This window comes from Podarcis liolepis (assembly GCF_965112155.1).
Source record: "Podarcis liolepis genome assembly, chromosome: 8".
Lineage (NCBI taxonomy): Eukaryota > Metazoa > Chordata > Lepidosauria > Squamata > Lacertidae > Podarcis > Podarcis liolepis.
This window is the reverse complement of record NC_139560.1, coordinates 63,435,341-63,507,429: the sequence shown is the minus strand read 5'-3', so window position 1 is coordinate 63,507,429 and position 72,089 is coordinate 63,435,341. Positions and strand designations below refer to the sequence as shown.

At 43.8% G+C, this 72,089-nt stretch overlaps 1 protein-coding gene across 1 annotated transcript; it reads right to left on the bottom strand.

The window, feature by feature from the left end:
- Nucleotides 1–21,578: 21,578 nt before the first annotated feature.
- SLC35B3 (solute carrier family 35 member B3) lies at nucleotides 21,579–45,556 on the bottom strand. Its single transcript, XM_083519596.1, has 10 exons — nucleotides 45,370–45,556; nucleotides 39,935–40,190; nucleotides 37,242–37,363; nucleotides 36,000–36,154; nucleotides 34,095–34,202; nucleotides 29,953–30,050; nucleotides 29,077–29,169; nucleotides 28,489–28,600; nucleotides 25,383–25,452; nucleotides 21,579–22,664 (listed from the first exon to the last, which is right to left on the bottom strand). Exons 2-10 carry the CDS (start codon nucleotides 40,133–40,135, stop codon nucleotides 22,514–22,516), a joined length of 1,110 nt encoding a protein of 369 aa, XP_083375722.1. The 5' UTR covers nucleotides 40,136–40,190; nucleotides 45,370–45,556; the 3' UTR covers nucleotides 21,579–22,513.
- Nucleotides 45,557–72,089: the final 26,533 nt, after the last annotated feature.

Sequence of the window (72,089 nt, the reverse complement as noted above, 5' to 3'; positions counted from 1 at the left end):
ATCAAGCAATGATTTTCCCAGGCCTAGGTTTCTTTCTTCCAGAGGGATCTTCATATTGAATATTATAGATAGATTAGATAGATAGATATAGATGATAGATAGATGATACTGTAGATAGATTCATAGTCTTCATTCCCCTTCATCAATCAGATTAATTTATACAGAGGGCATGTAATTAATTAACACTTATAAATTTTGAAATGAAAAGACCTTTGCAGAGATTATCCCTGATTTTTGTTTGTCCTATTAAAAATGGAAGAGGCAGAAAGACATAAAAAGGGGACAGGAAGAACTCTGGAGCTGGGCTTTTTGAAGCAAGTGTTCCCTCTCTCCAGGCAAATGAAAACATCAAATGTTGCCCCACATTGAGGAAACTGCTCTAGATGGCTGCCATTCTATTAACTGATTATTAAGCAGTATCTATATATATTATATATTATTCAGAATGACCTTTAAATAGTTGGAAATTAAATTATAATTTACAGAGAGAGATAGCTAAAGCCATGTAGCTATTGCAAAACAACTAGCTTTTTGGTAAGTTGCATAAAAAAGTGTGTGTTAATTTAATAAAATCTACAACTAGAGTGGGGATTTTGACAGTACAAAGAAAAACAACTTTGACTTTATTAGGCATGATTTCAAACAATTATATTTCTCCCCTTTACCAAACGATCCAGGCAGCCTGAAGTTGCATGAAAACAAAACCTGATAGGCTGCAATGACTTGAGGCTGCACCCAGGATTTTGATATGAAGGTATTGTCAGATATCAGGGCTTAGATAACAAAAGGGCAGTGCTACTATATTTAATGCTAGTGGCGCCATATGTGGTCTTGCTCCAGGATAATAAAAATAAATAGATCTGTGCTGTTTTGAAAAGTTCAGTCCACCATCTTGATTCAAAATGGCATCCAATTGAATCCAAACAGTCAGTTCAGTGTCCTTCTGCCTGCCTTTCTCATCTGGCTAGCATAACAGCTTCCTTCTGAGGGGTTGCTGAGGATGTTACTTTAATCACACTTCCTATCCCTATTAACTTTTATTTAAGCTTTTCCCCTTCCTCCCTTACTGATAAGTATAGCATCCGATATACACATATTCAATGATACAGTGGTACCTAAGATTACGTACTTAATTCGTTCTGGAGGTCCGTTCTTAACCTGAAACTGTTCTTAACCTGAAGCACCACTTTAGCTAATGGGGCCTCCTGCTGCTGCTGTGCTGCCGCCGCATGATTTCTGTTCTCATTCTGAAGCAAAGTTCTTAACCCAAGGTACTATTTCTGGGTTAGCGGAGTCTGTAACCTGAAGCGTATGTAACCTGAAGCGTATGTAACCCGAGGTACCACTGTATATGATTATATGTGGTATCATGAAGCTAAAAAATGTAGGAAAAAATTAAAAAAGATTTTCTTCACAAACTAGTTAACTCGTTTTGATGTCAATAGAACTGGCAATCCAATTCTGCGTAAGTCCTACTGAGTTGAAAGGATTTGCTCTGAAGGAAGTGCTGACACCATTGTTTATTCTACCTTTATATTTCCAGGTGATGTCTGAATCTTCAACTATAGACACATCTGAATCTCTGTACGTGTACCTCTCCAAATTCCTGGACTAGATGACCTTCCAGCTCTATGATTTTTGAATTCAGTTTGGGTGACTGCCTAGGAATGAGAGCACACAACTCAACCCCTAAATTGTGTTTAATTGCCTGTTTCTTTCCACTGAATCATCATAACCATTGAAGAGCCTCCAGGCAACCTAATTACTATGTCACACGGGACTGCATACATTAATGTTGCTCTTATTTCTTCACTGCACTGGAAACCTATGGCGATTTTGGGAGATGGTGGCTGCGGATGTCGAAGGGGTCAGGGGTTCGCTTCAAGTGCAAAGTGTCTGATATTCACAAGGCTTGGCTGGTTGGCTGCTTTGCTCTCCAGAACCAGTAAAAGGAGACCAAATCACAATTATTTGGCAGTGTAATTGTTGCAACCAGGGCTTTCAAATGATTTGGGATGAAGGATGCTGAAAGGTTCTCTGGCTTCCACCCCACACCTCATGATAACCTTCTGGTTCCAATTGTAGATCTGCAGCTTCTATACATGTGGTACAAAACAAAGGAACAAACAGCAGAATTGGCCATGATCGAAGAATGTGCAGTGGTTGAATACAGATGAGCTCTCAACCACACGGAGAGCTGGTATTCTCAGTGGGGTTATTGGTGCAGACCAGTGGCGTAGCGTGGGGGGTGCCAGGGGTGCCGGCCGCACCTGGCGCAACATTTGGGGGGGCGCGTTTGGCCGGCCCTCCTCGAGGAAGCAGGAACCCCACTGTTCTCGGACCTCCTCCGAAGGCTGGCGTTGGGGCGGAGAGACCTCCTCCTGCCGCCAGGCTTCGGAAGGATGCTCCGAAGCCTGGCGGTGGGGCGGAGAGACCTTCTCCCCGCGCCAGCCTTCGGAAGGATGCTCCAAAGCCTGGCGGTGGGGCGGAGAGACCTTCTCCCCGCGCCAGCCTTCGGATGGCTGTCCTGAAGACTTGTGGTGGGAGCAGTGGCGTAGCGTGGGGGTGCAGGGGGGCCTGCTGACCTGGCGCAACATCTGGGGGGGCGCGGAAGAGACTCGAGTGCTAAAATCCACGGGTTAGGGGGCGCAAATTACTTGCCTTGCCCTGGGTTAGGGGGCGCAAATTACTTGCCTTGCCCCGGGTGCTGAGAACCCACGCTACGCCACTGGTGCAGACCTTTGGGGCAAACATTCAGGTCCTCGGCAGAATGTGCAGGAGGGTTCCTAGACAGCCATGTTTTGAAGTAATGAAGCAATAAAGACACATTGCCATCTAAATCCATCTGCTTAAAACTTTTTTTTTTACCACACACCCATATTGAATGAAAACTCCTGGCAATCATGAGTGTGCTGATAAGATTCTGCTCAGAGCACTGTGGATTCTACTTTGGATTCTACGTGGCCATTGCAAAAAAGGTTACCCATTGGGAAATGGCTATATTCACCCAGTTTTAAGACAGCTTCATTCATACAACAGAACCAGTTCCACAGCTCCCATTAGCATTCCACAAGTGACAGTAGTTTCTCCATTTCATTGCTCTGCTGTCCCTGATCTGAATCATGCCGGATGCTTTTCTGCTACAAATCAAACTCAATAAAAATCTAATCCTCAAAGGCAGTGACGGGGAGGATAAAAATTCCACAATATGTATTTATGAAGTTGATTGAGCATGGCAATCTCAGTTTAATAACCTTATATGAATTGGTTTTGAGCTGTAGGGTATTATTTCAGCAGTTAAGCGCAAGTATCCAAGGCTATATACTAGTTAGGGAGATCAAAGTCCATTTTTGCAGATGGTCCTCAGTGCTGATCACAAGATATTAGTGGCACTAATTAAGGTTGGAGGAGGGGCAAAGAGAGAGAAATGCCGTAATAGGAAGTGCTATTTCCCAGGGAAACAGAGACACTCACAATTAGAATAATAGCATTTCCTTTGTCTGCACTTTCTATTAACGTATTGCTACAGAAGTAACTTTTTGTTTGCTACTGAAAAGCGACCCATGGCAGTAGGAAATGTCACTTATTAGTAGGGATAGATATACCTGCCAACTTTTCTTTCTTTCATTTTCTCCTTTTCCCAGTCTGTTTGCCCCTAATCTGCATGAAAAATCATATGCATGTCTTTGGTTGCACCTTTGCCTAATACATGCTCCCTCACAAGTCAGTTTCTCCTAATATAACACATTTAGTATGTTATTTTAATTCATGTACACCTGTACACGTTCAAACAAATGTGGATTTCAGAAGATCACAGTGTTTCCATTTGCATATTGGTTCAGAAAATGCAGATTAGGCAGGTTTTCATTAAAATGTGTACTAAATGCATTTCTCATTCACCCCTACTTACATTTTTTTAAAAAAAGTTTGAAGTTCTTTTACAAGGTCTGGTCTAGAGCAGAATGATGAAGCAGTAGAATCCTGAGGTTGTGGAATGGACTGTGCCATTTTAGGTTGTAAGTGACCATTGTATTTTAAATATTTCCCCATATTAATGTTCTTTTATATGTTCCTCTAGCAGAGAGAGATATTATAGTCCAGTCTGTTGCTTGTTGTCCTGGTTTCTATCAAGAGGGAACTTTTAATCCTATGGGATGTGGTGTGCATTCGTTACCTCGCTTATTTATAGATCATCTTTTTTCCAATAGGCATTCAAGGTGAGTCAGCTGATTTTCATTGCTGAAGTCCACGTGACCGTCTCCTTCTTCCCACCAACAATTCTGCTGATCTGGAATTTTATGTGCTCTTGCTGGGGACGGAGGAGATAGGGGATGGGGGTAGAGCCATAATGAAGATGGAGGGATGTGTGTTTTCAACAGGGTGGGCGAGTTCCAATTTCAAGGGCTTCTCCTCCTTTCTGGGGTGATCCCAGCTAATCAGAGAACACATAGTGAGCATGACACCATGCAAGTATGGCTGTGTGATGATGTCACTAAGGGCCAACAAAGGCAGACCTCACCCTGAAACCTCATCCTGGCTGTTGTCTACTCTGTTGTCAAGAGAACCAGGTCAGGGATTCTCTGCCTGCTGCACCCATTTCTAAATAACCTTGCTTTTTCTACAGGGGACTGAAAAATTACTTGGAAAAATTACTGGAAGGGAAGTACTATTTTTAACCTCTGTTTAATATGCTAATGCCCCTATCTTATTTTTAGTATCTTATTGGTAGCACAATGGAGGGTGGGGATTTGACCCTCCAAGCTGGCCTTCATCATGTTGTGCACGGGACCACACAGCAATCGGTCTTGAATAAAAAAGGTATACTTTTGATATTTTTAATGCATATAAATGCAGGGCAGTTGGAAATCTCCAATTTTGGCATCCCCAATAGGCCCGTGAGCACATATTTCAGGGCTTACTGAAAAGCTACCAAATTAAGGGTGCACCATGGGCTTTGAAGGGTGGCCTTTTCAACTACATTATTAGCCTTTTGCTGGTGCCTAGTGTATAGGACACACTGCCCACCCTAATAGTTATTTAAAAGGTCTGTGCATCCCAGCACAGTTGCATTGCAGCTTTATTACGACTCTTTGCTAGCAGGGCTACATGGCGTTGGAACATTATAGCAGGGGTGTCCATTAATCTTTAACTAATGAGAGCAGACTAGTTAAGATGTTAAGATTCACAGGAGTAACAACACCAGAAACCTCTCCAGGTGATTTATCAGAGCCTGCAAGGTACTATAAGAAGAGGTAGAAACCCTGATGAAGGGAATCAGGATTTGCATCTTAACAACGTCACGTAAGAGCGTTACATGACATGACATTCTGCCCGTAGCCACTTCAACATTACTCATGTTGACACCGCTCCATGTTATGACAAAGGGAACAAACCAAATCACAGCTGCACTTACTGTTTGGAATTGGGCTGAGGGGGGAAGGAGAGAATCAAACACCTGTCGTTATTTATTGGCTGTCTACTTGATAACAGCCGCTGCAGTTCCGGCCAATTGTGACTAGAATCAGAATATTGGAATTCCATCCTACAGTGTTTGAAACTAAAAGCCAATTTGCTACGCCATGCAGAATGGTAAGCATAAACGTAGCGGTAAACATAAACAATATTGATAGCAGGAAGCATACAGCAATTAACAGAATAAATGTTAATAATTTCCAATAATGCAAAACAGTTTTCTAAGACTGGTCTACAACCTACGTATGAGACTTACATGCCTGAAACATCCTGCTACCCCCTATCGCAGGGATGAAGCCCTGCAGATGTTGTTGGATTGCAAATCCCATAATACAGTGGTACCTCAGGTTACATACGCTTCAGGTTACAGACTCCGCTAACCCAGAAATAGTGCTTCAGGTTAAGAACTTTGCTTCAGGATGAGAACAGAAATCGGGCTCCAGCGGCGCGGCAGCAGCAGCAGCAGCAGCAGGAGGCCCCATTAGCTAAAGTGGTGCTTCAGGTTAAGAACAGTTTCAGGTTAAGTACGGACCTCCAGAACAAATTAAGTACTTAACCTGAGGTACCACTGTACCTGGACATTGGCTGTTCTGGATGGAGCTGTCGGGAGTCCAACAAAACCTAGAGTGCCACAGCTTCCCAATTGCAACTGCTACCTGAATCCTACAGACTTTTTGAAATGAGTAAACCAAATCATGGTATGGGGTGCTTCTACTAAATGGAGGTAGGGTGGGTTGGAATTTCACCTTTTTGGTGGTGGCGCCCTGGTTGTGGAGTGCCCTCCTCAGAGAGGCTCATCCGGTTAGTGCAACTGGGCATCAGTGGTCCCCTTAACTCCTTAGATTAAAGAAAAAGAAATGAAAAGAGTAACAGTGGATTGTCTGCAAATGGATATTGCATGAGTGTTCTCTAGTCAGTACATATCAACAGTGGAATTTGCTGCCAAGGAGTGTGGTGGAGTCTCCTACTTTGGAGGTCTTTAAGCAGAGGCTTGACAACCATATGTCAGGGGTGCTCTGATGGTGTTTCCTGCTTGGCAGGGGGTTGGACTCGATGGCCCTTGTGGTCTCTTCCAACTCTATGATTCTATGATTCTATTAGAAGAGGATGTTCAGAGCAGTCCCCAGACTTGCAGTTAACCAGATTTCTGTCCCTGTCAAGAATGGCAGTGCTTCATTATCTATCATCTACATGTCTGTCTGTCTGTCTGTCTGTCTGTCTGTCTCTCTCTCTCTCTCTCTCTCTATCATCTATCTATATATCTATCATCTATCTATATATCTATCATCTATCTATCTATCTATCTATCTATCTATCTATCTATCTATCATCTATCTATCATTTCATTTCTATACCACTTTAAATTTTTAAGAAAAACTAATAATCTCCAAGCAGTTTACAGCCTACATTAAAATATCAAATAAAACAATTGAGAATAAAACATTACAGAAGAAAGTCAAGGCAACATAATTGACAGGAAACTAAAATATTAAAGATTTCAAAAAACAAACAAACCCATTGCTAAAAGAAGTCAAATATAAAATGCCAATGGTGGTCATGGCAGATGGTGGCTGTGGAAGCACAGGCTCAATGACCTGGGTCTGCACTTAGAGATAGCTAAGAGATAGCTAAGACATAGCTAGGGTCTCCTCAGCAGGTGGAAATAAGGCCTACAAGGCAGGGAGCAGGTCTTCCCGGACCAAGATGCTTAGGTCTTGAGGACCAAGCTGGTTGGCCTGAGGAGCCCAGCGAGGCCTCATTTGCACACCACTTTAAATCATAATTTAATGTGAACATGTAGCATACTGGTGCGCTCTGCTGAAATCTTGGGCACTTTGCTTCTCTTTTGCTCCTGCCGCACTGTGAGGAAAAGCATGGTCTGGCTTAGCACTATGACTGAACCCTGGCTCACAGCTTATTTCTCTCCAAACAAGTGACGAGTGGTAACAATCCTAGATTGTTCTTGGCTTACTCCTTGTGGTTTGTTTGGGGGGGGGGAAACAAGCCACGAGTCTAGGTTTAGACATAATGCTAAGCCAGACTGGCTGCATGGCAGCAAATAAGACTGGGAGAGGAGAGAAGAACCAATGGTTTACCAGCATAGTTTAAGCTATGGTTTAAAGTTACAGTGGTGCCTCACAAGACAAAAAGAATCCGTTCTGTGATTCTCTTCGTCTAGCGGTTTTTTCGTCTTGCGAAGCAAGCCCATTGACGGATTAGCGGATTAGCGCTATTAGCGGCTTTTAGTGGCTTTTGGCGGCTTATCTGCTGATCGGATCAGCTGATAAGCAGCTTAGCTTAGAAAAAGGGGAGGGGGGAAACCAGCAGGAACTCGCAAGACATTGTCGTCTTGCGAAGCAAGCCCATAGGAAATTCGTTTTGCGAAGCACCTCCAAAACGGAAAACTCTTTCGTCTAGCGAGTTTTCCGTCTTGCGAGGCATTCGTCTTGCGGGGCACCACTGTACGTGCAAAGCAGGCCTTTGTCTGTATGCTCAAAATACAGTGTCCTCTTTAGATGCAGAAGAGGAGTCTGCAGGGGTGCCAATAAAATATAAATATTGGTAATAAAATATTGGTAAGCCCTGCCCTGCATAATCGATCACATGATGCGGCGCACATACATCATTTGAATGGCAGTGCCCATCAACTTTGCCCTCCCGCCTGCCATCTCAAATATTTTACGGGGGGGGGGGGAGAGCAAAGCTCTTTTGGCCCCTTGGAGTTGGCTCCCATGGGAGTCTGCAACATTATGCAGGTAGCATGGACCTATTGATTAGCCAGGCCTGATACAAATATTGCCAGGAAGACTACCCTTTAGCAGTTGCCTGGACCTCAGGCTCAAAGCTTTTGATCTTCAGGGTCAAAGCTTCAGCTACTGACTTCAAGTTTCCTGAAATGGAGAGCACATGCTCAAGGTCTGTGTTTTGTGACACTGCCTCCAGCCCCTAGTGTCACCCAGACAGGACCTGTAGGAATGTATAATACACAACCACACACATATATACTAGGAGGCAGTATTCTACAGGCATATACTCCACACACACCCCACCCCCAAAGCCAGAAAATGTAAAAATAACATGATAGCAAAGTCTGTGATAACAGTAGCAACATCCATTAGCCGAGTCTATGGTGACGATGATGCCACCAATAATGTTCCATCTCAGGCAAGGCAACAGGAGGGTTAAAGCTGTTTGTACCAATTATTGACTCCAAGATCTACAAACGATTGCATAAAATTTTCCAAAATATGCCTGCAAGCTTTTATTATTGATGTTGTGCCTTAAGATGTGCACATATGGGTTTAATTGTCTAAATGGTTTTATTAATTAAATTGCTATGATTTACTTCTCCCATGCTAGCATTTACGGTGTATGAAATAGCCCTGTAATTAGAAAATGACTACATGGATGTTGCTTGTTTACTTTGCAAGCAATACATAATAGCACTATCTCCTGCGTTTGAAACCGCCCTCCTAGACTCCTGTTTCCCCCCCTTTTCCTGAATAATAGGCAAATGCTGCTGGTGCGTTAAATTGCTTTTTGGGTGACGAGGAGAAGATAACTGTGCAGGGTATTTCTCCCCCTGTTGAAACGCATCCATTTGTTCAGGCAGAGTTTGATCCAGAACATACATACTTTTAGTATTTTCTGCTAAAGTAAGACTGAGTCCATAAAGGAGGGATTACACAAATTTCTTTCATGAAGACAAGCTAGCCTTAGGCTGAAACTACAGATGAAGGCAATAGACTCACGTCTTTAAACCTGAACCCGTACCAATCACTGCGTCTGTGTGTCCAATTTTAAAAGCAAAAGGGCACATAAGCAGTGTGCGCTGAATCTCCCCCACTTGCACCTTATCCTCCCATAGACTATGTACACGTTAGCGGCTTTAGCTGCATGGAGGTGATTTCCCCGCAACTGTGTTTCAAGTCACATGTGCATGTTGCTGTACACACCAGAGAGGGGATGGGATTGTTTTCACCTGATTTGATTTCCCCACATCTGTACCCCCGTTCCTCCCAACTCCTCTCACCTGAGCAAGTGCAACGGCTGTCTCAAATGTACACCCCTCAGATTAATTGCAAAGTGAATGCAGCCTATGTTTTCAAATGTGGTGGAAGCAGGTTTTTTTTTGGGGGGGGACACCCACCAAATAGCTGCATTTCTCAAGGATTAAAAAGCAGAGACATCACCTTGCCAACAAAGGTCTGTATAGTTAAAGCCATGTTTCCCCACTAGTGATGTATGGAAGTGAGAGCTGGACCATAAAGAAGGCTGATTGCCGAAGAATTGATGCTTTTGAATTATGGTGCTGGAGGAGACTCTTGAGAGTCCCATGGACTGCAAGAAGATCAAACCTCTCCATTCTGAAGGAAATCAGCCCTGAGTGCTCACTGGAAGGACAGATCCTGAAGCTGAGACTCCAATAATTTGGCCAACTCATGAGAAGAGAAGACTCCCTGGAAAAGACCCTGATGTTGGGAAAGATTGAGGGCACAAGGAGAAGGGGAAGACAGAGGACGAGATGGTTGGACAGTGTTCTCGAAGATACAAACATGAGTTTGACCAAACTGCGGGAGGCAGTGGAAGACAGGAGTGCCTGGCATGCTCTGGTTCATGGGGTCACGAAGAGTCGGACATGACTAAACGACTAAACAACAACAAAGGTAAAGGTAAAGGGACCCCTGACCATTAGGTCCAGTCGTGACCGACTCTGGGTTGTGGCGCTCATCTCGCTTTATTGGCCGAGGGAGCCGGCGTACAACTTCAGGGTCATGTGTCCAGAATGACTAAGCCGCTTCTGGCAAACCAGAGCAGTGCACAGAAACACCATTTACCTTCCTGCTGGAGCGATACCTATTTATCTACTTGCACTTTGATGTGCTTTTGAACTACTAGGTTAGCAGGAGCAGGGACCGAGCAATGGGAGCTCACCCTGTCATGGGGATTCGAACCACCAACCTTCTGATCAGCAAGCCATAGGCTCTGTAGTTTAACCCACAGCGCCACCCGCGTCCCATAATCAAGTGTACTTGTTTGCAAACACCAATGGTGTGCGTGCACTGCAGCCAAAGTAAAGGGTAATGTGTACACAACCATAGTCTACGCAATGAAACCACTATATTGGCTGGGACAAGTGCCTGGGCAGTTTAGGGGTCTTGTTGGGGGTAGAGGGTCTGGATGGGTGTGCAAGCCTGAACACTCCTCAGCGGAGCACCTTTTTTTGCTCTTTAAATTAGAACCTAATCCTTGCTTCAGACATGACTGTAATAGATCTTTAAGCATATGGCTCTGCCACTACGACACGTAGTTTGAGCCTAATAGCGTGAAGTCAAAATTCTGCTCAAAGAACCTTTTTATGTTACAGCTAATGGTGTTTTGATTTTTCTTTCTTTAATGAGTCATTTCATCATTTGTTTAAAAAACGTTACAGATGTCTGCCTCGAAGTCATGCACATCTGGATTTACTGGATTTCTAACAAGTGCAGAGCTTTCGGTATATGTGAAAATCATCTGACTGGACCTTGTGATTTATAAGTAGATGTCTTACTGGCATAGGCTGTTAATGCTCTTGTTCAAATAGCCATTTCCCCCCCTTCCTGATTGTTATTTCTAGCGAGCTTCTAATTAGGTTTAGATTGGTACATTTTTCCTCTGTTGTAGCGCTCGTGCATTATTATTTTATTAAATCCCCCATTAAGATTATAAGGCGAGGCAAATTTTTTGAAAACGATCAACCATAATCCTACGCTTTTCAAACCAGATAGTTTGTAATGTTTTAGTTTGCATGTTAGGACAGTGACTGAAGACAAAAACCAGCTCCTCCCCAGAGTCTGCAAAGCTGCTCGATGCCCAATCAGGGCAAGCTTGTTTTGCCTACCCACAAGAAGCAGCAGCAGTGGTGGCGGCGGCAGCCCCTGGCTGGGACTGGGGTTGGGGGTGGGTGGGGAGGAGGACTACTTGCCCCCCTCGCCTCTTCTTCCAGCCCCCCCCGTGCTGCTTCTCCGGCCCTCCACAAGGTCTGAGGGACAGTGGACCAGCCCGTGGCTAATTTTTTTTGCTGACCCCTGGACTAGGAGGACTTAACAAGGGAAGCAGTGGAAGTGAAGGAAACTAGCACGGGGCTGTCTGGAGTTTTGTTGGCGAGGAGGAGGAGGGAGCCAGCAGCGGACATTTTGCCAAAACCCAGACATTTTGACAAATTTTAAAAATCCACCTGGACAGACATTTTAGCCCTGAAAAAGAGAGCATGCCCAGGAAAATCCAGACACATAGCAACCCTAGCCTATCTAGGAAACATGCTTTGCTGGTTTGACTGCATTGTAAATATTCCACAGTTGCATGCAATGGCAGAGCTTCTTGCAGGCGGGGCTGGGGCTGGCGCATGTCCTGGGGGTGGGGCGGCCAGTGTGGGCGGGGGGGGCAGCCGCGATGGCACCCTGCTGGGATCACGCTGCCGGGGGCAGTGCGCTCCCCCCGCACGCCTCTTCCTCCGCCAGTGGTTGCATGGTACTGATATGTCTTCCCTTTGCTCAAAGATTGTGAATACAGTGGTGCCTCGCAAGACGAAAAGAATCCGTTCTGTGATTCTCTTCGTCTAGCGGTTTTTTCGTCTTGCGAAGCAAGCCCATTGAAGGATTAGCGGATTAGCGCTATTAGCGCTATTAGCGGCTTTTAGCGGCTTATCTGCTGATCGGATCTGCTGATAAGTGGCTTAGCGGCTTAGAAAAAGGGGGGGGGGAGGAAAAAACCCCAGCAGGAACTCGCAAGACATTGTCGTCTTGCGAAGCAAGCCCATAGGAAATTCGTTTTGCGAAGCACCTCCAAAACGGAAAACTCTTTCGTCTAGCGAGTTTTCCGTCTTGCGAGGCATTCGTCTTGCGGGGCACCACTGTATATTTCTCTGAGGGGAAAAACCGGGCACCTATGGTGCTTTCACCAAGCTGTTTTCCTTTCATATTTAATATCGCTCCATTTATACTTTGCATGGACACTGCTTCTTTGAGTGGCCTATATTTGGTTATTATACATGAGTGTATAAGAGTGAAAAGGGGGGGGGGATCAGGCTCCCAACTATGGTGCAAATAGTTAACCTTTATTAATTGCCACCAATGAAAAGGTGAGTCCATGTACATTGTCTCTTTGATACTATCCCTTGTGCCAATATTAATCTTACATTTCAATCTATGACTTTTGTGTCGCCACTTTCCTTCTCATTAAGTCCTATCCAAATCCTATATTACTTCTGAGAACAAAAAGAGCCACTGGTGTGAATTCGTCATTAACATGCAAAAGAGTTCTGCTCTAATAACAGTGTGACCTGCTCCTTTGTATGTTAATACAGCTTGTGTCTAGGAATCTCGAATGCAGCCCTTTGCTAAACACAGGGAGACCACTTGAAGACACAAAGGGAAAGGGGGGGGGGATTTATGTGAACCAATAATAATGGTAAATGGTTAATGCATTGCTGTTCACCAACACACACTCTACTGAATGCTTCTGCAAATTAATTATACATGCCATAAAGGAAGTTGTTTGCAACAAGAAGGTTAAGGGGTGGGAGGGAGAGAATTTTGCCCGCTGGAAACAGAAACCACTCTCCCTGGAGACATGACTTTTCACATTTAAGCAGCACCATTTTGCAGGAGCTTGTGCTTGAGCTGGAGCAGCAACCTTGGAATTTCCAGCCCCAATTCCATGCATAGGTTTCAAGGATCCTCTTTCCAGGGCAACAAGGGGCAAAGGATAAGGTACCTCGGGTTACAAACACCTCAGGTTACAAACACTTCGGGTTACAGACTCCGCTAACCCGGAAGTAGTACCTCAGGTTAAGAACTTCACCTCAGGATGAGAACAGAATTCGTGTGCCGGTGGCGCAGCAGAAGCGGGAGGCCCCATCAGCTAAAGTGGTACCTCAGGTTAAGAACAGTTTCAGGTTAAGAACAGACCTCCGAACCGAATTAAGTTCGTAACCAGAGGTACCACTGTACATAAATGCTGACATGGGAGTAAACATGCATGCTTGGCCTTAAGAGAGAGGCAAATGATCTCCCGTGTGGGCATTTCCAGTGGTGGCCCATGGGTGGGGCAGGGCTGCCCTCCCAACACCGTTGCTGCTAACCTAGAAGGGGGGGGAGCAGGGTGGTGGGGTCAATGCACAGGTGCACCGCTGGGGCTGCCCGATTGGCCAGTGGTGGCCCCTCTGGTGGCCCCAACCTCATTGCCACCACAGCCCAACCTCATCCGGGGAAGCTGCACCAATGTTGTGTTGGGAGGGCAGCTCTGCCCCACCACCCACACCAGTTCTGCGTCAGGTCCTGCTTGAGGGCTTGCCATAGGCATCCAGTTGGCCAATGAATGAACAGGATGTTGGCCTAGGTGGGCCTCTGGTCTCATCCAGCAGGGTCAGCTTGTGTTGTTAAGAGGAGGAGGAGCTCCACTCACTCCACTGAGAGCCAGTGTGGTGTAGTGGTTAAGAGCGGTAGTCACGTAATCTGGGGAACCGGGTTCGCGTCTCCGCTCCTCCACAGGCAGCTGCTGGGTGACCTTGGGCCAGTCACACTTCTTTGAAGTCTCTCAGCCCCACTCACCTCACAGAGTGTTTGTTGTGGGGGAGGAAGGGAAAGGAGATTGTTAGCCGCTTTGAGACTCCTGAAGGGGAGTGAAAGGCGGGATATCAAATCCAAACTCCTCTTCTTCTTCTTCTTCACTCAAACGAAAACTAGCTATTTATAAATTATTATTACAGTGGTATCTCGGGTTACATACGCTTCAGGTTACATACGCTTCAGGTTACAGACTCCGCTAACCCAGAAATAGTACCTCGGGTTAAGAACTTTGCTGTAGGATGAGAGCAGAAATCGTGCTTCAGAGGTGTGGCAGCAGCAGGAGGCCCCATTAGCTAAAGTGGTGCTTCAGGTTAAGAACAGTTTCAGGTTAAGAACGGACTGCCAGAACGAATTAAATACTTAACCCGAGGTACCACTGTATTCCAGAAGAGACCTGAAGGCAGGGAAGTTTTATTGTTATATTGTGTTTTTATATGTGTTGGAGGAGGCCGCCCAGTGTGGCTATCAAGAAATAGTTGAGAACTTTCTGCCCTTAAAATCCTACAGAGGAGCCTTCCTCCTGGTTGTGCCTGTTTGTGTTTGGCAAGAACTCCAGAAAATCCCATATTTTGGCACTCCCTACTAAGGGAGACTTGTTTCACTGCTGGATTTCCACTAGGAGGCAAAAAATTCAGTTTTTCTCTACCACTCTGTGTTTTAATCTGCATTTTTAAAATTCTGTGGGTTTTTTTAATAATATTTTTATTCATTTTCAAATACAAATTTATATAACCAATATCAGAATTTATCACATAATCTTCTTCTTTTTTTTACTTCCCCCAGTTTCTCTGCCAATCTTCCGTTTTGTTTATTTATTCACACATTTTCTAATTTTAATATTGCCTTTGAAATATACTGTAACCTCCCCAATCTTATTCCCTTTTTTTACAATATTCCTCATATTTTCACAGAACATCTTGAAAACCTACAACCTAAAATTCTGTTTTTAAATGGCTGGCATTTGCAGTAAAGCATGTTAATCAACTCATACCTCATTTTTATACAGGTTGATTGTGGAAACGCCTTATTATTTCACTGGATTGGCTTTCTGCTAAGGATTTTTATTGTTGTTAGCCATCTAGAGCTTTATTAATAGAAAGGTGAGGTGGAAATATCATAAAGAAATGAGAGAGCACTGGACATTTACCAAACACTCCCCTGCCTGCCCAATTAGAAGCACAACAATGTGAAAATTTAGGGAGGCTCCAGCATGGATGTGGAAGACCCAGTTTAAAGCTCCATTCAGTAATGGAGCTACTGGGTGGTGTGGGGCAAATCACTACAAGGAAGCCTAACTTACCCTGCAGATGTAATGCGAATAAAAAATAGCATAACTCCATGTATCAGAGTCGGAGCTGCTTTGAGGAAAGACAGGTTACAAATGTGAGAAATACTTTGAATTGGGAATGAAAGGATCTGTCAATTTTCAGTTTTTTTTTCAGTTTCTCATCTTTCCAGTCTTAAATTCAGTTCCCCACCTTTCTGTAGCAATTTGCCATTATTATTATTAAGAAAAATCCTCATGAAAATCATTCAGCATTTTAGTGTAGTTGTTTTCCTGATAAACACGTTTTTGTATGCAGCTTTGACTAACGCACACATTTTTGCAGGAAATTTCTTTTAATATAATTCATTCTGGTATGTTATTGTCACTAACATCTTCATTTCTTATGTCCACTTTTGCCTAGCACATATATTATTGAAAACACTGGCTGGAAAACTGCGTTGCAAAATTCAGATAACTACGAATTTTGAAGGATGCCTGTGTTTCAATTCTCATTGTTTTTTTGGAAGATAATAAATTTGCCTTTTAAGGAGAACTGAATCGAATCCTTTTTTTTTTTTTGCCCCATCCCTATTCTCGATTATAATCTGTCATAATTTTGAATTCTGATTCCATAGAAAAGTCACACCTGAGGGGAGCAGGATGTATGTCCTACAGCCAAGCATAGAAGCTATGAGATGCGAGAACAAAGCAACACGAAGCATCCGTTGCGTGCCAGTAATCCACAGTAAATAATTGTGAGAACAAACCCAGGATGTGTGAAGCGTATGAGAAAAGAAGGGAGACTTCACTCACCCCCTCCCCTTTTGCCCTGGGAGAAGCTGCTGAGGTAAATATACAACAAGATTCCCCACCTTCCCCCTGTCAGCAGGAAGCTAGGAGTCTATGACAACAGCAAGAAGAACAGCAGGATGAAGGGAGGGAGAGAGGGAAAAAAAAAAAAGACTACCTGCAGCTAAGTTCAAAAAAAGGTAAATCTTGTTCCTGGACTTTCAAATTGTTACTGTATGTATTTATTTTTACAGAAATACAAATGCCCTTTTACATTATTTAAATGGCATGTAATTAAGTCGCAAGGTTCTTGGCTGCTGGAGAGGGAAATCCAGCTTGTGCTATGATTCCAAGCCCAGAGGGCTACAGCGAAGCACGAGAGGAAGAGAAAGAAAAAAGAGGGAGGAAGGGGGGAGGGAGGGAGGGAGGAGGGAGGGGAGAGAGAGAGAGAGAGAGAGAGAGAGAGAGAACAGAGTGTTTAACATTCAGAATTTGTCCACCGCCGATAATTTATTGGAACTCATCTGTAACAAGGCCTGGCACTGATTTATAAGTTGATTTGAAAAATAAATAAAAGTGATAGAAACCTGCATTCGGTTTTAATGATAGACTGTTGCAGCGTGAAAAGTAAGGATATGAGACATTGCAAGGAAATTAGATATTATGCCCTCAAGACAACTGCAGCTACCAGCCCATTAATTGTTAGATATTTATTATTAAAAATTTCTTTTCATGACTGACTGCAGAATATTTGCGCTGTTAAAGTTGTTGAGTTCTGACATGAATGAACTGCATGGAGGAACTCATTCTCTCTTCCTCTCTCTCTCTCTCTCTCTCCCCCCACCCCCCGCCTCGCCTTCAGCCCTTTTTGTCTGTGGGCTTGTATTGTGCGTGCCTGACAAGGCAACTGACCTGAAAGAGAGAAAGGGTGGATTATTTATTTATTTATTTTTGCCGCGCAAACATGAAAAAGAACATATACTGTTTCCAATCCTCTTGGCAAATCTTCAAGGGCAGGAAGTTATCCTGAGAAAGTCCCATTCATTTCAGTGGGGCTTGTGCAGAAGGACATAACAGGTGGATTGGGCCCTCGTTGTGTGTGTGGTATGTTTAAACTTGAAGTCATATTTCCGCTAACACTCAAGTCTAAGATGCTGGCTCTGGTGTGGTCAATGGCAAAATATTACACCTGCTATTCTGACAGAAGTGTGTTTCTAGTCCCAACAGAAAGTCCACAAACTAAACAGATGGGCAGCATTTGAAGCTACTCAAAACCACATTATTCTTTTTGATAGTGCCCTTTCTGAGTTTTCTTGGACCACAGCTTTCATCATCCCTTTCCATTGGACTTCCCAGCTGGGGCTGAGGGGAGTTGGGGGTCCAATAATGTCTGAAAGGTCACAGGTTCCTCACTCCTGACTTATCAGAATAAGGAGAGCCGGTGCTCTAGAATCACGTTTTTTAAAAATGTCCCGTTTCTGCAACCAACACAACTTTCATGACTGAAATACAGTTCACAGACTCAGTAAAATTACATAAGCAGCTTTTATTTAGTCAGCTTGTTCTACTGCACAGTTCTATTTTCCAAAACCAAAATAATCGGCTGTCTTTAGTGCAAGAACTGCAACAGCGTTTCAGTGGACATTTTGTGGGCAAAAGTCATCTGGAGCTAATGGTCTGTAAAGACAAGGGGTCCTTACAGACCACCAGAGGTGAGGGATCTGAGGCATTCCTGATCATGCCGAACTCCACTTCCACCAGCCTCAGCCAGCATGGTCAATTGTAAAGGATGATGAGGCCTGGAGACTAGCAACAAAGTCTTCTGGGTGGAACACGACACATCAATGGACAAACTTTAGCACACTCTTTCAATGCAATTGATGGTCAATACTTGTAGTGACACAGAGGCAGTCCTTTCCACTTCTGGCACCAGTGTTATGGGAGACACTCCCTGGGGAAGTAACAGAGGCCTCATCTGCATAGGCATCCCACCGGGTTTTGACAATGGTCCTGTTTACATTCCCTTGACTCTTGATCTGACTCTCTTAATTGCTATGTCCCCCCCCCCCCAATCTTTACAGGGCTTGTTTTATTATGTGTTTTAATTAGTGATGAATATACAGTGGTGCCCCGCAAGACGAACGTCTCGCAAGACGAAAAACTCGCTAGACAAAAGGTTTCTGCGTTTTTTGAGCTGCTTCGCAAGACGATTTTCCCTATGGGCTTGCTTTGCAAGACGAAAACGTCTTGCAAGTTTGTTTCCTTTTTCTTAACGCCGTTAATTCAGTTGCGACTTGACTTCGAGGAGCAACTCATAGAACGCGGTGTGGTAGCCTTTTTTGAGGTTTTTGAAGACTTTGGTGATTTTTGAAGCTTTTCCAAAACTTTCCCGACACCGTGCTTCGCAAGATGAAAAATTCGCTAGACGAACTCACGAAACGAATTAATTTCGTCCTGTGAGGCACCACTGTACTTTCATGCTTGCATCATTGGATTTCACACATGTCAACCACTTAAAAGCCTGTTTTAGTAGTACTCCGTATATTAATTAGTTATTAAGTAACAGTAAAGGTAAAGGGTAAAGGGACCCCTGGCCATTAAGTCCAGCCGTGACTGACTCTGGGGTTGCGGCGCTCATCTCACTTTATTGGCCGAGGGAGCCGACGTACAGCTTCCGGGTCATGTGGCCAGCACGACTGAGCTGCTTCTGGCGAACCAGAGCAGCGCACGGAAATGCCATTTACCTTCCCTCCGGAGCGGTGCCTATTTATCTACTTGCACATTGATGTGGTTTCGAACTGCTAGGTTGGCAGGAGCAGGGACCAAGCCACGGGAGCTCACCCCGTTGCGGGGATTCGAACCGCCGACCTTCTGATCGGCAAGTCCTAGGCTCTGTGGTTTAACCCACAGCGCCACCCGCGTCTCTATTAAGTAACAGTAGGATAGGCTATATATATTTATCGAGAAAACATAAATCATTGGCAAGTCTTACCGCAGTTTCTGTTTCAACACTCAAAACTTTGAGCCTCTTTAGATTTGGATGCTAAACATTTTTTCACAAATTTGTCACATGCTAAGAGTACTTTGCTGTATTTTTAGTTGCAATACGACTTCTTTGCCACCACGGAGGCCACCTTTGGATTTCTTGATACCCAGCCTCATTGTGGATCCAAAGTTATTAGTGGAAATGAAAAATGGTGTTTGTGTCTCCAACTGTGAATATTCATATTCATTCATCTTTCGTGCATGAAAGCCTCCACTTAAAGCAAGAGGAACATAACATTTCTCATCAGTTCTGATCTGTTTAAACTTCATGGCATGTATAGTCAAACTGCTGACAGGGAGAAGGTACTGTTCTTCCCCCTGCCAATAAATTGTCTCTTAATGGCATGAGCTGCCAAATGCTAAGTGTTATCTTTTGGCTTAGCAAAAAATAAAAGCTTTCTCTCTTTTGATGAAGCAGTAGAATACCCCACCCCCAGGACCATGAGCACCATAGCCAAGAATCAACACAGGAAAAATCAAGATATCTATAGAAACTGGATTTCTAACATTTGGAAAACTACCGGTATCTCCCCTCACAGATGAGTGTGATATGTTTCTTTTATTTCAAACATCATAAAAACAACGAGGGGGCTGAATTCAGTGCTCACCAGCTGCTCCTTTGCACAGTATGGGCTGAGTTCTACAGAACAGGGGTAGCCAATGCTGTACTCGCCTAAAACTATGGACTATCTGCCATCATCCAAGATCGGTGGCCATGCTGGCTGGAGCTGATGATACCTCTCGTCCACAAATACACGTTGGCTACCCTTGCCACAGAACCACCACAAGGAATCCAGCCCACCATGGAATGGCCAAAGGGCCTAGTAATCAGTGTAACAAGTAGTTGAGCCCACTGCAGAAGGCTTTCTTAATTCAATTGCTGCAGACCCAAACCTGATTCACAGCTGAACAATTCACAAGGTATTAGTGACTTGTGATGGGGGGGGGGAGTGTAGAAGAATCCTGTGGCAAACACTTAGCAATTCGAGCTGTACTTGTATATATATTTATTCCAGGAGTTAAATTCCATCTATAGCAACATTAACTGGGCTGTTTCTCTGCATGTGTGTACATCACTAGTGGGTTTTTTTAAAAAACTTCTTAACTGTACACACTCTGGCTGCTATTTGAGATGGTTTCAGTAAAAAGCATCATTAGGGAAGGTCTGTGATAATATATTTACAATGAACAATAAGTTTTCCAGTGGACCACTCACACTTGTAAGACATCAGCCCGGACTATGTTGCTGAGCTGGACCTGGATACAGGTAAGTAAACTGCCAGAGAACGATGGACTTCATACCATTTACTCCATATAAAAACAAAAAGGAATCTTCTCCCACACCCCGCCGGAAAACAGTCCATTTCCCTACTCTTTATTTTAAAAAGCTACATTGATTGGGGTCAAAGTTCAGTTTCACCAGTTCTTCTGTTCAAAATTCTAAAGAGCACACCTTGGCAGGTGGGCAGGGTATCTGCTGCAGGAAAGATAATTATCTTAAAAAGAACTTTAAGAGATAGTGGTGCAACGTTATGATTTTAATCTATTACCATTTCTTTCCCCTCGCTTTTTAGCCCGTTATTGAAAATACCCGATATTCTTCGTCTCTCTCTCCTCCCATTTGCCCCTTCATCTGATTTGGGTGACCTCTACTATTTCCTCCGTCTTGTGCAATAAATAATGGGAGACGTCTAAAGCTCATCACAACAGCAAATAAGGTGCTGTATAACACATCATCCTCTCAAAATTGCCACAGCAGGAAGGACTGGCAGCCCATCCATTACCTACATTATTTCAGGAACAAGCTTTCCCTATTTGTCCTTGGACATGGTAAGGCAGCAACTAAGGGATGGAATAAAGAGAGTTTTAATGTTTCCTGCTTGGCAGGGGGTTGGACTCGATGGTCCTTGTGGTCTCTTCCAACTCTATGATTCTATGATTCCATGAATGTAGCAGTCTGAATCTTCTTCACAAGGAAGTGTGTTGGGAATTACAATTCAGGAACGAACATCTTACATTTTTATATGTAAAGAAGTAGGCCATTCAGTGACAGCTGAGGCTAAAGGCCTAAGACCTATATAATGATAAGTACTGCAGAGAGAATGCACAGTGGCGAGTACTTCTTATCTGTGTATATTTAGAGATTTCTGGCTGTTTCACTTTGCAAATACAATTATTTGCAGATTATGCTGATTATGTGCAGCATTCAGCACCCTGACAATTTTCATATTTGTTTAAAAGAAACTTCTAGCTCCTAAGTCTATATATAGGCTTAAATGTGTTAAGAAGTTAAAAGGGAAAGCTAAGTAACAGGTAAAAGTTTGGCATGAACAGTTTACATAACTACAGTTCCCCATGATTTGCAGAAGCAAAAGGAAGAACGTAAAACAAGCAAATACACACATGTGCAGAATTTATTCACGTTGCGGAATTCAGCTTTTCATGGCACAGAATTTGTTAAAGTGCACAGTATAGAAAGCGCTCCACTGAACGAGCCCATTTCCAAGCTAATTACAATATGCAATAATCAAAGTAATCCATCCTCCACTCTTTTAGCTACTTTCCTAGGTCCCACTCATTTCATTACAATATGGAGAGGTAGCAAGGAAATGAGTTAAGACCTTCTTGATACTTTAATGTGAAGGATCATTCCTTACGAATCAACGAGAGAGAGAGAAAATGCATAGACTCCGGAGGCTGGTTCCTTTAAACGTGTCTCAAAGCCATCCACTTGAAGAGAATTTCATTTTGCTTTTTCCTTCAGAAGAAAACCGTCAATACCAAAAACATTGGGAATAGAAGCTTTAAGACTTTTTGTTTTAAAAAAAATAAAAAATAAAAAAGTTATGGCATAATAATTAAAACCTCGTCGGCTTAACCTTTCAGTTTAGTCAATCAGGTTCTGATTAGTTTCTATCTTGTTTCAAAACAGTGTTACATTTAAATAAACTGATCCCAACAATAAAACACAAAGACCCACTTGATTTCAAGAGCAGCAGCAATTAAAATGCCCAAATTAATCACACACGCCCTCTCCTATGTGCCCTATTTGGAGTGAAGATTTCAACAGCTCACACAAGAACCACTGTCCCTTAGAGCCCATCGTCAAATGCCATTATCCAGACTGGGCCCCCACACAGGATGAGACCTGAGCTCTTCCAAGAGAGGGTTTTCACAGAGATGCTGATGTCCACCATCTGCAAGTCAACGAAATGCCTTTGACTCCTTTGGTTTTAGTGTCATTCCCTTTGGAAAACGAGTCAGCTGGAGACTATTGCAATGAAGGTACAGAAACAAACAGTCCAGCGCAACACATGGCGCAAGCCACTGTCTACACCGTTTGAGACAACGTCCTTGTCTGTTTTTCTTCGGTACATTTATTCCAGAGACTGCGCACTGAAGGGAGTCTGAGTTTATCCATGTTCTTGCTGTAAACATTGAGGAATATACCAAGGACAACCAGCAAGCCTGACCACACGTACCTAAAATGGAGAAAGGGGGGTGGAGTAACACATTAGCAACTGTATGTATGTATGGCAAGGGTCTTGTAGGAAGCAAAGAGGTAGTCCCAGAATTTAAAATTGAATTTGTAAAGGGGTGGAGGAATATGGTAGACCTAAAAAATTAGCTTCCTTAAGTATTCATCTGCCTCGGTAGCTCAAGTCGGTAGAGCTGAGACTCTTAATGTCAGGGCTGTGGGTTCAAGCCACATGTAGGGCAAAATATTCCTGCACTGCCGAGGATTGGACCAGATGACTCTTGCGGTCCCTTCCAACCTATGTTTCTAAGATTTATAATGCATCTTCTAATAATGCATCTTGCCATATAGCAAGACAGATTTGTATTCTCTCCGAAACAAGGTTTCCATTTATTTCACACATCAGTTCACTGCTATTACAAAATGTGCGTTTTCCAAATTTCGTGAGTGCTAGGACATGTTTTTGCTCTAAAAATTGGGTGCACACTTCGCTGCTATACCTATAAAGGTTTACTGTTAGTGACAATAAGCACTGCCTGCCTTTTGAGCATCCCAACTGCTGTGTATGGGTCCTGGAAGGAAGGATGCCACACACAAAAAAGAGAGGCGGCTCCCTATGGGGGGCAGCCTCTTCAGCTACATCTCTGTATGGAGAGCGACTGAGTGCCCCCCCCATCATACCTGGTGGAGAGGTGGGGCAACCCTGGTGAAGACTGATTAGGAGATAAGAAGAAGAAGACTTGATACCCTGCCTTTCACGCCCCCTTAAGGAGTCTCAAAGCAGCTAAGATTCTCCTTTCCCTTCCTCCCCCACAACACTCTGTGAGGTGAGTGGGGCTGAGAGACTTCAGAGAAGTGTGACTAGCCCAAGGTCACCCAGCAGCTGCATGTGGAAGAGCGGAGACGCGAACCCGGTTCCCCAGATTACAAGTCCACTGCTCTTAACCACTACACCATGCTGGCTCCTGCACACATAACAAAGCACAGATCTTCTTTGGGTGGGGCCTTAATTCATTTTAAAAGTCTGTTTGCTTTTATGATGGCTTATAATTTTGGGGTTTCTGGCAAACAATGTAACAACCTCCCACTTATAGCTATGTATCAAATTAATTTATCCTGACTAAGCCATTTTTCACCTTCTCACACCTTGCCTTTTCCTGTAAGACCTATTGCAGTTGTTAAGAGTCGTCAACACGCTCATCTCAGCTATCTGCCAATCACCCATTCCCACCACCCTTCTGAGTAATACCCCTCCCCACCTTCTCACTATATAGAAGGATCTGGCTACTTCTGTTTCAGTGTATCTGAAGAAGTGTGCATGCACACGAAAGCTCATACCAAGAACTAACTTAGTTGGTCTTTAAGGTGCTACTGGAAGGAATTTTTTTATTTTGACTATGGCAGACCAACACGGCTACCTATCTGTAACTAATTTATCCAAGTGCCCCTTAGTTCTGTTCTTGTTTCTGTTCTTCATGTCTTAAGCTCATGCACCCCACACGAGTCAAGGACGGAACAAAAACAGAAATCCCACTGTGCGTGTAGCAAAGCATAGGCTTGCTTATGGGGTGTAGGGGTTAGAATGCAGGATTAGGACTTGGGAGACCAGAGTTCAAATCCCCACTTGACCAGGAAGTTCAGTGACCTTGGGCCAGTCACTAACCCTCAACATCGTTGTGAGGACATTATGGAGAATGGGAGCGCCATCTATGCTGCCTTGGGCTCCATGGAGGAAAGGGGGATGTCAGGGAACTGCCATCGGAGCTAGAGGCGGAGGGAAGGCTCCAGAGGGATGCTGGAGAGGGTCCCAGTAGGGAGAGAGGCAGCCCATCTGCTGGGGAAGGAAATCAGCGTACCACCAGTGGAGAAGGGGGGCAGATGGGAGAATCGGAGAGGAGGCTCCAAGACTCCTCGCCGGAGACCAGAGAGTACGGGTACTCTGCTGCCCACACCCTCCCTGCGCAGAAGACTTCCGCGCAGGGAGAGTAGGAGGAGACTGTTAGGATATTTCCGTTCCACCTTAAAAGGGAGCAGGCTTTGTGAGTCACAGAGTCTGCGCATGTCCTGTTCACAGGATGTTTATGTTTGCTGTTCCTTTCGTTTTCTCAGTCGGTCGGAGACACTGACTCAGAACGGTCATGTTTTTCTTTGTTCTGTTCAATGCTAAATAAAGTCTGTAAATATGCTCTTCTGCGGTGCAGCTTTCTGCCTGTGTTTTCTGCTGATAAAGAGTGTGCACGAGCCCTAGAATGTGGCAGTCTATTTCTGAGGCTTCGTGTCGCTAATTGCTGGATCTGCGTGACTACGGGAGATCGATGGACGTCCGGCAGCCGGCTTGGGGCCATGATGGACTATATCTCCCTGGCAGTATTCCCAACAGAGACTTGGCGTCAAAGAACTTCTTTGCTGGAAGAAGTTCAAGAAACGCCCACTGACGGATTCTGCCAGCGACTGAGACAGCCACAAAGCTAGAGGCTGTCCAGACAGAAAGGGTTCAACCAGGTAACCTAGCCAGGAGTGGCAGCAACCTACGCACGAGCAACCCCTAGAACCGTTACAGGGGATTACAAGTGGAAAATAATTAATAAATAAACAATCCCTGCAGGTGGGCCATAAATTAACAAAAAAATTTATAGGATGCGTTCGGTGATTACATTTAAATCACAACATTATATACATTAGGTGTATTAATTAAAGTCAATACATGTAGATGGATACTTACTGGAATGTAAATGGCTTTGCAAAAAACAGAAAAGAAAGTACAATTGTCATTGCTTTTCTTCCTGTTGTGACTGAAGGAAAACAAGTCCATTAAAACATTAGTTCCATCCCAACTAAAATACAGTTTCAATGCAGCAGAACAGAAGCATCATGCAAAGGATGGCAAACGCGGTAATCACAACCTCACGCCTTACTGCAGCTTGCATTTACTTGCAATAGACTGACATCATGGCCCCCAATACAGAGAAAGTTAGCTGCACTTCAGCTCCATCAAAATGAATGGCATTTAAGTTAGGTATCACCAACTTTTTCTACTGTTTTCACATCTGGTTTATTACTAATCTTCTCTGGATTTAGAGGGGTGGTGGCCACATGGGTGCTGCTTTACATCTGCCACAGTGTGCGGTCTATGTAACAGCAAAGCATCAAGGTAAAGTTATTCCAATAATAACTTTATCAACATTCAACAGGCTGCAGACACAATATAAAAACCATAACCCTCTTTTAAAAAAGAGAGACACAAAAAATCTGCTTGATCCAGAGCTCTGATCCAATGCTGGAGGAAAGCTCTCATGGCAGGCTCTCTCAGCTGGCATGATGATGTGCAATGCTTGAAGGTGCTTCTAAAGGGGTCCCAAAAATTTTTGATACATGGTCGCCCAGAGAGACCAAAATCATTGCATGAGATCTCTTGCGTCTAACTACGTAATAAGGGCTTTAAATTTGTAGATCAGTCAGCAAAAGGTTTAGTCACTTAATCTACGGGGAACCAGTATTAATTGACAAGAGTACATTTTCATCGGCGAGGTTTCCAGTTATGCTTTACGCTTGTTTTGGTCATGATTCATAATTGCAATAGGGATTTTTAAAAAAAAAAAATGCATTAAAGGTAGTTTGCCTAACTGTAAGTGGTAAGGTTTGGTTCTATAATAAACTGCAAGTCTCTTCCTTCCTTCGGTATCTCAAAATGGCACCTACTGTCTAACTGATTCAACTGATTAACTGGGAAAAAGGCAGATGATCAATCTATCAACTGGATCGGTTGCTCTAAAAAATATTGCAGCATTGCTGGCTGGTTACTACAGCTCCAGCCCATGGCAAGCTCCTCATCCCCAGCACCTTTAGGCATCTATACACCCAAGCAGACTTCACAGGGTCTATGACTGTGCATGCTGGAATTCCCCTGCAGGCACAAGGTCAGCAAATTATGTTGCTCAGGCTGCCTGTCAGTCTTCGGCTTGAGCAGAAGATTTTGTAGTTATGAAGCCTTTTTTATAGGGCGTCTTATCAGCCTTTCGCCATACCGTATATCTGTCTCATTCTGCCACAATCCCCTGCAATGAAATAATACGCAGCAGTAACACAGAACTTTCCCCCCCTTCTTCTTCAATGGATAGCCAAAGCACTTCTTTATGGATGTGTTAAATATTTTATTCCCATTTTATAAAAAATGAAAAATGGAGGCACGAGAAGGTGAAGCAATTTGTCCAAGGTTATTCGGGTGTTTGTTGCTGGAACGAAAAGGGGAGCCCGACTTTAATTGGGGAGGAGGAGACTTTTCCTCCTATTTATGCAATTTTTAAAAATGAAAAAGCATTCTTTTCCAGGTCTCTTAACTGCATTTACCTAATGGCAGGGCTCAATGAAGGCCGACAACCGGGCAGCCTAATCCCACACTTTAGCTGCTGTAGTATAAAAGTGGAGACTTGTATAGCTGCCAAAACTGCATCCTCTGCTGGACAAATGGAGCAGTAATATGCAGCACTGGCCTGTGTGCCATTTAAACAACTATACTGCAGCATGCTTGGCGCTGGCACCAGTCAAAGGGACTGCAACAGCTTTCAGAAACCATCAGGCAGATGGAAATCCTTTCTATCCTTGCTTACACACTGCTCTCTAAATGGGTTTGCATATACAGCTGCTTCCAGGGAAGGCTTAGGACCAAGACCCTAGTGCAGAAATATTCTAATGGCCCTTCAATTAGAGATCCTGTGGCTCTTCTAGATGTGTCTGGACCTCACCTCCCATGAGCCCTGACCATGGGGCTGATGGGGGCTTGGAGCCCAACATCTTGGAGGGGGGGGTAAATGATCCTTTTCACCTTCTCTGTCCTAGTGCAGACACAGACTCCTTGCCTGTTGGACCTAAAGACGCCTAGAAATGTTTCCAGGGGAGTGGAAACATCGCCCCCCCCTTGCTGGACTATAGGGTACAAGGCTGAATGACCCATCTCCTCACCAGTGCAATCTGGTCCAATGTGGGTCATTTGATCATTCTCTCCAAGTCTATTATGCTGTCAGGGAAAATTCTTGGATATGGATTCAAAGTAAGGCAGCATGTGCTTTTAATATACAAAGACTAGCCCCAGAAGTCTGTTTGATGTATTTTTCTAAAATAAATTTTATTAAAGTTTATAGAGAAAAAGATAAAGCTTAATATCTTATCTCCCCCTTTTTAACCAAACGAAGACCTTTATCTGCTTGATAGATGGGTCTAGGATCCTTCTAGAGCTTCTCAGCCCACCCCCTTTCTAAGGTTAATATTTGGTCCCACCCACCACCAAATTATTTCCAGTATTGATTCTGAGAACATATTTGTCATGCCTGTATAACTGAGCAGTGAATGTAATGCTTTAATGCTACTGAATTGACAGAATTCTTATTCGTATATAATTGGAATTCTGTTGAAGTAAGGAAAAATGAAAGACACTCCCCCCCCCCCCCCCAATTTACAGTCAAGGAGCTTAGAGATGTTATAATTTAATCATTTCCTTTTCTCTACCTCATTTGCTTTTATACACATTTCTTTTCCATTTAATACATATCTGCCGTGCATTTTTGAATTGCAAATGTGTGGAAGGTGACATTTACCTCTGCTGCAATGATCTATGTATTTGCGCAAGCAGTCTTGTAGGTGGAAGCATTGGATCAAAACAAAAAAAGCGGTACGTATCTAAGACACGCTACCCCTCACCACATGAACCCATTAAACCATTCACAGAACAAAAGAACAGGAGACGGAGCAGAAATAATGTACAAGCTTTATCCCAAATCAGGATTTTTATTCAATTCTTCTATTCAAAAATGAACTAAAAAAATGAACTGTACCTGTCACAGCTAAAAGAGCTCCAAAGATTTTAATCAGGGCTAGGACAAAAGAGATTCCAAAATAGCCAGTCAAGGAGAACAAGAATGCGTAGCCGTATGTTTGAACTGGGTGCTGCAGGAACAAGACAAAATATTAAACAGAGGAAGATGCAAAACAAACCCCGAGGTACCGCAGAATGAAATAAATGCCTTTAATCAACTGCCCGAACCAAAGTAACAAAATCTTAAATCAGTCACGATTTTATTTATTCTCATTGGAAAATTGAGAAAAGTCATAATGAAATGATAAATTTTTTTTGAAGAATAAAAGTAATTTCTGATGAGGCTGGGTACATATACCCAAGTCAGTGGATCACAGAAACAACTTTAATGCACATTTGTTTGTTTGTTTGTTTATTACAGTATTTATAAACCACCAAATCATAAGAAAAGTATCAAGTGCAGTGAAAATCATCAAAGCATCATAAAAAAAAGTTCAAGCAGGAATGCAAAGCCTAGTAATGTGATTTGGTCAAAAATAATCTAACAGCACATGAATGGGGGGGGGGGAGGAAATCACACTTTTTTAAATGGAAAAAAAATATTTACCTTTGAGCAAAATGTGACTGCAGGGGTTAAGCCACTAGTGCATGTCAGTCCCAATAAAATATACAGGAAACCTATTGAATAGGAATACAAAACCTGGAATAGTTACAAAAACAAATTATTTTAATCTTATGGTATTTTTAAAACGCCATATATATTGTGTGCTCTATCAGCACATCTCTTTGCTGGAAGAATGTAATCTCTTTTGAAAGTTACGGTTTTCAAGTATAATACAGGCAATAACCTCAGATATTAGCTTCTGAGTAACTTGCTTGATAAACACGCCTCAACTGGCAATTGATATACACTTACAAGGTGATTCTCTGGTTAACAGATCTGCCGTTTTATACAGCCTTGTTCTGAATGATAGTTACAGTTATCATGAATTAAATGGCAACTGTGTGCATTGGCCTTACCGAATTTACACAGTAGTTGCTGGCTGTGAAGACAAATCTTTTAATTTTTAATAAAACTCTGTCTGAAGTTGCGCTCCAGTCTCTTATTTTTAAATTCACAATTTCTCTTGCCGTTAACTTACGCCAGAGCAACAAATGTTTACTATTGGCAACAACCAGACAGGACTATTCCTGTACAGGCAACCTTCCATTTACGTGGGGGGTTATGTTCCGAGGCACCGCACGCTAAAGTGAAATCACGTATATTTGAAACACCGTTAACAAAGCCCCAAAACACTCTGTTCCACCCCTGCCCCACCCCATTCCTCAACGTTTTTGTGATGTTTTCAGGTCACTTCTGGGTTCAGTGCAATGCACATTTTTTAATCATGGCTGACTGACTTAAAATAGTAGACAGAAACAGAACAAAACTCCGCCCCACAGCTCCCATAACCGAATGAAATTATAGAAGGGGAACATTTACCATTTCAGAGTTGGAGCCATTGTGCAACTTCATAGCCTTTTCCTGCACGTTTCCTATAACAGCGTCTGCACAGAGGGCAAGGGATATAAGGACCACACCTTCAAGGAATCAGAAAAGGACATAACATAAAATAAAGCAATAGGCACATACTCTAACATTATGGATAGAATTCACTGTTGCACTAAGGCAATTGTTCTGTCAGTGCAAATGTTTTTGTTTGCCAGATCGAACTCTCTCTCCTCCTCACCAAAACTGGAATTGTCTCATTTGTGCAAGTGGGATGCCACAAATAAATATCGCCCATGGTTCTTCCGATGTAGACCTATTGGAGTCATTAGGTGCCAACTTCCTGGGGCCCTGGGTGCCTGAGCGCCCACAAAGTTCCCCATGAAGGGGCTGGGCACCCACAAAATTCTGTGCCAGGGCTATGGGACCAATTTGGCACTCCTGACTGGAGTTTAGAGAACAAGGGTTATACATTCTCTTATTCTCTGCACTTTTAAAATCTGTGTAAGACCCGCTTTTTACATATGATGCAAAGAACAACACAAAAGCAACCACATTCTCCATTTTGATGGGGGAAGAGTAGAAGGGCAGACAAACACTTAGAGGGATATACTTTGCAATATATATTCTTTCCAGATAGCAAAGAAAGCAACAACTGCTTGACGTGCAACAACATTTTAAACATGTTAAATCAATCAAATCAATTAATTAATAAAATTAACAGAATTTGTATTGCTGCATATTTAGGCTTATTGCATTTCCCCCATTTTTACACAACATCGCTTACCATGTTCTTCAATACTATTAAAAGAGCCTTAAATCTAATTTTCCAGTCTTTGATGGACACAATATGGGTGATACTGTTCACACAGCCAATACTTTAAATTCACTCAGTTTTTATGTTTCTAACATTTGTATCAGCAAAAATTACAAGTTCCGTTTAACCTCAAAGCTCAGTTTTGTCTCCTTGGGCAAAAGCTGTCACATGTAAATAGATTTGCCCTTGACAATGTGAATGTTTAAAGAATTTTGATTAAATTATGCAACTCAAAAAATGCTTCAGCTAAGAATAATACAAGCTTGAGTGTAAATGCTTCCACAACAATTTGATTATAAACTAGTGAAAGGAAATCTAATATTATTTAGTGACCAGGAATAGGGCTGCATGCACTGCAAGGCAAGTTAAGAACTTGACATTGTGACTGACTTATGAAAACTTTATTTCAGCACAATGACAGCACAACATTTTGCTCGAGACACATAATTTTTTAGCAGGACCCAAGGCAAATTTGAACACAACGGCCGTACTGGGATGTCAACAAAACCATAGCGTAGTGATTAGATCAAGCTGCCTTCTGTGCTCCTTGCTCACACAATTACAAGGAAGAGTTTTGAAGTGTTTGCTTAGGTTTGATGTTGACTTGTGATGCTAACATTAGCCACCGTTGACAATGCAATAAGCCACAGTTAAGCAGAAACAAAATTGAACAGTTCTGAATTCCTTGTGGAGGAGGGACAAGGGGCAGAGTTTAACCTCAAGGCTTGTTTTGATTTGTTCATATCATGCTAAACTATAAGTCAGTGCAAGGGTGGATAACCTTTAGGTTCTTCATATTCCCCCACTTTTGACAAGTGGGCATCGCCACCCATCATAATGACATCAGGTGAGTTATCCCACACAGGTGGTCCACAGAGTTGCGGTAAAATAGTGACTTCACGGCACTACACAAGGTTTGCACAGTGTTTCAAAGTGCGGCCGATCAGCAGGCTTAAACTCCATTGCCCATCAGCTGAGAGGGAGGGAATTCAAGGTGGCTTTCTGTGGGGATCAGTTGCATGCACAGGTTCCCAGTGGATAACTTTTGCAGCCAAACCAAGCAGGCTTGAACTCACCACCTATCAGCCGAGGAACTTGGTCAAGTAGCTGAATCAGCTGCCACTCTACCTGCCCCACATATGGTGCCCGGGGGGGGGGCAGGTAAGGTGGTGCCATTTAGGGGGAATGATCTGGTGGGTCATATTTGGCCCACAGACTGGTGGTTGCCCAACCCTGGTTTTACTGTGACATCTGAACAGGCAGAATGAATTTCCTGCTGTAGTGTAAACATTATTTGTTCTACACCAGGGGTCAGCAAACTTTCTCAGCAGGGGGCCAGACCACTGTCCCTCTGACCTTGTGGGGGGCCAGACTATATTTTGAAGAAAAAAAAAGAACAAATTCCTATGCCCCACAAATAACCCAGAGATGCATTTTAAATAAAAGCACACATTCTACTCATGTAAAAGCACCAGGCAGGCCCCACAAATAACCCAGAGATGAGTTTTAGATAAAAGGGCACATTCTACTCATGTAAAAGCACCAGGCAGGCCCCACAAATAACCCAGAGATGAGTTTTAGATAAAAGGGCACATTCTACTCATGTACTAACACGCTGATTCCCAGATCATCCGTGGGCCAGATTTAGAAGGCGACTGGGCCAGTTCCGGCCCCCGGGCCTTAGTTTGCCTACCCATGTTCTATACCCTACCATCCATATACACAATACTTTAGAGCACAAGCGAAAAAAGAAAACCAACTCCCTATCTCAAGGGAATTTACATTTAAATTTGGACAGTGGCAAAACAGATGAAGGGGGAAGCCAAGGTCAACATAAGAAATATGAGCAAATGCAGTTTACATAAACTTCATTGCAGCTGGGCATGAAGACTGGGGGTTAAAGCAAAAACTTCAGAGAAAAAGAAGGAAAACCTGGCACCATCCCTACACATTCAGGCTACTTTATTGTACGGATCCATGGATTATATGTTCCTCCTTCCATCTCCTAATGGGTTGACAATTCATTTCTCTTAAAAAATAATAATAATACCGATAAAAGTAGAAATATACAAGCCTGTTGCATTACATGCTCAACTTCTGGCAGTAAAGTAAAACCCTGGTTATAATTACTCAGAGTCCTAAAAGCCATCTCTTTTTTGTACAGCAAATACACACATGTAGAAACCAGCGATAATATTAAGCATTGAAGGAAAGCGATGGCTTTACATAGATTTTTTTTTTTTGAAACAAACATATGGGATCAGCTTTGCCCTCAAAGTGCATTGTCTCCTGCTTCATTAAGTATGCATCTTGTAAAGGTCGTGGAGTTCGACTGCTATTCAGCAAAGGGTTCTGCTTTGCAGAACTCATTTTCCTGTCTTTTTAGTTTTTATTTTCCACATAGAAAACTGCATGCAGAAGTATATTCCCAGGCTGACTGCAAGTGAAGTATTGAACAATCAGGAAAAGTCTAATTTAAAATTGAAATTTTAATTAAGAAATAAAGCTAGGATGCAGTATGGAAAAGTACAGCATTCTGTTATATTGTGAGCAGAATCCAAAGGGTATATGGCTGGCTGGCATTCCTTTTGGGGAATGGGTTCCAAACCTAACCTCTTCAACCATTATGAAAACAGCTTTTTCTTTTTCTTTGGTAAAATCAACAAGGAATTTCTCCTTAATAATAAACAATAATAATAATAATAATAATAATAATAATAATAATAATAATAATAATTTATTTATACCCCGCCCATCTGGCTGGGCTTCCCCAGCCACTCTGGGCGGCTTCCAACCAAATATTAAAATACAGCAATGCCTCAAACATTAAAAGCTTCCCTAAACAGGGCTGCCTTCAGATGTCGTCTAAAAGTCTGGTAGTTGTTCTTCTCTTTGACATCTGGTGGGAGGGCGTTCCACAGGGCGGGTGCCACCACCCAGAAGGCCCTCTGCCTGGTTCCCTGTAACTTGGCTTCTCGCAGTGAGGGAACCGCCAGAAGGCCCTCGACGCTGGACCTGTGTCCGGGTAGAACGATGGGGGTAGAGACGCTCCTTCAGATATACTGGACCGAGAAGCTCTACGGAAATTTTCTCAGTGGCTCTTACGGCACAGTCCTAATCCTAGATCCATAATCCTAGATCCACTGGGATGAGAGAGTTAGGACATGGCAGATCTCTAGCTCAGCCAAGCAGGTTCCCAGCTCAGGTGGTCTATGCCAGTGTACGTCCCCCAGCCTGGCTCAGCTGGAGATACGCCAGTTTTCTTCTCCAAAAACACATCAATTCCTATCAGAGTACGAATTTCCATTAAATATTTTACCTGTTAAGTCAAAATTCGGTGCAATGGTGCTGTCAGCTAGAGTAAACCATATTAAGCCCAAGCTCATACACACTGCAGCAGAAACGTCCGCAATATTGTAACGTTTTCCTGTGCAGGAAAAAAGGGAGAAGTTGACACCATGCAATGATGGAAGAGTTAATTCTTCAGTTCATTTGGTACTGAGTACACAGCAAGTAAACAAATATTCAATTCACCGCCTAACTCAAGGTCTTGGGGCCAAATCATAAATCTCATTATCAACCTTGTTGCTGCTTGAGTGTGGTCTTTTTCAAAACTGGTGCAGTAACATATATAATAAAAAGAACCAATGGAAGGCATGGATGGAGTTACACTCTGCGTCAGTGCACCCCCTCCCTGGGAGCCCAGAGTACAGTCACACCTTGGATCCAGAATGCCCTGGAACACAGACGTTTTGGCTCCCAAACGCCGCAAACCTGGAAGTGATTGTTCTGGTTTTCGAACCTTCTTTTGGAATCCGAACGTCCAACGGGGCTTCCGATTGGCTGCAGGAGCTTCCTGCAGCCAATCAGAAGCTGCACTTTGGTTTCCAAACGTTTTGGAAGTTGAATGGACTTCCGGAACAGATTCCATTCGACTTCCAAGGTGCAACCGTACTGGCATGAGAAACATCCTTTGTCTCCATGGTACGTTCATTTGCTGGACTGTTGTGTGACGTAGCAATGAAGAGACAGCAACCATGCCAATGGAGGAACATATGAACCAGCCCTCGGTGGCAATATCCTGACACCTAGTATCAAAATAGGTGGCCTACAGATACGTTTTCTGCCAGACTTGAAACTTTTTAACATATAGTTTTGTAAAGATGTCTAAAATCTTGGGGCATGTGGATACTGAAATTTTGCAGGTGGTATGTTTCACCTCCCATTCTAGATGCTTCAAAGGTATTAAGAAGTGTTGAGCCTAGAATGTTTAGTTTAACAAGTAAAGAGAATTTCAAGTCTGAAATCAATCTCTGAAATCTAACTTCATTATCATTAAGTAAACCAACAATTATTACTACTGTTCTCAGCTGTTTCACTTCGCCATAACCAAATTCAAAAAAACTAGCCAGCTGCACTAAAATGCCAATTCAAAGGGCGGTTTTCCTAGGTTTCCCATACAGTAAAAATAACCCATATAAGTGAGTCTCTCTCCATCAAATGAAAGCAGCAGCACCTTGGGGATTTCATGAACGGAGTTAGTAGATAAATTATTCTAGGCTCAGGCAAGAAATGTCAAACTTTTTCCAAAGTGAAGCCCCCACCACGAGCCTCCCCAAAAGCATTAACAAGACTCAACCCTGCAGTGTTAACCTTTATTCAGTGGCTGAGGTGTAGCATGATCAGCACAAAAAATGAAGGCTCTGGTCATATCCTTAAAGAAACAAAAAGTCTGACTTACTTGCCTCTCCTCCCCAAAAATAATTCAACACAATAGAATTACACCCACTTTCACCAAACGGGATGTGTGTGTGTGTGTGTGTGTGTGTGAGAGAGAGAGAGAGAGAGAGAGAGAGTGAGTAGTGGAGGAATATAGGTCTCAAGAGACACTCAATGCAAGTTCAGATAATAATTCTGCCTCAATTACCAGCTATTTACATTTTGGACAGTCTAAATCAGGAATGCATCAAAAATACTTTCCCAATCACATTCTAAGATTCTCCACCCTACAGGTTGCTTCTAGGCCTCCTTTGCAGTTTTGTTTTGATTCATTTTGGTTATTGACTCAAATTCAAAATCAATCCAGGATTTCAAAGTAACTTAAGACCTCTACAGTGAGGCAATGGATAGAGAGGGTTAAGGGAAGAGAAAATAAACCACTGCTGGGTCTTTACAAGTTTATTTTCTGAAATGAACAGCATTCAATAGCAAGAATAAGGCATACCTTGTATAAAGACTCCTCCTATCATAACTGGGATCAGTTTACAGCACTTGAAGATGACTTGTGTAGGATAATTCAGATATCCTAAGGAGGTATTTGATAAACCCATTGTCCCCACTGTTAGAAAAGCTATTATCATGTAGGTTTTGCCTGGGATCCTGGAAAATATAAATGGAAGCTCTGTATTGGGGAGCAAATGTCAACACTAAAAGAGAGGCTTTAATATTGTGGCAAGTAAAGATTAATAATCAAACTGGTGACTTTTCATGGAATTCAAAATAGTGCTGAAATCTGAATTTATTTTTTATTTAATTAGATATAATAAACCAGAAAACTTAACTACTGTATTATCACTTACTGCCACTATGTTGGCGATTTATTCTATTTTAAAATGGAAGATATAAAAGCATGCTATTTCATGCCTTTCATTCATTGCCCTACACAGACATGCAGAATACAACATATTCTGTACCAATCAGTGGGATTAATCCAAAATAACTGTCCTGAGAATACTGGCTTTCCTGTAGGTTCAGATAATATAAAACCTCAAACCCCTGATCTCTACTTACTATACAGCTCTAGAAAAAAAAAATGCCCAAAGAAGAGTTGGGACATCAACAGCTGACTTTCTTTTTTGAGCGACCTTGGGAACAAACTGGAAGGCTGCTCTTACAGGTCTTCCAGATTTCAGGAGTAACTTCTCAGGAGTTACTGGATGGGAGATCTGTGACCAGTAAGGTCTGTTTCATGCATGGAAGCTCCCCATACGGTCCGTTGGATCCTAGCCTTTGTGCAGGAGTTTCCATTGTAACACTACTCAAATATTTCAGAAACTCTGGAATCAGCTGACATCTAGCATGTGATGTGAACAGATTATAAAAGCCACAAAGAAAAATGATTCTCTTTTTCAGTATAAAATAAATGAGAAATGTATGCATCTGTTGCTATGTTTTTATTAATTTTAAAATTTGTGCCAATTAAGTGATCTTAAAGTAACTCCCCACATTAAGTGGGGAGGGAGAGAAATTCTACTTCATGTTCATTTTTCATTGGGCTGACAACTCCACAAGTCAACACCATGGGCTTTGTTATGGAATCTTACTAAATCAGACAAAAGGTTTAGAAATAATATTTGACTGATTCCTGCCCCAATTCAACTTCACAAATCATTTCTGGTTAAATAGGTAATCAAATTTAACCCACATAACAATCTGAAAAAGTAAGGCTAAATAGATAATATCATACCGTCTCCTTTTGTCCTGAATAAGCTGTAGTTCTATGAGTCCAAAGATGGAATAAAACCCAAATTGCACTAATGTAAGATACCACCCAAAGGGTTTAAAACCTTCCACTGAAAATATCAGTTCCTGGAAGAGGGAAAACAGAGAAGCATTATATTTAAAACATTGCCTATGTGACCATGTTGTATATTTTTAACTTTTAAAATTAGACTTACTCAGAAATTTGCTTTAACATTTTTTGCCTCCCAGCTTAAAAATATTGAACAGAATTATCATTAGCTTAATGAATCTGGCTAACCATCCTGTCAAGTTAAGACTTGGTATTAATTTGAATACTCTTTCTGACTTGTTTTTAATTCATGTACAGTGGTGCCCCGCAAGACGAATGCCTCGCAAGACGGAAAACCTGCTAGACGAAAGGGTTTTCCGTTTTGGAGGTGCTTCGCAAAACGAATTTCCTATGGGCTTGCTTCGCAAGACGACAATGCCTTGCGAGTTCCTGCGGGTTTTCCCCCCCTTCCCCCCCTTTTTTCCAAGCTGCTAAGCCGCTTATCAGCTGATCTGCTAAGCCGCTAAACCGCTTATCAGCTGATCCGCTAAGCCGCTAATAGAGCTAATCCGCTAATGGGCTTGCTTCGCAAGACGAAAAAACCGCAAGACGAAGAGACTCGCGGAACGGATTCTTTTCGTCTTGCGAGGCACCACTGTACTTTGTTTTTGAACATCAGTGTGAAAAGCAAGCACCAGCATTAGATATCCTATTTTGTTGGCCCATTGAGTGGGTTTTAAATTCAGAGAAATGTACTCTTCATCTATTCACCTCTTATGCAAGACTCCAGCATCACATAAGTACATAAGAAAAACCCTACTTGATGAGTCCATCCATTTCTAAAACTGATGAGACAAATAAGGCTCACTCTCAACTCTTTGCTCCTCAGCATCTAGATTCACACTGCTTCCTAACATGGAGCTTCCATTTGGCTATCATATAGCCATTTATGTCTCTGGATTTGTCTAAACTCCTTTTAAAGACTTCTAAGTTACTGGCCATCGCCATCATTGCTGTAGAGAATTCCCTATATGATTTATGCATTGTGTGAAGAAGTTCTTTGTTTAGTCCGTCCTGACTCTTATCAACCGGTTTCCTTGGGTGATCCCAAGTTCTAGTGTTATAAGAGAATTTTCTTTGTCCTTCCTCTTCACCATTCATAACATTATAAACTCCTATCATGCCCTCCATCCCCTTGTCATATTTCCCCCCTCAACTACAAAGCATTAAATCATTTTAAACTTTACTAAGATGTTAAGGCCATCTGAGGGCCTTCTTAGTAGTGGCACCCGTGCTGTGGAATGCCCTCCATTCAGATATCAAAACCCAATTATATTACTTTCCGTAGACCTCTGAAGGCAGTACTGTATCAGGAAGCTTTTAATGCCTTAGGTCTCGTGTGTTCTTTTATATTCTGTTGGAAGCTGCCCAGAGTGGTGGGGCAACCCAGTTAAATGGGTGGGGTAAAAGTAATAAATTATTATTATTTTCATTACCCTTTGCTCCAACTTTTCCAGCTGATGGTATATTTTTAGAGATGTGGCAACCAGAACTGTACACATTATTCGGTGTATATCTCTGTTATGGCACTGTACACATTATTCGGTGTATATCTCTGTTATGGGCACATTTTACTGGTGTTTTCTTTTAAATCTCTTTCCCTAATTATCTCAGACATGACCTTGAGAGATTTTACTGAAGCTGCACATCAATTTAATGTTTCCATTCCATACACCAAGATTCCCAAATCTAATTCTTGTTACTCATGGCCGGTTCAGACCCCATCACTGTGTATGTGAAGACAGGACAACAGGTCCCAAGTTGTGTCTTGCCAGCTGAAGCTAAGATCTGGGTCTGGCTAGATGGAAGACATCTCGTGGTTCTACTGCCCTCAAGACATTCAGGATGATGTTAGTGTGGGAGAGGACATTCTCACCGACAGCGCTTAAATTGTGGAACTGCCTCCCTGAAGAGGTGTGTGTGTGGCATCTCCACTATATTGTTTATATGCTTTCTGTTGTATGATGAAGACATACCTTTTCACCCTGGACTTTGACAACTGACACTGACATTTTTAGGACCCACCCTATTCTTGTGGCTGTAATTTGTTTTAAGCTGTTTTCGATACAGTGGTGCCCCGCAAGACGTATGCCTCGCAAGACGAAAAACTCGCTAGACGAAAGGGTTTTGCGTTTTTTGAGCTGCTTCGCAAGATGAAAACGTCTTGCAAGTTTGTTTCCTTTTTCTTAACACCATTAATACAGTTGCGACTTGACTTCGAGGAGCAACTCATAGAACGCGGTGTGGTAGTCTTTTTTGAGGTTTTTGAAGACTTCGGTGATTTTTGAAGTTTTTCAAAACTTTCCCGACACCGTGCTTCGCAAGACGAAAAATTCGCTAGACGAAAAAACTCGCGGAACGAATTAATTTCGTCTTGCGAGGCACCACTGTAATTGCATTTTCAAAGTGCTGTGGCCTACCATGAAACCTTTGGTTGATGGACAGGTAATAAATTAAGTAACAGTAGAAAATAAGCCCTCATATCTGCATCAAGCCACTACAGATTACAATAGAATTTTATTGAGTAATACATTATTCTGAAGAAGAAAACACAAACATTACCATAAGCAGTGAATTACAACACTTACCTGCAGATATCCATAAATAAGATAAAACAGAAAGACTCCAGAAACGCAAATGAAAAACTGGGTAGCCTTGTTAAATTTGCTGAGATTAATGCCAAGGACAACTACATCATCTACTGATTTGATGTGTGGCGACATAGCTTGGGACTTTGAAGGTACGCTGATAGAAACATACTTCCGAGAGGAATTGAATTTCAGATCCATGATTCCTAGCTTGCTGCATTCGGTGGCGATGAAATCTTTGATGTTTGTTTGAAAGCTGGAAGAAACAAGTTTAGACTGAATCATGACAGCATTCAAATGAAAACCACAACAGTCCCATATTCCAAGCACAATTTTAATTTTAATTGAATCAATCTTCTTAGATTGATATCCTTGTAGAAGGATTTTTAAAATTCCATTATTATGGAAACCGCCATGCCAACCAAGTAAACAATCATGCACCATTCTTTCTATAGGACTAAAATCTCTGATCCTGATTCTACAGAGGCAGCAGAATTCATATAAGACTGACTATAGGCAGGAAATTTGACAATTCCCAATTTTGTTGGCTAATCTTGACACAGCTGCTTAAAAATCAAGCTTCAACAAATGTGAAACCAGCACACTTCCTTCTTCTTGAAAGCACACCCACCTTGGATTCGCTAAAAAGGTGGGGGTAGATTTAAGATCAGTTATAATTTTTGCTGCGGCAGCCATCTTTCTGTTAAAATACACTTGCGGCAGGGGCATCCCATGTGCCTCCATAGATGCTGGATAGAGAGAGTTCCCTGCTCTGCTACTATAAAATGGTAATCTTAATTTGTGAAACCAAAACGATGTGTGCATTCTCATCTCTGAGTACAGGATAAACAATGAGAATTTAAACATTGTTGTATGCGACCTTTCTTGCAAGGTGTCTTGAGTAAAAGAAACAGGATAGAAAGTAAGGAACTACATATGCAATAAAAAATGTATTTATTAAACAGAATGCCTAGCTGAATTTGTCAGTCATACACTGCTTCAAAACACTTAATACGGTAATTGCTAACTGTGTTACACGACAGGGTTTTTTTTCTGTTTTGCACCTTCAGGCTAAACATACTGTTCAGTCAATGCTCTCTAAAAGTTCCTATCAGCAGCTTAGCTAGAAGTTAGTAATTAATTTTCATTTGCCTGGATATACTAGTAAAATGCAACTTTATGCATTTGGGGATTATCTATGGAAGTATCCCCTTTATAGTTCTTTACTTTGTGGTAAGTGTTTCTCCACCTGAGAGAGCCTTCCCCCAATAAAATGGATCCAAGTGGAGACTGTGTGTCTTCAGCGTGTGTTGACATCACAATGCTTACAAACTGAATGCATTACCGCTCTACTTATTCCTCCCCATGCTTTTTCCCTTTCTTTTTTCCAGAGTTAAGATCACAAGTTGCCAGAAAAATCCTCAGCTGTTCTTTCAAAAACAAGGAACACCAAGCTTTTCATTTGCGGATGTGTTAAACTGACAGCTGCCATTGATGATTAAATAATGGATCTCTTGAAATGAGAACACATCTTAATAGAACATGTATCAACACATTTACTCTCCCCCCAAAAATCTTTTTTCACTTGTCTCCTTTGTCCTTGTCACAAGCATGCTTACTGAAGTCTGGCTAGCAGCTCTTCAAAAACAGATAAATTCTCTGTATGTGCCAAACTGGGCATAGCTTCAGATTGAAAAAATCAGAATACCTGTCATCTTGGATGGAGGGTTAAAAATCTTCCAAGTCTGATCACATATTTTTTATAAAAAGTAGAGAATACATGTTTGGAGATGTGTGTGATAGGAACATACGAAGTTGCCTTAACTGAGTCAGACTGTTGGTACATCTAGCTTGGCAATGTCTACACTGGCAGCAGGTTTTCAGGGTTTCAGAAAGGGTTCTCTTCCAGTCCTATCTAGAAATGTAATCTGGGCCCTTTTGCAAGCAAAGCAGGTGCTCTACCACTGACCGAGAAGGGTCAACTAATTTATTATGGAAAAGGTGTCTGGCATAGGAATGAACACTTTTCCCTGTGAGAGTTGACCACAAATCACTTCTGTGGCAGGGACTCTGCACAAACTCTGCACCACCTGTTGACAACACGTTTTGGTCACCCTCCTTGGTCACACACATTCCAACTTGTCAACAACCTTCTTAGATTGTGGTGTCCATAACTGGACACAGTATTCCAGGTGTGGTTTGGCCATGGCAGAATAGAGTGGCGCTATTGCTTCCCTTTATCTGGACGCTAGAGTTCTGTTGATGCAGCCTAGAATAGCATTACCTTTTTTGGCTGCTGCTAAATCAAATATCTAAAGGGCTGTCATGGAAGATGGATCAAACTTGTTTTCTCTTGCTCCAGAGGGTAGGATCCAAACCAGTGAATTCATGTTACAAAAAAGGAGATTCTGACTAAACATCAAGAAGAACCTTCTGACAGTAAGAACTGTTTGACAGCGGAATGGACTTCCTCAGCACGTGGTATGCTCTCTTTTGCTGGAGATTTTAAAGCAGAGGTTGGATGGCCAGATGTCTTGGATGCTTTAACTGAGATTCCTGCATTGAAGGGAGTCCCTTCCAACTTTATAATTTTAAGTTTCTATGAAGAGGATGCTAGCTCTTTGTATACTTTGTGTTCTGTCTCTCAACAACAATGAAACATGTTTAAACAGAGATACAATTTTAACAAGTTTTTTTTGTAATATTGTTTCTTTTTCTCTTTTGTTGCTTTTGTCGTAAGCTGTTTTGGACGGGTATTTGCCCAGAAAAGTGGCAAGAAAATGTTTTGATTAAAAAAAAAATACATTCTAAAGGAAACAGAGAGGCAATGCAGCTCAGTGGCAACATAAAACTTATTGTCCCAATGTTTTCCCATATACATATAACAGTCGTTGGTAAGAATGTAAATGTAAGTACAAATGGGTGGTGTAAAGTGCACAAGGGCAAAGAAATCAATACTGGGCTACAATTCTTACTTATCTGAAAGTAATTCTCATAGAACTCAATCTCGCAGGTCATTTCTTAGTGTCTAGGATTGGGCTGCAAGCAAATCTTGAATATGCATGTTCAATTAAAGGTAATTTGGAACGAATGTTTTCACCAAAATATCCTCCACCATCAAATTAAGAGTTTTATACACACATAGCTCTTATTGTCCTTCCATTGTTACAGGAATGTCTCAATCTGGTGTGGCTATACTGTGGCAAGGCAGAAATGGCTCTCGGATTGCCAAACACATCAACCATGACACAATTCCTTGCTTTAACAACCGAAAAGAATGTGCCTTTTCCCAACAATAATATGTAGCAGTGGGCATATTTCATTTTGTTACAGTGTTGTTAAAAGGCACAATGGACTGGTTCACAGGTCATGCAATGCCAAACCATGACTTCATGTGAATGTGGGGGGGGGGGTGTCCCAGGGAGGAGATCAGAGGCATTTCATTCCTCCAATACTAATGGATCCTGGTGGGTCACACACACTTTGCAAAGGAGCAAACTGTTTTCCTCTTATCTCCACATCGCCCCTCCCCCCCTTTTTTGCTCCAATCTTGCTTTGGCACTGTGATTTCAGGTAGAAATTTCAGGGCAAATGTATGGGCGGAAGGAGGCAGGAAAATAACTGGAAGGAAACAGGTTGTTTTCCTCCCCACTTCTTCAACCCGCAAAATGTGTGTGGCCCATTCAGAATCAGCTGGCGGTGGTGCAAACCCAGTTACACAACAACAGTGACTTGTAAGCGTATCTGCCGCTGCTTTGCATCCCATCTTTTCAAAGAAAGAGAAGCTTATTGGTGCTACCTGCTGCTCTCCCGCCCACCGCACCACCCCAATCCACTCTGACTAGCCCACTTCTCCTTTGACATCTGGCCTTGCCTCCTGCAGCTGCCATACAGCAAGGGTGAGGGAATGAAAGTCCCATTCTCCCCCAACCCTTTCAGAAAGAAAAAAGGCACACCTGAATGGGTGGCTGAAGGATGGAGCCCAGGAACCCACTCCACTTTTGCAGAGAGGACATTGCTGCCATGTGGCAGACAGGTGGAGGATAGAGCCGCCCAACGGTCTCTCCACCCCTCACAAAATTAAAAAAAAACTAGTTGGTTTGCCTTGCCGCTGCCATGCAGACAGGCAAGGGGTGGTGCTCTTGGTCTTCTCGATCCACAGGAGAAAAGCACCATCTTTTATGCGCTTTGCAGTTTCCACTCCTTGCACCAGCTTTGGGAAGGGAATGAATTTCTGTCATGAAATTATGAAACAGGAAATGTTAAGTATTGCATAGAAGGCAATATGCACCCTGGTTTCAGAAGTGGCTGCAGAGCTGGCCCAAGATATTTTGCTGCCTGAGGCAGAGTGGCAAATGGTGTCTCCACGGCCAACCTTGCACAGCCAGCCAAGTTATTTTGGTGCCAAGGCAATAATAATAATAATAATAATGATGATGATGATGATGATGACCATCACTTTCCCACTCAGACAGTAAGAACACAACAACAAATCACAAACCAATTTGCTACTTTTTCATTAAGGCAATCGAAAGCAGCTTCCTCAACTCTTCCCAAGAGAAGGGGCAGCCCAGAGCCATTTGGCGCAAGTTACTCTGAGTGTAAGCTACTTATGGGTCAGTGCACCTGTTTGCCAGGTTGATAGCTTGAGCGCACCTGGGGGTTGGACTAGATGACCCTAGGGATCCCTTCCAACTCAACAATTTTATGATTCTACTTTCCTAACCACAACACTAAATCTAGAATTCCTGATCAGCCAACCTCCCTTTAAGCCCGAAAGGGAAGGTTCACAGAGGTAGCAGCTGGCGAAACCATCTCCAGACTGAAGCCACCCACCCCTCCTGCCCTCCTGCCCCTTTCCAAATCTCTCCATGGGAAACAGGACTGCAGGGAGGGAGAGGAGCCGCGTCGGAGCAAGACCCGTTTTGTTTCCGTTTCCTTCGGAGCATAAGCCTGAAAATGCAATGCTAAATCCTTTTACACCTTCAAGCAAACAAAATAAACGCGACTCACACTTTGTAAATAGAGAAATCGCTTCTGTTTCTTTCAGAGCTGAAGCCTAAAAATGCAATGTTTTTAAATGGTTAAAAACAAATGCTGTTTGCAAATAAAAGGTGTGGAAAGGGAGGAAAGCCTCTGGCTGTTAAAGCAGAAGGTTGGTGGTTCGAGGCCACCCAGGGTCGGCGGTGGAAAGGATTCCTGGGTCGCAGGGGGGTTGGACTAGATGACCCTTGGAGGTCCCTTCTGTGATTGTAGGGCAGCCGCGGGAGGAGGAAGCCGCAAGAAGAAACAGCCGCGGACCCCCCCCCCCCAGCCAGGCGTGGCTCAGCCTCTCCCTTCCCCGCCCAACTTCGGGAGATGCCCTCCCGGAAGCGGCCCTCCCTCTCCCCCCGCCGCTGCCTCCTCCTCCCCCCCCCCCGCGCCCATGCCAGTACCTGAACCCGCAGAAGCGGGTTGGATGGGGCCGCGGCGGGGAAGAGGAGCGCAGGCAGCCGGACACCGTCGCTCCGGCCCCCGCCGCCGCTCCCCCTCAAGCGGGCAAAATGGCGGGGAGCGCCGAGCTCATCGAGCCGCCGCCGCCGCGCGTCGGGTTGGTTGCTCGGCGCTCTTGTGGTTCCGCCTGGCGCCGCTCGCCGCGGCTTGGAAGCGGCCTTTCAAAGCGGGAGCTGGCGGCGCTGCCTTTGCCTTGCGCGGGCGGGGCAGGCGCGAGCCACGTCGGCCCTGCTGCGCGCATCGAGCTAGAGACCTTTCCAGGGATCCAGGCGCTGCTGTGGGCATGCTTCCCCTCATCCTTCTCCACCACCTTGATGTCTAGACTTCTTCCTCTTCCTCCTCCTCCTCTTCCTCTTCTTCTTCAATTTTTTAATGCCTTATGTTTTACTACACACACACATGCATAAAAATAATTTTTATTAAATTTTCTGTTTTACAATTTAAAATGCTCATTTTAACATCCTTAAAATATCAGTGATTACCCTTCTCTTTCCACGGTTCTTTTTGCACATCATCAATCCCTGCATAATTTACAAAAACCAAACCGTTCAATATTCCATTATTGCATCCATCAAAACTAATTTACACTGCTGGATTTAGCTTAATGCTGCCAACGTTTCCAGGTGTACACAATTATTTCTTCTCTGAAAGTATGTTCTTATTGTTCTCTTATGCTATATGTTAAGTCTGCAAGCTTAAATTGCATTTTCTGTCAGCTTAAGTTGCCATTCTTTGGTTGGGACCTCCCTTGTTTTTGGGCTAACAAAAGAAAAGTTTTTACAACTTTTTATCTGCTGTAAACTGCCCAGAATGGGTAGGGAAACCCAGCCAGATGGGCGGGGGATAAATATCATCATCATCAACAACAACAATTCAGCCTAGCTCAGTTGGTAGAGTATGAGACTCATAATTTAAGCCCCAAATTGGGCAAAGGTTTCCTGCTTGGCAGGGGGTTGGACTAGATGGTCCTTATGGTTCCTTCCAACTCTAGGATTGTTATGTACTGAGTTGACTAGGATCCAAACTGCAGCAGTCTGATTGGTCCTAGAACAATAGGATCCAAATTGCAGCAGTCTGATTGGTCCTAGAACAATAGGATTCAGAATGCAGCAGTCCGATTGGTCCAAGAACAATGCAGCAGTATGATTGGTTGGCAGGAACTACCCAATCATGCTCCAGATATAAGTGAATCCACAACCTGATTGGCTTACAGTAGAATTCCAGAATTAACCAATCATGTGCAGCCCATTGTGTAAATAATGTATATAAGCAGATACTTTGAGGGGACTATTATTCATTCCTCCTCACCACTATGAGCTGAATAAAGAGCATGAAATCACCTTGCGACTCTGAGTATATTTCACTGGCGACGAGGATGGGATCCCGCTGAGCTGACTGCCACACACAGCACCACAGCACCGCCACCTGCCGCACCGCTGCCTCGCACCGTGTATCCAGGCTTCAGCTCCGGGACACAAGGAACTCAGAATGGCAACCGACAGCAGCTTCTCACCGTTCAACCCAGCATCTGGAGACTGGGAAGCGTACGCCTCCCGTTTCACCTTCCTTCTAGAAGCCCAAGGGGTCACCGATGAAGAAGACGCCAAGAAGAGGGCGATATTCTTCAGCATCTGCGGAGAGGAGACATTTGAAATCGCCCGGGCTCTCCTTGCACCTGAAGACGTCGCTACTGTTCCATACAAAACAATAATGGAACAGCTGAAGGGGCACTTTTCGCCGCAGCCCTCAGTGGTGGCTCGTCGAAATGCCTTCTATGCAAAGCGACAAGCCCCTGGGGAAACCATAACTGGGTTTGTGACCTCTCTCCGCCAAGCTGCCCGGTTCTGCAACTTCTCAGAGCTGGAGAACATGCTTCGTGACCGCCTCGTCGGTGGCCTGAAGGACGAGAAGCTGCAACGACGCCTCTACGCCAAGAAGGACCTAACGTTCCAGGTCGCTCTGGAGGAGGCCCTGGCAACGGAAGCTGCCGAGAGGTCGACGCAAGAGGCACGGCCGAGCCTGCCACCCCAACCGAGGGTCCACCATGAAGACCTCACCAACGACTCAGGATCTGACAGGGAGGAGGTGCACCGAGTACAGCAGCGCACTCAAGCAGCCCACATACCACAGCTGCCTCGACGAGAAGGAGGGAACTGCGCAAGCTGCGGGGAAAGTCACGAGAGGAGGACCTGCCGTTTCCGCAACGCAGAGTGCAGGCAGTGCAGAAAATTGGGACACATCGCCCGGGTGTGTCGAGCTCGGCCCTCCCGACGCCAGGCATCAGATGACCAATCCAAGAGCCCCAGGTCCCGGGGCCCAACACACCAAGGCAACTCGACGGAGCTCACGGACTGCCAGGTATACCAGCTGCCCCACCCCAACGTAGAGAAAATTTATGTAGAGGTACAGATAGAGGGGGCCCCATGCCGCATGGAGCTTGACACGGGTTCAACTCTATCCATAATCTCGGCAAGGACCTTAAGGAAACTGTGTCCTACTGGGGGTCCCAAACTCAGGCCGGCCCCATTCACCCTCCGGGACTTCCAGAAACGTAAGGTCCCCACAATGGGGGTGGGGACCTTCAGGGTGCAATACCGAGGGCGGACGCGGCAACTGGACTTGCTCGTGGTCAAGGGCCCCTACATTAGCTTACTGGGATTGGCATGGTTTGGACCACTGGGGCTAGCCATCACCGGGGTGAACCACACTACCTTACAAGTGGACGTGGACGCCATTTGCAAGGAATTTCCAGGGGTTTTCGATGGGAAATTGGGACAGTATACGGGCCCCCCCATTGCGCTACAGCTTGACCCTGCAGTACGACCGGTCAGGCTAAAGGCCCGCCGGGTCCCGTTCGCCCTGAAACCCCGTATAGACGAGGAATTGGACCGGCTCGTGGAGCAAGGAGTGCTGGAGCCGGTGCCTAATGCCCCCTGGGAAACCCCAATCGTTACACCCGTCAAGCCTAATGGTTCGGTCCGCATCTGCGCAGACTACAAATGTACCATAAACAAGGCCCTCACGGCCCATGCATACCCAGTGCCAGTGGTCAGCCATGTCCTTGCCACCCTGGCTGGGTCGAAAATTTTTGGCAAGCTGGACTTGGCCCAAGCATATCAACAGCTGCCAGTAGATGAGGCCACAGCAGAGGCACAGACGATTGCGACGCACAGAGGAGCGTTCAGGGTAAAGCGGCTGCAATTCGGTGTCAGTGTGGCACCAGGCATATTCCAGAATCTAATGGACTCACTCCTTAAAGGGATTCCTGGCGTCACCCCCTTCTTCGATGATGTGTTGATTTCCGGGCCCACACCAGAGGAGTTTGAGGACCGCCTCCGCACCGTTCTGCACCGTTTCCAGACGGCGGGTCTCAAGGTGAAGCGGGAAAAATGTCTACTAGGAGTGCCTCAGGTGGACTTTCTGGGATTTATGGTGGACGCAGAAGGGGTTCACCCGACTGGGGACAAGGTACGGGCCATCTGTGATGCCCCAGCGCCCAAGAGCAAAACTGAACTTCAGGCCTTCTTGGGACTATTGAACTTTTACCATTCCTTCCTTCCCCACAAGGCGGCGGTAGCAGAGCCCCTATACAGACTCCTGGACAAGCGGGCCCCTTGGGTGTGGGGCCAGCGCCAAGAGGCTGCATTCCAGGCAGTCAAGGACTTACTTGTCTCAAACTCGGTCTTGGCACACTTCGACGAGAGGCTGCCGGTGGTGCTAGCATGCGACGCCTCGCCCTATGGCATTGGCGCTGTCCTGGGACACCAACTCCCGGATGGAAGAGAGGTACCGGTGGCATACTTTTCCCAGACACTCAACGCAACCGAGCGGAACTACTCGCAAATAGACAAGGAGGGTCTGGCAATCGTGAAGGGAGTAAAAAAATTCCATGATTTCTTGTACGGGCGGCCCTTCACCGTGGTGACTGACCACAAGCCGTTGCTTGGCTTGTTTGCCCCCGAAAAGCAGACCCCCCAAGTGCTGTCTCCTCGCGTCCTCAGGTGGTCAATTTTCCTTGCCAGCTACCAGTATGCACTGATTCACCGCCCGGGGAAGGCAATGGGCCATGCGGACGCCCTCAGCAGGCTACCACTACCGGAAACAGGCCCCGACCCAGCACCTGCACAAGAGGTTATGAGCCTGGAGCTGCTTCCCGACCGCCCCATTCAGGCACAAGAAGTTGCACACCATTCCAAGAAAGATAGGGTCATCTCCCGGGTCCTGGACTGGGTGTGGAGGGGATGGCCCAGCAGCAGCCCTGGGCCAGAATTCGCTGGCTACACAACCCGCAAACATGAACTGTCGGCCCACAAGGGGTGCCTGTTATGGGGAAGCAGGGTCGTTGTTCCCCAGCCCCTCCGCAAAAGGGTCCTCACAGCCCTACACGAGACACACCCAGGGGTAGTAAGAATGAAGGCCCTTGCCAGGAGTTATGTGTGGTGGCCAGGGATCGACGGAGAGATAGAGGCCTGGGTCAAACACTGCCAGGCCTGCCAAGAATCCCGCCCAGATCCCCCAAGGGCCCCAGTCCAGTCCTGGGAGTCCGCCCGAGCACCTTGGTCACGCCTGCATGTGGACTTCGCTGGCCCCTTTCAGGGGAAAACATTCTTCATAGTGGTGGACTCCTACACCAAATGGCTGGAAGTCGCACTGGTACCGTCCATTTCCACGTCCGCAGCCATCCGGGTACTACGCAGGCTGTTTGCAACCCACGGGCTCCCTGACACACTCGTCTCAGACAACGGGACTGCATTTACGTCAGGAGAATTCCAAACCTTCACAGCGCAGAACGCCATCCGCCACATCCGTTCGGCGCCATTCCACCCTGCCACCAATGGCCAAGCAGAACGCATGGTGCGGACCACCAAGGACACCCTTCGCCGCATGACGCAAGGGGATTGGGAGTACCGCCTTGCCACATTCCTCCTAGCACAGCACAGCACCCCCAGCTCAACGACTGGCCGGAGCCCCGCTGAACTACTAATGGGTCGGCGCCTTGCAATCAGATTGGACCGTCTTCACCCCGATAGAGCTCAGGATGAGGTAGTGGTGGGGGAAGGCAGGAACCCCCGGACCTTCGAGGCCCAGGACCCAGTGTACGCAAAGAATTTTGGGGCAGGCCCGGCATGGGTACCCGCCACAGTCACCAGGGTCACTGGCCCCGTGTCGTACGAGGTGCTAACAGATGGGGGGCAATGCTGGCGCCGCCACTGCGACCAGATACGGCGACGATTCCCGGGAGAAAACCAGGAGGAGGACAGGTCAGAGGAGTCCCAAGGGAACAGAGGGGCAGTGAGGCCCATAGACCAGGAGGGGCCAGCAGGAGAGGCAGAACCAGTAAATACAGAGAGGACCCGCGAGGCCGAAAGGACACCGGAACCAGAACCACGACTGAGCGAGCCGGTTGTGCCAAACCAAACAAGCCCATCACAGCCAGCATCCTTGGAACACGAGCCAGAACCTGAACCCCGGACCAGGGAACACCACAGGCCGCAACGCACACGTAGGCCGCCGGCGTACCTCGAGGACTATGAATGCGACCTCCCGGGCAGGACTGGAACTTAGAGGGGAGGGGTGTTATGTACTGAGTTGACTAGGATCCAAACTGCAGCAGTCTGATTGGTCCTAGAACAATAGGATCCAAATTGCAGCAGTCTGATTGGTCCTAGAACAATAGGATTCAGAATGCAGCAGTCCGATTGGTCCAAGAACAATGCAGCAGTATGATTGGTTGGCAGGAACTACCCAATCATGCTCCAGATATAAGTGAATCCACAACCTGATTGGCTTACAGTAGAATTCCAGAATTAACCAATCATGTGCAGCCCATTGTGTAAATAATGTATATAAGCAGATACTTTGAGGGGACTATTATTCATTCCTCCTCACCACTATGAGCTGAATAAAGAGCATGAAATCACCTTGCGACTCTTAGTATATTTCAAGGATTCTATTATTATTATTATTATTCATGTCCCTGGGGCTAAATCGTTTGTGTTGATTGCTGCTGGGACTGAAATGCTTTGCATGTCACAGAAGAAACTTTTCAGAATAGCTTTCCACTTATGCAGGTTGCCCAACCCTGGCTCCTGTGCCTCCTGACCTGGGAGTAAGTCTTGTTGAACCCGGGCTCATTTCTTTCTCCTGGGACACCTTTCAGGTCACTTGCCATTCTGGATAAAGTGAGGGGCAGTCGGTGGTTTTATATCAGAAGAAGAAGAAGAAGAGTTTGGATTTGATATCCCGCCTTTCACTCCCCTTCAGGAGTCTCAAAGCGGCTAACATTCTCCTTTCCCTTCCTCCCCCACAACAAACACTCTGTGAGGTGAGTGGGGCTGAGAGACTTCACAGAAGTGTGACTGGCCCAAGATCACCCAGCAGCTGCATGTGGAGGAGCGGAGACGCGAACCCGGTTCCCCAGATTACGAGACTACCGCTCTTAACCACTACACCACACTGGCTCTCATTCGTACTTTTGAACATTTCATCCAGGTCACTTGTCATTCTGGACAAATCATTGTTTATTATTATTAGTTTTATTTATTAAATCTCCAGGCCGCCCGTCATTGGTAGATCTCAGGGCAGTTCGCAGCATAAAATTACACCATAAAAAGCACAAAATACATAATAAAAACAAAGCCAGACCTATAGTCCCCTCCCTCCCACATCACATTTAAACGGGCATCAGATGTCAGTTGGCCAAAGGCCTGGTTGAAGGTCACCTGGGACCTAAAGGTGTATAATGATGGCGCCAGGCAAACCTCCCTGTGGAGCCAAATAAGTGAATTTATATGATTGGTTCAATCACTGTGCAGCCCTGATTAACAACTGGGAAAACCGTTGCACTGAATTTGAAGCGCCATCTTACAGGGCAAGTGTATGCATTAAGAAATAAGTCCCGTTGTACAATTATTCCATGCAGCCTTCGCCAGCATGCTGTCCCCTGCATCCCACAGCTCTGGGGTACAGTATGGTTTCAATTTGGACAGGGGACTGTATGTTGAGATTCCTGCATTGCAGAGGGATGGACTAGATGACTCTCAGGTGACCCTCAGGGTCCCTTCCAACTCTACAGTTCTGTGGTTCTATGCTGCTTTGCTAGATAGCAGCAAAACGGCAAATTCAAAGTTATGTGCAGCTTGAAAATGGTGTAGCATTGAATGGGCTGGGAGTTAATGGAATTGATGGCATACTTGGAAGGGAAAGAAGAAATAACTTTCTCTGGATTCAGACTCCACATTTGCCATATTACCCTTCCTTCAGCGAGCTTCAAGATGTATAGTTGAGATTCCTAGCAATTCGCCCATTTGTGCATTCCATGTTGGAAAAGGAACTAAACTAAGCATTCAGTCCATTCTCTGGCTCTTCAGTAGAAGAACTAGATAAAGCTATTAGCAGTCGAGTCTTCGCTTCCGTGGGTGTCTATGTCTGCACCCTCCAGGCAGAGCCTTGTTTGTTTTCAAACAATGAAGAATGGGATTCTCTGAATGTAAGCCAAAGTTTGCAATATGAGGTGTAACTGAAACCCTGCAAAAGTCTGATGTTTCTGGATCTAGATATTTTGCAGAGACTGAAAAGGAAGTAAACATTTCTAGGCCAGAAAGCAAATATACGATGGGATTATGAGTGACTCTCTTGTCCTTGGATGCTCCGGAACAGGTGGGAAGTAGATAGTATAAAAAAGATGTTATGTGACAATATGAAAGTCAAGGTCTGGTTTGGTGGGTGATAAACATATCTGAAAGTGAATAAGGAACTTGGGAATGGTGATACTATATTGGTTCTGATTTGAGAGGACAGCTGATAATATTCATAATCTCCTTTGAAGAAATCTTTATGCGCCATAGGCTCTTTCCCCCCACCATCGACCAAGTCTCTTTCCCCCATAATTCCAAAAGCAATCTATCGGGAAGAGAAGTAACTCCTCAGGTTTTCACCTCTCAAGAGTTATTCCCTTAGCGAAGGGAGGTGTCATAGTGTATTCATGTAGGAGGTGACCCAGTCAAATTCCTATTTCCTGCATGCCAGCCTCCCCCACCTTTCTGGAACTCCTGGCATAAAATAAATAGCTTTGAACATGCTTTTGCTTCCGTTCACCTTTCACCTGATGTTGGTTTCAGAAATATATCCCAAGTTCCACATTTGTCAGTGGGGGCTCTGCTATGTAAATTTATTAACTAGCTAGGATCATCTGTTGACTATGGTCACCAAACCATCATACAGACCTTAGGAAAATCACTCATTCATTTTCTTTAACCGCTCTCACTTTACTCCTTACTCTTGAACGGCTGGCATCCATCTGTCTTCGGAGACAGTGGCGAAGTGTACCTTTGGAGGTGAAGTCAAACTGTTGGAAGGTTACAGCGCTTGCTGTGGCTGTAGAGACTGATAAAGGAGAGGCATGTTTTGTTGCAGCAGGGGCAGATGAAGGCGTCTGCTTGTGCTGTTGCAGGTGCACCATGGCCTTTCTTCTCTCTTCGCTCCTCCCAGCGGTCATTTCTCCTCTGGTCACTGCACATTTGAACCACATTTTCCACCTAAAAGTATTCTGGACACTAGTTCACCCCTCGCAGAGTTATAATTCCCAACAATGCCTAACTACCATGTCCATAATTCTTTGAGGTGCAAAATGTGCTTTAAAGCTATCTCTGTGTGTACAGCCTGACTCATTTGTCCAACCAGCTGAGGTCCATGCTATAAATGTGAAAGGCAGAATGCTTGGGAATAACGGTTAAGTTCATCTGGCAGTAACCAGCCATTTTGGGTGTTATGATCTTGCACAATTTTGCACCAAGATCTGGCCTCCCCCAAAAGCACATTTTTTGGGGGGCAGTGTTCTCGCATGGTGCCCCAAAATGTATGGCCCTGAAAAAGTGTATCTTTTGGGCTACATGATCTTGTGTGGGTCATGTGACCTCTACAGGCTGGGAATGGTTTGGGGACTCAACATGTTAGAGTTGTATGCACTCTGTGTGATATACTGTGCTCTGCAGGAGAGGGCCTCTTGCCGATACCATCTGATGAGAAGGACCATTCCATACAATAAAGGAATAGGACTGCCAGTTAGATACCAAGCTAAGTTCAAGGTGCTGTCACCAGTGTACAAAGCCCCATACAGCTTGGACACACCTAAAAGATTCTTTACCTAAAATATTGTATCATCCTTTAGATACCCAACTGATCACTGTGTTCTGCAGAATAGGGCCTCCTGCAGATAGCATGTTATTGGGAGGTCCGTTCCATATGGCATATGAATCGGGTCTTTTGCGTGGTGGTACCTCCCCTTTGGGGATTCCCTCCCATTAGACAAGTGCTGTCTCTGTTGCCTTTTGGCAACTCAAGTCCTTCCTTTTCCAACAAAGCTTTTAAGTGGAGATCTTTATCCCAGCCTGCATCTTTATTGGACCTGTTTTAACTGTTTTTATATATGCAATTGATTTGAATTGTTTTATACATGGAACTGATGTCTTTATTGCTTTTACCTTGTTTTATGGTCGGAATTGTTTTCTAGTTGTGCATGTCATGGTTGTAACCTGCCTTGGGACATTACGGTAAAGGAAGATTAAGAAATTTCATACATAAATATGTATTAATGAGCTGACATCTGAATGCATACCCTTATTTGTTTATCAAGTTTGGCTTCATCCTACTTGTTTTGCAGAAGCGCCAAAACTGATTCCGTGTCACAGGGTTGAGTTGTGAACATTGTTCCTCCTGATACAGCTCTCAAATAAAGATTTATCAAATAAATCACAGTAATGGCCCTTTAGGATTTATTGCCAGGAGAGGTGGACATGGAGAGCAATGTTGCCTACAAACCTGGATTAAATCCTCTGGTATGATAGGCTAATGAATTCACATTTTTATTCTGTACATAATTCTTTCATTCATCATGGAGTATTAATTGTCCCCCATAGAATGCCTACTGCGGTCTTTTCAAGGTTTTCTTCTTCTTCTTCTAAAAAAAGATAAACTGTTTGTTGAAATTAATGTGTTACGGGTGTACAACAGCAGGACCCCTTAAGAACTTAAAAAGCATGAATAAATGGATTCCAATTACCACCTAATGTAGGTAATAGGTTTATGGTACTTAGAGGATTGGATCTGTTCTCCGAGAGCCTGCAGACATTAGGAGCCCCTGATGGCCAGCTTGCAATGTCGACATTATGGAGTGATTTTTACTTTACTGCCTTTTCCATCAGATCATCCCCTTTCCTTCCACACACAAGGTTAATTCACTTCTTGATCACATTATTTCCTCGCTGCTCTTTGACAATATAAAAATTCTGAGTGGACAGCTCAATCCCTCTTCCATCTCAGATTTGATTGTTATGGTATTGCCTGGCATCCCTCTGAGGCCTCTAGCAGCCCTCGCTGCACTTTATGACACTTAAATGGCTGGGCTACAATTTCTCCATCTATTCACAAAATGCTGTTAATAACTCATTTCCAAAGAGGCCCTTCTTTATGTCGTGGCATTAAAGGATTTTTTATTAGGTGCCAGGATAGGTGACACACAGCCCCAGTAACCAAAGAGTTAATTAATCTGTTGAAATTTATAGCCTTTTATACTGCACTCAGTGTGACAGTCCCTAAGAGAAACAGATACTATATTTACAACCCAGCTGAAATATTCAGTAATATAGTCTGCATACTGACCCACTCCATCAGTGTATGCCTGTTGCTGGAGCAGCCATTAATCAACTGAGATGGATTTGTGTAATCTGTCTTCTTTCTTATTCTGGGATTCCAATAAATATTGAAATAATAATTTATTGATTACCCTGCAATATAAATGTGTAGTAAAGGGACCCAAGATATTTGCATGGTAATGCATTTTGAAAGCTCTTGGCATTCTGTAGGTATGAGAAAAGGAGAGCCGTAACACAAAGCAAGGGAATGTTTCTTCACAGGACACCAAATTTAATGTCAGTCGGCCACGGAGGCCTTCCCCCCCCCCCACAGAATCGTAGAACTGGAAGGGAGGACCTCTTGGATACGGCAAAGCATAAAGTCTTAACAGCAGCACTGTTACCCTCAGCTAAAGCAGAATGTCAGCAATAAAGCAGAACTGTCCAATAATTTGTCTACTGTACAAATATAGAAGAGTTTGAATCACTCGCCACCCCTCCCGTAGTTCTCTGTGGGGGCATTTTAGTACTTCGCGGCTCGTATCAAAAAATGGCAAAGACTTAACTGAGTGCTCAGTGACTATGCTGCTCTGAAATCCTTCCCTACATAACTCCACCTTCTTGTACTGTGTCCACCTCCCTCCTTCTCTCTCACACACAGCCTAGTGGTCAGATAAATGTCCGTAAAAATTCAGCACGCCTTCAGGGAAGGGAAACGAATGCATCTTTTTACCATATCATTGCTTCACCAGATTCCGAGACTTGCCTCGCTTGCGGCAAAAGCTAGAGTTGTCCTTAGGGCTTGAACACATTTCTTTAAGCAATGATGACAGATATTCATGGCACCTCCTAAGCACAGTAGCCCTTTGTTATTTGGCCAGCGGTGGCTCCTCATTTGGATTTTGCATTGCGCCAATATCCAATATCTTTTGACAAAGGGGAACGGGGAAAAAGCACTTGCCAAAAATAGCGGGCATCAGTTCAGACTCTTAAAAACGTGTGCGCACACAACTACCACACAAAAGGAAGCACAGTGAAGCTCTACTCTGAGACAGTGTTGGTACAAAAAAAAGGCATCGCAGGATTTGCCCCTGCTGGTGCCCATAGGGAAGTGATTAAGAGATGCCTAGACTGAAAAATGTAGAGAAGGGGCAGTGTTGGAGGTGGGCTAGCAAGCAAGGACTGGGGCAGCTTGAATATACACATCACAGGTTTAGGGCTAATCTGAAGTGCATTCAACACAAATTTAAAGCCTATGATTTACCCCCAAAGAATCCTGGGATTTGTAGTTCCCTTCCTCACAGACCTACAGTTCATAATATCCTTAACTAATTGCAGTTCCCAAGGTTCTTTAGGAGAGAGTCCTGTGCTTCAGATGTGTGTTGGATGTGCTTTAAATGTTGGGATGTGAATATTATGAAAATGATGTATAGGTGGTACATGACCCCAGTCAAGCTAGCAAAGATATATCATTTGGCCGATAATAAATGTTGGAAGTGTAAAGAAATTGAAGGTACATTCTTTCACCTTTGGTGGACGTGCCCAAGGATTAAGGCTTTCTGGGAAATGATATATAATGAACTGAAAAAGGTATTTAAATATACCTTCCCGAAGAAACCAGAGGCCTTCCTCCTGGGCATAGTCGACCAACTGGTGTTAAAGAAGGATAGAACTTTCTTTATGTACGCTACAGCAGCAGCAAGAATTCTTATCGCAAAACATTGGAAGACACAAGATCTACCCACCTTGGAAGACTGGCAGATGCAACTAATAGACTATATGGAGATGGCGGAAATGGCTGGCAGAATCCGAGACCAGGGAGAAGACTCAGTGGAAGAAGATTGGGGGAAATTTAAAACCTATTTGCAGAAATATTGTAAAATTTCAGAATGTTGATGACATTGAAATGAATTGCTGGGGTTCTAGCAACAAGGTAAAATCTAAGATTAAACCAACAACAGATAAATTAATGGGCTATGAATTTGCTGAACCAACTTTTAAAAGGGATACAAGAACGGGAGACGTGAGGAAGTCAGGAAAATATGTGAATTTAAGATGTAAAATTAAGAAAGAGGGAATTTTTGTGTTTTTCCTATATGTGCTTTTTCTTTTTATTATTAGTTTTTAATGTATGTATTTTTGTATTTTGTATTTTTGTGCTTAATGTTTGTATTGTTGTATTCTGTAGTATGTATTTTGTGTCTTTATATTCTTTTTGTCTTTGTCTTTGTATTTCTTTATACTTTGCATTGTTAAAATCTAATAAAAAACTTTAAAAAATAAATAAATGTTGGGATGTGTTGCCAGTGTACCTTAGGACACAGCTAATTGAGCCGGCAGGCTGGACAGTTTTGGAGCTCCTCAGTTTTTAGATTTTTAAATTGCTATACTATACATCATCTGAATATCTAAGAAAGAAAGAATACAGGATAAAAACATAAATAAATAGTTAGAACAAAACAAAGCAAAACAAAAAACCCCAACCCCCAACACATTTAAAAGGTTTGTAGAATATCAATCAGCCAAAGGTCCGGTTGAAGAGGAACATTGTTGCCTGGTGCCTAAAGATGTTTAATGAAGGTGCCAGGCAAACCGCCCTGGGGCGTGCATTCCACAAATGGGGAGCCACTGCAGAAAAGGACTGTTCTCATGTTGCCACTCTCCAAAACCTCTGGTGGAGGAGGCACATGAAGAAGGGCCTCTGATGATGATCACAGAGTCTAGGGGACTTCCGGGGTGGCGCCATCGGCAATGGCGGACTCCCTCTGAACTGGAGGGACTAGCTCTGCGTGAAACGGGTCTTTTCCGCTACGGCGAAGCAGGGACCCAGCTAAAAATCACAGGCGGATGAAGCCTGTGACCATGGGACTTGGCGGGCACCCTTAGCGCCCCCCCAACCCGCAAAGGAACTCACTAATGGGCTCCGAAGTGAAGAGGGGGAAGTGGCGCGGTGCTGTGAGTCAACTGCTATTTCCGTGGAGCGAAGCCGCACAGCCGTTGCTGGAGAGCGCTGCCTTTTTCCTGGGACAATTTGGCTTCTAAAATAAGCACCCGTGAGTACTTAAACTTTGAACAATCGGACTGTAAATAAGGACTTGCGAGAAGAAAGGAATTGGACTTAAAAATTTACTTTAATTTGGTACTGAAACGGGAAGGTCTAAACAGGAAGTCAGCCTTCCGTTTCTTTGTAGACAGAGTAAAGCAAAAACAATGTAAACTAGAGCTCAGAAAATCGCTTCTAAAGGATTGGCTTTCATCATTTAAAATTGTTGAACCCCCCTTCGGCAGCAGGAGAAGAAGGGGGATCTTTTTTGGACTGTTTAAACCTGCAGAAGTGAGTTTAAAGTAAAGTAACTTTCCACCGTCCTGATCCTGGAGCGGGGTGTCAGGACTGACGTTTTGAAGCTCATTGACCAGAGACAAACGTTTTTGACAGATAGTTAAAGGAAGAGAAACATAGTGATTCCATTGTTTCCTTTCACACTTTAAAGGAACAAATATTGACAAAATATCTCAAAAAGGATACTTTGTTGCAAGAACAAATAGAAGTTCTCCCCCTAGAGGGAGACTGTGAAACTGTAACTAATTCCAGGGAGCTTGCAGCTGTCTCAGATTACAATCGTGGGAATGGACTTGTGACCTTGTAGGGCAATGTATTCAGAGGCTCTGTTGTGTGCTCTCTGTAAAACAAGTGCCCTACTGGAACAGTTAAGTGAGAAGATGGATTTGATGACTAATGCGGCCAGAATTTTTGAACAGGCAATGGGAAACTATGTGGAGCCCACCCAGGAATTAGATCAGGAGTGTGTCCTGACAGAGCAGATGAGAGAAGAGGATGTTGCTGAATCTTGGGCGCCAGAGATGGAGGGAGCTGCGGCCTTGCAGGAACAAGAGCTTTTGGATTTGACAAATGAACTTGGAAAAAGCCAGATTTGGAAAGATAAAGTTTGGACGTCTGGAAATGGGGGGTTGGATAGACCCCCCTATGCAAGGATGTTTGGACTTTCTGAGTCTGGCAATGGGCCGTGAGATGTTTGGAGCTGTGGAGGCTCTCAATTTCAGAGGGATTCTGAAACATCTTCTTAAATACCACATGGAGTTGAGTCTGGACTATGGAAAAGGGGCTGATTTGTTGAAAAGGGTCAAAAACATCATCAAGCTGGAGTTCCCACAAGTGAAAGGAGAATATGAAGAAGAGCTGCGGAAGGGACATGGAAGAGATTTAAGGGCCTCGGATATAAGGTTGCCAGGTTAATGCGCTAGATCGATGGGATAAAAAGGACTGACAAAACCCGGGACCAGGAGGAAGGGACGCTGGATGAAGATTGGATTGTTTTTATTTCTCTTTTTATTATCAGGATTGTTTTATAAAATTGATGAATGTTAGAAAAATGTTGGAACGAAATTATTTGGCTCTAGTAAAAATGTTTAAAGAATAGGTAAGAATATTATGGTTGTGAGAAGTCGGTAAAAATAAGATTTAAGTTTTAAGTTTTTAAGGTTCTCTATAAGATAAGATGAAAATAGATTAAGGTAACGTAATGACAGAATACTATGAAATATGGAAAGGATTTGCTGCATAATTATTAACCAGGATACAAAAAAAGGGAGGAGGATGAGGTCAAAGAAAGAAGGTAATGAGAGTTGAGGATTTGAGAATGATGGATTTATTTTTGTTTGTATGCGGTGTATTTTTGTTTTTTGAATTTGTATTGTTTGAAGTGGTTTGTTTTTTCTTTGTTTTTTCTATTTTCTTTTTCTGCTTTGTTTTTTCTTTGTAATTTCAAAAATTTTCAATAAATATCATATTAAAAAAATATGATGATGATCACAGAGTCTAGCTTGATTTATATGGAGAGAAGTGGTCCTTAAGGGATTGTGGTCATGAGGCGTTTAACTGGAATAGCTCAGGTTGCTGTTAAAGGCTTAAAGTGTCACAAAAGGGGTCACCAGGCAGAACAGAAAGGAAAACAAATACATGTTCCACTTGGCTCCCAGGACTACTTGGACTACAGCAATGAACTCTACGTGGGGCTACCTTTGAAGGTGACTCGAAAATTACAACTAATACAGAATTGGCGGGTAGACTGGTGAATGGGAGCAGCCGTCAAGACCATATAACACCGGTCCTGAAATACAGTGGTACCTCAGGTTACAGACGCTTCAGGTTACAGACTCCGCTAACCCAGAAATAGTACCTTGGGTTAAGAACTTTACTTCAGGATGAGAACAGAAATTGCATGGCAGCGGCACAGCGGCAGCGGGAGGCCCCATTAGCTAAAGTGGTACCACAGGTTAAGAACAGTTTCAGGTTAAGAACGGACCTCCAGAACAAATTAAGTTCTTAACCCAAGGTACCACTGTACCTACATTGACTCCCAGTATTTCCCCAAGGACAATTCAAAGTGTTGATGCTGACCTTCAAAGTCCTAAAAGGTCTTGGCCCAGTATACCTGAAGGAGCGTCTCCACCCCTCATCGTTCAGCCAGGACACTGAGATCCAGCACTGAGGGCCTTCTGATGATTTCCACACTGCAAGAAGGGAAGCTACAGGGAGCCAGGCAGAGGGCCATCTCAGTAGTGGCGCCCTCCCGGTGGAACACCCTCCCATCAGATGTTAAGGAGATGAGTAATTATATAATGTTTAGGAAGGCAGCCCTGTATAGGGGAGCTCTTTAAAGTTTAATGTTTTAGCCGCTCAGAGTGGCTGGGGCAACCCAGTCAGATGGATGGGATACAATTGTTATCATTATTATCATTATCATCATCATCATCATCATCATCATCATCATTATTATTATTACTATTAGGGCTGAAAGCATGTCTTCAGAGAATGCTTCTGACCAGCAGATTGGCAGTTGCAGCAACCTTCTTCCAAAAACTTACGGTGAAATATCCCTACAAGAAAACTCATAGTGCAGGACAACTCTCAGCCAGAAACATGTGCAAGGGACTACAGACAACTCCCCATTTCCCTGGGGGTTGCGTTCTGAGTCAAGGCCTGCATCGGTGGGGCGTTCATAAGCCAACCCCCATCCTGCCCCCATTCCTCCCTCTTCCGGGTCAAAAAGGACCTGCACGTTGGCACTCATGCGTCAATCAGATGCATTTAAAATGGTTGCCACCAGTACGCGTTACCAGTACGAACCTGTACGCGTTACCAGTACGCGTTACCAGTACGAACCTGATGAAACTCAGAAAGTCTAATCAAACGATAATGTTTTGTTTGTTTGTTTGGCATAATAACCTTCCAGCTCCACCAGCCTTACAGCTTCCCTAAGATCTGTTATCTTAAAACATGCACACAGGATTTCTGTCAGCTACTATCTGTGTCTCTTGCTTCACCACCAGTCCTACAAAAATGCACTTTGTTGCAAAGTGCAGCTACCACCGTTCTATCCAATCACAAATCATTGATGCAGTGTATTTTGAAGTTCCATAACAACACATCATAGTTTTCAGTAAATGCCTCTGATCTGGATAACTCTGAGGTATAGATATGGTGTACCGAGAAAATTGCCCTGCGCACATCTTTTCTTCTAGTGTCTTGCTGATAAGGTTAAAAAGATGGTGAAATGAAATCTCCTAAGGAACACCATAGATCATTTTAATATGACTTTGGAGGAGAGGGAGGGTGCTGGTGTTTCCTGCCCCATCTGCAAACGGAAAAGTCAAAACAGTTCATTTCCTTTAGGACGTGTACCTCCAAGTCTCCCACAGAAATGGTTATGAAAGGAAGCTGAGTGACTGCTTTAACACGCCTTAGAAATAGACATAAGGGGTATGTATCATATGTTAATCCAATTCACATTTTAAATCGTTTTGTACAAGTGAGACCTGCGGCACAATGTAGCAGTGCGGCATGCTTCTGTTTCTAGAATTCTTCATTTCGCTTTCTCCCCACTCTTAAACTCCAAATACTCAGCATTTAGTATATATGTAAACCACTTTGAGGATGTGTTCTTGTTTTTTAAAGCAACCAAGTGACATATAAATTTTATGAAATAATAATAACAGTAATAAAGACAGTTTTCATGGTATCTTAATTTTTTATTCAGGTACCCAAACTGAATGATGATTTCTGTAAAATAATTAATACTAATTAATACGAAAACCTAATCAGATCTAGGCCTTATTTTGGTCCAATTTCCAGTGTCAGCATATACGTTGCATACATCCTTTCTGTGCGATGTTGCTAATCTCCCTCTGTCCAATCTGGAATATAGTTAACCAGAAAAGGGTGACTCTTCACATGAGTTGTCCACAGCTATCCATGCCCGCTCATATTGAGATGCTCTTTGCACTTCTCACTTCAGAAAGGAAGAGAGTGAGTGTTCAACTCTGGCACCCAGTGAAATTTGGATATGTTCAAGGCAGGGGTCAGCAAACTTTTTCAGCAGGGGGCCGGTTCACTGTCCCTCAGACCTTGTGGGGGGCCAGGCTATATTTTTTGGGAAAAAAGAAGAACGAATTTCTATGCCCCACAAATAACCCAGAGATGCATTTTAAATAAAAGCACACGTTCTACTCATGTAAAAACACGCTGATTCCTGGACCGTCCGTGGGCCGGATTTAGAAGGCGATTGGGCCAGATCTGGCCCCCGGGCCTTAGTTTGCCTACCCATGGTTTAAGGGTTGTGTGTGTTTTCAGTGTAGGAGAGGCTGATCCCCCTACAAACAGGAAATGAGAAGGAGCAGCAAAAAAAAAATCTCCCATGCATTGGAATTTTTGAGGGATTGTTTACTGTGATGTTTTGCGGACGCCATTTGAGGTACTGGTGCACTGGCAAGCTCTGCTGGACCCAGGGTGCATAGACTACACACTTCTTGAACATTACTTGTGATTAACATTGTAATCGTTACAACTGCTCAGCTGTTTGTGTACAGATGCACAGACTGTACACACGTCGAATGAAACATGTGATGGACATGCTTTGAAGTCTCATGGATGTATAGCTGTGTTTCTGGCTCGTAGGCTAGGGTTGTCGGTTCGAGGTGAGTGACACTATTGCTTTAGCATCTCTGGCCCAGCTGTGCACTTGCTTCCTATGTTTTTATCCTGCTTTTCAGACCATTATTGTTTGCCAATAGTGGCTCACATGCATAATAAAAAGAGAGCATGAAAGAGAGAGAGAGAGAGAGAGAGAGAGAGAGAGAATGGTTCTGCCATTAAGCTTACAAATTAAAAAGTCAAGATACAGAAAGGAAAGGGAGGGGATACACAGAGGAGAAAGAGCAGTTGTTCAAGGGCAGTATGAAGTAGTAAGTCATGAGCAGGAGTTATTGTTTGAGTAGCAGCTGGTGGCTATTGTTCTCTTGGCCAGTGGACAGAGCCGGAATGTGCTTTCCCCTTGCTTCTGCAGTTCCAGGGCAGCTAGAAGTTCAGGCAGGGAGAAAGAAGCTGCTCCTTCTTTGGCTGACGGCCGGAGCCAGGTTGATCTCTCCCTTGCTATCATGGGTTCCAACTACCCCACAAAATTCCCCACGAAGGGGCCGGGCACACACAAATTTCAGTGCCAGGGCCATGCATGCTGCATGGCACGCACGGCCCCAGGCACCCACAGTCACGGGACCAAGCTGTCACTCCTACTTGCCATGTTGTTCTTTCTAGGAAATGTGTGTGTGTGTGTGGGGGGGACTTCCAGTGGTTCTTGGTCCTCTGTTCTTGTGCTAGAATGCTTCAGTCTCCTATCTTCTTTCCCCATGCTTGTTTCAAGTAGAGCTGGAGTGCTGGTTAATACTGTGAATAGTGGTAGGGGCATAGATGAATAGGCTGCTGCAGAAGTTGGGTGATGTTTCCCTCAGAAAAAAATTAATAAATCCTGTCACAATGGTAAAATGGATTGGATTTGTGTTTGTTCAGCTGACTTTATATAAACTAAGGCTGTGTCCTAAAGCTTTAAATTCATTCGAAGCACACACCTTCTGTCAAAAAATTCTGGGCACCATAGTTTACTACAGTGCCAACTACAAACTACAATATCTGACCTTTGTTATAAAGCACTACAGTGGTGCCTTGCAAGACGAAAAGAATCCGTTCTGTGATTCTCTTCATCTAGCGGTTTTTTCGTCTTGCGAAGCAAGCCCATTGACGGATTAGCGGATTAGCGCTATTAGCACTATTAGCGGCTTTTAGCTGCTTTTAGCGGCTTATCGGCTTATCGGATCAGCTGATAAGCGGCTTAGCGGCTTAGAAAAAGGGGGGGGGGATGAAAAAAAACCCGCAGGAACTCGCAAGACATTTTCGTCTTGCGAAGCAAGCCCATAGGAGATTCGTTTTGCGAAGCACCTCCAAAACGGAAAACTCTTTCGTCTAGCGAGTTTTCCGTCTTGCGAGGCATTCGTCTTGCGGGGCACCACTGTAATTACTTTTCTTTTAGTAGCGACACACCTACGGGTGGCATAGAATTAGAAAATATTGGAACGTCTGCATATCTCTCATTGGAAACAGAATGTATGGTCTATTGCTATATAAGAAAAAATTAACTAGGAGATTACATGCATTTAAAATTACAAATGATGTAGATGATTTTGTTGAAATACGGCATCCTCTTATAAAACACTTTACTGATAACCCTGAAGAACTATTTAAATCACAGATTGGACTTGGGCAAACTTAACTAGATAGATTCATCGTGGAGTGGAGAGCAGGGGAGTTGGGATATTGATTTTGTATCTTTTCCTCTCTCTTTTGTAATTGTTATATATTAGAAATCAACAAAACTTTATTTGTAAGCAAGCAAGCAAGCCAACTACAATGCCCAGGATCAGTGGCGTAGCGTGGGTTGTCAGCACCCGGGGCAAGGCAAGTAATTTGCCCCCTAACCCGTGGATTTGTGCCCCCTAACCCTAACCCCCAGATGTTGCGCCCGGTGCGGCCGGCCCCCCTGCACCCCCCACGCTACGCCACTGCCCAGGATTCCTTGAGGAAAATTATGTTCTTTGAAAGTGCTTTCAGATTTCCTCAGCCATAGAGAAGATGGCAGCCTTTTCCAGCTTCGACCAGAAGAGGGAGGCACCTCCACTACATCGACATCTACAGGTTTTTGCAACTTGGACAGGTCTTTGAATTTCAGCTCAACATTACAAACTCTTAGCTGGACGTACAACAAAGCAAAGAAATATAAGGCTTAGAAGATGGGCTGCTCTAATAGGTGATGTTTAAACTGGGATTTGTGTTTCCCAGGCTCGTATTAGCAAAGGACACATCTACACTGACAACAATTATAAGGAATTAAAGGTTGTGCACACATCACCGTTTCCTATGGCTCCAGTGCTTGCATTTAAAGCCTAGTACACATGACATTAGCCATAATCCAGTTTCCGGTGATTGCAGGCGCAGGAAAACAACCAGGCAATGTGCATCAAGCGAAGACTCTCTCTCTGGTGTGTACAGCAGAGTAATTATGCGACCTGAAATGTGGGTGGTGGTGGTGGTGGAGGGATGAGCTTGCTGTATTTTAAGCCACAAATATGTACTTACCCCCAAAATGTACATGCACCACAGCAAAGTGTGAGCAATGCCAGCCAAAGACATTTTGCTTTTGCAAGGGATGCGCCCAGTGTTCTCCCCCCCCCCAATGTTCAGGGGGTACTCTCATTTTCCTACTCATATTGAAATATTGCCCCTCAATGAGGCCAAACTTAGTTTCACAAAATGTTTAGGTGTATGCTTCTTCCCAGAAAAAAAAAGCACCGGATGCGCCAGTGAGTAGTGCCAGCTTTCAAAAAAGGATGCTCACACATGATAGCCAACGGCTGTATGATTTGTGTGCTTAGACAGCTGAGCTGTACTGTGATACAGTTACACATGCAACGTTCAACAACTGTGTGGTCTATGTACCTGTGCACTCCCCAGCCGAGCTGTACAAAACAACTGTGTATGCTCCTTTGCACAAACACTTGTGCACGTGCAGAGAGACAACTTCTACCTGTACTCAGAGTATGTGTGTACAAGCCGAAAACCTTGCAATATTTTTACCAGATCAATCCTAACTTAAATCACAACAGCTTAAGTTACCTCAGGAGGAAATTGACTTATACTGCCTATTTTGCAGGATTGCTAGATAATGTGACTGAGCTGAAAAGGGGTTTGGAATATGTGCCACCACACCCCTAAAACATCCCTTTCGGGGTGCATAAGGTAAAGGTAAAGGGACCCCTGACCATTAGGTCCAGTCATGGCTGACTCTGGGGTTGCGGTGCTCATCTCACTTTATTGGCCGAGGGAGCCGGCGTACAGCTTCCGGGTCATGTGGCCAGCATGACTAAGCCGCTTCTGGCAAACCAGAGCAGCGCACGGAAACGCCATTTACCTTCCCGCTGGAGTGGTACCTATTTATCTACTTGCACTTTGATGTGCATACTCTGGCATAAATTCTGCTGGCTTAATTTCCGCTGGCTGAGTTCTGGCTAAGCTGGGGAGAGAGACTTATCTCACTGTATCTCCAGCTAAGCTGAGAAAGCCCAACAGGAGGTTGTGGAAGGCAATGTTCCAGTTATACTAAGAAGCACCTCATTTTCTCACCACTTGATTGCAGGCTGCTTTTGCATAACAGTCCCAAGCAAAACAAAATGGCGTGCAGATTTGACCCCTGGGTGGATAAAATAGTATTTCGCTGAAGACCACATCCTAAGTTTGCATCTGAGGGACAGAGAGGAGGAGGAGGGTCTGTAGATCTTCTTCTTCTTCTTTGGTGATCACTCATTGCCAAGATTGTCTTTCACAAACATGACACAATGGAGAAAGGATTCTTGGTTTGCATGCCCCACTTATTCCAGGTCAAAAGTGCCAAAGGACTGGATCCCCCAAATTACCACAATCATCATGTATTTATTTTTACAGGGATTTTTATCCTGCACTTCAAATGAGTTCCTGAGGCAGCTTACAAAAGTGGTATAAAATATAGTAAAACTCACATGATAAAAGAAGAACGAAAACCTTCAGCAGACAACTGTAATTGAAAGCCTGAGGTGCAGGGGGGAGGGGAGTTTTCACTTGGCACCAATATGACAGCAAAGTTGGTGCCAGGTGAGTTTCCCTGAGGGGAAGATCTCATAATCACCACACAAACGTCTTGGAGATGACACCAGGCAGACAGAGAGATGTAAATAAAAGGGCCCCCAACAAGTACTGTGATTTCTTCTATTTTATCTCACTCAATCTAGGAAGGGAACCAACAGTTAAATGTGGTGTGCAGAGGATACAAATATTTTTTCAAGACAATGAGCTGAGATAAACAGCTGTGCAATACAAGTTAAGCATCTCTCAAAGTGAGGAAAATGAACATTAAAATGGCTGGTAAAACCCAATTATTATAGGTAAAAAGAAAATTCATTCCAAAAATCCTCATCCAAATTCTGTTTTAGGCTGCAATTCTATGGGAGCAAGTTTTGCTGAATTTAATGGGAGTTAATTCTGAGTGGGAATGCATAAGGAAATTAGGGTTGCCATATTTTGAAGAGCAAAAAAGAGGACACATTTGCCGACTTCTACTTTTAGCTATGGATTGCTTATCATGACTCTCATTTTACATACCCATGAAGAAGAGGACATGTCCTGGGAAAAGAGGACATATGGCAACCCATATTTGAGCTGTTGGTATGGAAATTAAAAGTTTACACAATCAAAGTGCGATGAATTTCCTGTATTTATAATGATTGCATTTAAAGTAGATATAGATTATGTGCACATTATTGGCCTAAAATGCAGTTAGGTCATTCTTTTTCATAATTTGGATATCTATCAATCATCTATGTATCTGATGTGTTTTATATATTCTGTGATTTTGTGAATGCTTGTTTAATAAGCTGCTTTAAGTTTATAAAGAAAAGTGGGACATACGTTTCTAATTTAAGAATACAATAATAACCCTCTCTTTTGTATGCCTTTCTCAAAGAATAACTGCTTTTGCATTTCTAGCATTCTTCCAAAACTATGAATTCTCCCTTGAGGACCAAAGGGCATTTGTGATGGCATCCATCTCTGTCATGAGGCAATGAAGTGTGCCTCTGGGGGTAAAGTCAAACCACTGGAGAATCAAAGCGCCTGCTGTGGCTACAGAGACTGGAAACTCATAACTGCTACCTCCTGCGTTGTTTTTGCTGAGTTAGCAGCCCCAAAGTGACCTCCCTGGGGCACAGACTTGGGCAGTGTCTATGGAGGTCCTGGTCTGCCCCTTCTTGGCCTCACTGATGTGGTCCAAAAGAAAGCACCAGCTTGGCTGCAGGAGTTGCCAGAAGGAGGCGTACAAGACACCATCCAACTGTCTTAAGGAGTCCACTCCAGATTTGTGTCATGCTTACGCCTTAGCCTTTTCTTCCACCAAAGATGTGCCACAAGCCCTTTCCTTGGGGTTTACTCCTGAACGAAGCCTTTCTTACAAATGAGTATGGCTGCAAAGCAGCAGAGGCTTAGGACCAGAGTTTTCCTACTAGATGGGCTCCCTTCCCAGGTTGACGAGCCCAATCTACCCCACTCTTCCCTCTACAGTACATGTAGAAACCACCTTCTTGCTGTTGGATGCACCTGTTGGTCTTGTTATGTACTGAAGTTCTCACCCTGGGCCAGCAGGAGGATACTGTAGATAGTTTTCACTCAGGTCCGCATATGCAAATAAGGAATTGAAAGGGACGTTCAGTGATTGGATAGCTACAGAAAGTTGTTACTGTTTCTTTGTAGTTGAGCTCTATCTAAGCAGGTTGGCTGAACCCTTCAGTTCAGTTCTGTTCTGGCCTGTGAATAAACAAGAGCTGTCTGAAGAATCGCTGTGTCGTCTGATATGTTCACCCATAACTTAACAGGTCTCATCCGCTCAATCTGCTGGAGCCTGTTTTCACATTCGGGGGAAGTCCCTAACTTGATGGGAAGACCCATTGGCTACCCTCACCTGGTTTAGCTGGCCAGTCGAAGCCAGTTCCTGGGGTGTGTCTGCTGTCGCATGCTGACAGCTTCTAGGAGCCACAGGTGAGAGCTTCCTGTTCATTCTCACTTTTCCATACTCTTTCCTTTACTGGATTTCTTCTAGTATTTGAGGAGTGAGTGAGGCCACATTCACTGCCTATCATAATACTAGGAGTGTGGAAAGAATAGTTAGTTCTCCTATTCCTCCTTATCTCTTATGGTGTGATGCCTGAACACCCCCTAGTAAGGAAAACAAGACACCAAGGAGCAGACTGAAATAACAACAAGCATTTAAACAACACATTTCAAGTGTTGCAAGTTTGGTTTTTTACACCTTCTCTGGTTGCAAGCCTTTATAACAGCCCTGCAAGGTAAATCAGTGTTCCTTTTTGCACGTTGTGAAGGAGGAAGTGAGTGAGGCAGAGAGAAAATGGCTTGCTCAAAGCCAGCTGTTGGATTAATGGCAAGGGCAACATTCAAACCAAGCCTGATCACCACACAGTATCCTTGAACAACTATGGAGGCTCAACTCTGGGCCCCCTATAAACATGGTTTCCTAGCATTACAAGCTTTGATGAACACCAGGCCCCAGTTGCATTTTGATTTCCCACAATGCCCCAGAGCAGTGCTATGGGTAGTTTAAAAGGTGACCCGCTACCCAGTGTTGTTCAGGGCTCCCACTGCCACCAAAATGTCTAGCTTATGAGGCAGCCCACCAGATGGAAGTTGGTTGATGGTCTCTAAAAGTTGGATCACCCTTGTTTTAACAAGAGACTTCCAGATACATAGCTTCATTCCTTAGCGACTATAAATTACTACCAGGCATTCTTGAACACAGAGATTTTGGAACGTATTGTGCAATATGGGTTGCAATATCCCAACATATGATACCTTAAGGGGAACAGCCAAGGGTATACTCTTTATCCTGTTCAGTGAAGATGTTCAGCAGATAGCAGCTCTGGGAAATACAGCAGGTCTTTTATTCTGTCATGTGCATAGGAGGCAAAATGCTTGTCCTGATTTTGGTGGTATCTCAAAGTAACGCCAGAATGTTTTTCTTTCTTTTTGAGGTTCTAGTCCAGGGTTTCCCAAACGTGGGTCTCTCTCCAGCTGTTTTTGGACAACAGTTATCATCCCTGCTAGCTGGGGATGATGGGTTTTGTAGTCCAAAAACCACTGGAGACGCAATCTTGGGAAACCCTGTTCTAGTCCATGGGCACTGTACAATTCATTCTTCCCGCGTTGCATGACTAACCTGTGAAATACATTACCACAGGATGATGTGATGACGACCAGCATTTAAACAGTATTGTAGATAATAGTTTTATTAATGGTGACTGGCTGTGAAATGTCAAAACAGAACCCCTGTGTTCAGAAACGCAATACTTCTGTTTACCAGATGCTTCTGACAAACAATGCAGAATGGCCATTGACATCTTGCTCTACTTATGGCTTTCCTCAGGGTATCCAGCCAGCTGCCATCAGAGGCTGGGTGCTGGGCTGGATGAATTATTTATCGGTCTGATCCAGCTCGCCAGGTCCCAGATTCTTAAAAATCACAGTATGTGCAGCTTTCACTTTGATTTTTTTTTTAAATAATATTTATTAGGAATTTAAAGTTACGGAAAAGAGAAAAGAAAGAAAAGCAAAGAAAAAAGAGATTAAACAATACAAATCAATAAAAAGAAATAAAAAGTACCAAACATACCATACACCAAAATAAAAAAGAACAAAAAAATAAATTTAAAAACAAATCCAATATTCCCATACCCTTATCTTCATTAACTTATTTCCTCAACCTCCTCACACCTCCCTTTTTTGTATTCTAATTATTAATTATCTCAGCAAATCCTTTCCATCTTTCACTGTATTCTGTCCTTTAGTTGTCTTAATTTATTTTAGCCTTATCTTACCATAAAAACCCTAAAACTTAAAAACTTATTTATACATAACTCCTTATAATATTTCTACTAAAGCCTAATAGTTTCATTCCAAGATTTTCCTAACAGTCGTTAATTTTGCAATATTTCTCTAAATGAATTTTTAAACTTTCTGCCAATCTTCATCCACCGTCTCTTCTTCCTGGTCTTGGGTTCTGTCAGTCCTTTCTATCTGTTCCATCTAGTCC

What these genes read in the sequence shown, in the direction of transcription:
- SLC35B3 (XM_083519596.1), bottom strand. Translation starts at nt 40,135, where the DNA reads ATGGATCTGAAATTCAATTCCTCTCGGAAGTATGTTTCTATCAGCGTA. An exon ending in AGGAGGAGTCTTTATACAAG is followed by an intron (nt 34,203 to 35,999) that starts GTATGCCTTATT and finishes TTTCCTGCACAG; the next exon opens with GAAAACGTTACAATATTGCG. An exon ending in CAGTCACATTTTGCTCAAAG is followed by an intron (nt 28,601 to 29,076) that starts GTAAATATTTTT and finishes TTGTTCCTGCAG; the next exon opens with CACCCAGTTCAAACATACGG.